Here is a 72,089-nt window from a genome sequence, read left to right on the forward strand (position 1 = left end):
TTTATGTTGGAGCTCCATAAAGGATATGCTCCCGATCGGCACCCAGTCACGACTCTTGAGCCACAAAGTCACAAACATAAGGCCTCCCTCTAGATGAGCCACCAAACCACCAAGGCAAGATCTCACCACTAGCCCCTCTTTCGATTTCTTTCCACCATGATCACTTCGGAGCTTGAGTCACTAAGACAAGGGTCTTCGTGTCCCCACACAATCGCCTTGCCACTGCTTCACACCAAGTCAAAGGGTCAAAAAGCTTGGCGACAAGTCACCAAGACTTCAAGGTGCCGACGTACCACTTGGTACAAGGTTGGATCACTCATTGATCCACTCTCTAGGCAACAATCACCTAGCAACACTCTCTCTAGGTTTATAAACACTAATCATTCACTAATCTTGTACTTAATCGCCTCGGATAATCACTTTAAGCACTTTGGTGGCTTAGATGTCTTCTCAGGTGTATATGAACTTTTTTGGACTCTAGCAGCATGCCACACCTTCAAATAACTAAGTAGAGGGGTATTTATAGCCTTAAACCCGTGCACTAGCCATTAAACCAATAGCTCTGAAAAGCTGTTAATACCTAATGATCTGATGAGAACAATAGTACTAACATCGGATTATCCGTGAGTACACTCTCACAACCTAGCCGTTGGAGCCCCACTCAAGCCTCTATAAACACAGGACACACCGGTGTATACTTCATCTCTATCAACAGATTATCTGGTGAGTTATCTTGAGTCATCTAAGCCTTTCCTTCTTCTTTATGTAAATTGCTTCGGTGTATGTATCTAGTGCATATTACTTCATCACCGGATTATCCGATGAGTTGACTTCAGCCAACCGAGCCCATACAACCCTCTTTGAAAATAATGCTCCGGTGTGCACAACCTTCATCATTGGACCATCCGATGCGTTGAACTTCATTCTGCCTCTTTGCATTGTTCATTGTTCGATGTGTGTAACCCTTTGATCACTGAATCATCCGGTGCTTTGATCTTTAACATCAATGGATGTAACCTTCTCTGGAAAAAATGCTCCAGTGTGTGTCTTTTCTAACCACCGGACCTTTCGATGAGATATTCAGGCCTCTCTCCCCTTTGCCAAATATGCTCTGGTGAGTTCAACACCCAGAGTATCGGACCATCTGGTGAGTCAAATCTTCTTAGGACTTCTCCAATTCAGTCCAACTTTGTTCCGACTACGGTGGCTTCTTCCTCTATTACATTCATGAGACCTACTAACATATATCCTTGATAAACATATTAGTCTCATTGACTATGTTATCATTAATCACCAAAATCACAATCATAGCCTAACAGAGCCATTTTTGCCACTATCTCCCCCTTTTTGTTGATTGATGACAACATAATTAAAGCAAGTGACAAACAATAAATGATATCAAATGTAAAGATTATAAGTGAGCACAAAGTCTTACCATATTGCTTGAATACATGTTCTTATCATTTAGTCCCCCTTTGTTGTGGCTTTTCTTTTCTCCATTGTCACTATCTCCTTTTGAACGACCGATTGCCACTATCTCCCTTGAACAACCTATTGTTTGGATGTATGTTCTTACCACTTAGTCTCCCTTTGTTGTGACTCTCCCTTTCTCCTTTCTTGCAAAGACAACTACAAGTGTTGAAAAATGAAGAACAACCTATTAGAAGGTTCGGTGCTCTGAAGATCAATGCATCAGAGTATTTTACACAGAGAAGAAATAGCACGATCTAGCTTAAGATAACTCATCGGAAGGTCTGGTGATATATTTGAAGGCACATCGGAATGTCTAGTGTCCACAAAGACTTTGAGTGGAGTTCCAACGGCTAGTTTCTGAGTTTGTACTCACCATTCAAATTTAATTGTGTCATAGTTCTATAGGTGGAATTTGGTTTGTTGTTGGATGAACGTATGATCCGGTGTTAGTACTACTGTTCTCACCGGATCATCTGGTGTTAACAGCTCTCTGAGCTGTTAGAAAAATTGCTAGTTGACGGGTTTGAGGCTATAAATACCCCTCCACTTAGTCATTTAATGGTGTGGCATGCTGCTAGAGTCTAGAGGAAGCTCATACACACTTGAGAAGACATCCGAGCCACCAAAATTCTTAAAGTGATCATTCAAGGTGATTAAGCATAAGATTAGAGAAGTTGTTAGTGCTTATAGATCTAGAGCGAGTTGTAGCTAGGTGCTGTAGCTTGAAGAAGGGATAAAAAGTGATCCTAGCTTGTACCAAGTGGTATGTCGGCGTCTTAGAGTCTTGGTGACTCGCTGGCATCTTAGGCCTTGGTGAATTAAGCTTGTTGACCCTCTGACTTGGTGTGGAGCGGCGGCAAGACACATGTACAGGGACGCAGAGGCCCTTACCTTGGTGGCTCAAGCTCCAAAGTGATCACAGTGGCAAGTGACCAGAAGAGAGACTAGTGGTGAAACCTTACCTTGCTGACTTTGTGGCTCATCCGGGTTGATACCTTATTTTGTGACTTGGTGGCTAAATAGCAGTGATCGAGTGTCGACCGGGAGCATATCCCTTGTGGAGCTCCAACATGGACTAGGGGTGACATTCATGCTATTGATACCACGGGATAAAAATCCTTTGTGCCAAGTTTACCTCTCTACCTTATTTATATTTTCGCATCTACTTACTTGCAATTTACCTTGCTAGAGTAGATTACAATCCTTTTAAGTGGTAGAGTAGATATACTAGATAAACCTAGAGCATATTTAGATAGAATTTGAGATAGTTTTATCTTGTGAAGCTTTTGGAGCTGAATAGTTTATAAGTATCCTAATTCACCCCCCTCTTAGGATGACACCGTTCCTCACAACGGCCCCGCTGAGTAGTCATAGCCGTAGGGGAGTGAAAGAGACTTGAAAGTTGGAATGGGCGAGCGATGGGGTTTTGTGGGTGGGCTGGCGACTGAGCCATTGAGCCACTCGCGAGCCAGGCTCGGCTCGTCTATCCATCAAGCTGGGAAGGTGGCTCGGGCTCGGCATGTTTGGCCATCGAGCCCGAGCTGACTTGCGAGCCTCGAGCTTTATTTTCAGCCCTAACTGTGGGTACCCATAGGCAGACTGTAATGTTCACGCCAAACTTGCCACTTCGCGGGTACCCTACCCGCAGTGCCCATGGGGGGAAATCTAAGACCCGCACCTGCACTCGTCGGGCATGGTACCTGCGATACCCACATCCGTGGGTAGGATTGCCATCCCTAGTTCTGGTAGAATCTCTTGCAAGATAGAAAATTCGTGTAAACTCCTTATATTGCGCCCTAATTCATCACTATGGAAATTGAAGGTCCATGTAAAAATTGAAGTCTCGCTTTGGTACTTATGCAAAGGAGTTATTTTAACAATAGATAACCTTCTAAAAGACATTGGCAAAGAAACCAAATGTGTTGCTTATGTCACAAGGAGACAATTAAGCATCTCTTTTCTTACTGTTGTTTTGTCTGATCAGCATGGTTCATAGTCTAAATAGCCTCTAATATTTACCCACCACATAGCACAACTAATAGTTTTGGTAATTGGCTCTACGGTCTAAGTAAACAATGGAATGTTGATCTAAGATGTTTTAAACAATTGTTGGTCTATCTGACTATGCAGAAATAATATTATCTTTGACAATAAAACAGTGTTCATCTCCTTTATAGGTTATCTTCTTTTATATGTGGTGGCTCCGCACGTGGTCTATTCTGCAGTGACTGGAGTGACGACTTTCGATGGCTATAGTCTGTGCACTCTAGGTGCGGACGGTTGGGGTGCTTTTTACCCTTTTTTTGGGGCTATCTAGACTACACATAGAAGATTGACCATCTTAGACCCGCTTCGTTGTGTATCACTTTTCAGAGTTGTTTGGTTTGTCTTTTTTGTTTCCACTTTCGATTGTGTGCATCTTAGTTATGCAGATATCAAAAGTATGTTCTTTGGCGGTTGAATCATCTTGATATGGTGAAAAGAATTAATAAAGCTTTTGTTATGAAAAAAGAGCTTTAGGATGTGGCCTTCAAATTTTAGGGAATTTATCTCAACTAGTTGAAATCATTATGAGTGTGGATAGATTCCGAAAATTCACCTGCATTGTTTGAGATCAGACAAATGCACATTATTTTCTTTCTCAGTGCACATTTTACCCTTCTAATACCAGTTGGACTTTTTGGGTTTGCTTGCACTATAAATGTGTTCCTTGCCATCTGTTGCCCAGTGAACAGGCCTTCTGAATGCCACCCCCCCCCCCCCCCCCGGGAAAAGTTCTGCATAACCTTTTGTGCTTACTTGCATAATGCAGGAAAATGGCACCGCAATAACAAACCTGTTAAAGACTCCATGCTTCTGTTAAATATACTTCATATTAATCATTCTTCACCATTTCTACTGTACATTAGTTGCATGAAAATTCACATCGTAATCACATTTCGCATAGAAAACAGTCAACCATCTGAGTCGTGCAGCAGATAACCGATTAGCAATTGCAGCTCTGCAGGAAGTACACTAAGTTTGGTGGGTAGCTACTTTTGCAACTGGCCTGTATCCATAAAAAAACCAAGCCCATTCTGCCTCCCTGTTTAATGTCTCTAACTTCTGTGCTCACACTTGGCTACATTTTTTTCTTTCTGCAAAGACAGTATGGTACACTTAAGCATTCAACCCTAATTGTATCCCACCAGTACCCCTTTGAGCTGTATCTGTATGTAGTAGGAATACGCTTCTGGTCAATGCTACTGTGGAAGGGACCCACCTTTGGACCTCTGATATCTACTGCCAGAAAATATATGCCGACTTCTGTTCTTGCAACTCTTTTTATATCTTCAGGATAGACTGAAGAAAGAAAAATGGACCCATCATGATGGCTACAAGACGATCGGTTTGCTCTCAGTATAAGTCAAAATCGTACAATGAATAGTAACTGAATAGCAATGTAAGCATTGCTAAGTATCTGAATTTCTTTGATGCTATTTCTAATATTTTATTGAGATGTATTTCTAATATTTTTTGTTTGGAAGCCTTTTAAGGTTTGATCTACCGGCCGTATGGATGCATTGGACAACTCATTGGCCTAAAGGTATAAACTCACTCCTCCACTACTTAAAAATACCATTTTCAGAGACGGATGGTAACCCGTTTTTATAAAGATTTAGTACATCCATCTGTAATCGAAGGTTTATGGGACTGAATAATTTTTATAGACGTAAAATAGACCGTATGTAAAAATCTATTACCATATGTGATTCTTTGAAATAGGTTTTTATAGGCAATTTGCTCCTAAATCGACATTTTTTACCCTAAAAAAGTAAAAAAAAAAAAAATTGGACCTACCAGCACCCTGTGGCTGCGATATCGTAAGTCACAAGCCATGCGTTTTTAAAAAAATTACGCACACGTACGGTTCTTGGCACTCGAACTACAAACCTTCCAGCTCGTGCGAACCCTCATCACCATCCCACCACAGAACTACTATTGATCATAATAGCATATGTATTTCTTTTTATATCCTCTATCTAAAACTTTAAATGATTATTTAGTATCTAAATGACTTCAAATAAAAAAAATCAACTACAAAAGTTGTAGATCTCGTCGATGGCTAATATTTTTATATGAAGTTTATCCTCATCTGATTTCGTATAAAAAAGTTATGAATTTTTAAGATAAATTGTCAACCAATAGCATAGGTAATTCACATAAGGAACCTGCTATGAAAATAAAGTGTCATTTTTAGAAACGGTTCACATAAGGAATCGCCTTTAAAAATAGATAACAGATTATTTAAAAAAATTATAACTTTTTCATACAAATTTGGATGAGGACAAACTTTATATAAAAATTGTAGCTCTCGACGAGATCTACAACTTTGTAGTTGAATTTTTTTTTCATTTGAAGTCATTTAGATATCAAAATAATCATTTGAAATTTTAAACATAAAATATCGATCAAATGGAGTGCATATGCTATTATTATCACTAGAATTTTTGTAAGTCAAGTCTTGTTGTTGATAGTAAAGGTCTCTGATATTCTTTTTGTTGATATTGTTGAGACGTTGGAGTTAGTAGTGTTCTTTTTGTTCTTCTTATTCTTGAGTTTACTTATATTAATAGGATTTGTGGTAATAATAGCATGCGAAACTTATGTGTGAAATTTTAACTGATTATTTGGACATCTAAATGGCTTTAAATAAAAAGGTTTTCAACTAAAAAGTTATAGATCTCGTCGAGAGCTATAATTTTCATATAAAGTTTGTCACCATCCAAATTCGTATGAAAAAATCATGAAGTTTTTAAGATAACATGTCATCTATTTTCAGAGGCGGTTTCTTATGTAAACTGTCTTTAAAAATTACTATCTATCTCTACAGACGTTTCACATAAGAAATCACTTATGAAAATAACCATTATCATAGGTGGTTCCTTATGTGAACCGTATGTGTTAACCATCCTATTTTCACATGTAGTTGCTTATATGAACCATATGTGGTAATAGTACGATTACCATAAGTGGTTCACGTAAGGAATCATCTGTGTAAATAATATTTACGCATATGGCTTTTTATTTCATCCGCCTCTAAAAATTATTTAGACGGTTTGTTATATAACCCACATGTAGAAAAATATGTTAGATGTCTCAAAAATAGTTTTTATAGTAGTGTTCAAAAATATTTGGACCTCCCTCCTCATTGATAGATAGCATGTTGGCCAATTCCGGACAAGTTGACCTCCTCATAATCATTTACTGTTAAAAATAAGAACAAAATATGTTTTGTTCTATCACATGGCCGGTAACATGGCCAGTCAAATACTACTGTTAAAAAAATAATTTTCTGTTACTTCCTTATTAATTAGTTCCATTGAAGCGAGGGCTAAAGAACAACAAGAATAAAAACCCTCAAACATGTTTCATGATAAGCAAATAACGGAGCTATCAAGGAAATTATTTCATGTTCTGTATGTTACGTCGTTCAATTCTTGTGATAGTAGTAGTATGTCGCAAGACTTGAAACTAAGAATGCTCCAATAAAATGCAAGCTCCCTGTTAAGCTTGAGTCCCAGATTCACATAACTAATTCGGTATAGATAGGTTATTGAACAGCTAAGTAACACCACTATTCTACTAAGCGAGTTTATCTTACTACCAAGTGCTGGCCAATAATTTCCTACAGAAATATTATTTTCCAAAAGCTGCAGTGACTAATGATTTCATCACTTGGGGCCTCACAATAGAATCATATCCAAAGCTCCTTTAGGTCTGCCAGACTTAACCATGTTACTTTGACCACTCTGTCTAATCATACCCTTAATGCAAAAGCAAGAACAGAAGCATGCAAGCTGCAAGGGCCAAATAGGAGAGCATCATCCTCGGCTTTAACCTGTGTGTAATCATACTGGTAGCCCCTTAAACAAGTGATTGGATTGTGATTAGTCCCTTCAATGACATCGGTTTTTGGTTTGGATCTCCGGTTACATTATTGCTTGGATCCACCACTGTGGATATACTATTAGGAGCACATTATAGTTCAAAACCACTTAGGGTTGGGTCGACTGGCACCATATTTGCATGCTTATCTGTTCACGGTTATGCTGAAACCAGAAACTAGAAGGATAATTTGGTGAGGAAAATGCGAAATAATGCGTTGTCCTTGTTCACAGTGTGACTTGTGTTTGCATAGCGTTGGCTTGGCATCTTTGTTGTTTGCTGTTGGTTTTGCTAGTGCGGTTGTTATTCCAGTGGAAACTTCACTGTCAAGATTTTACTAAAGGTGCGTACAAGAGAGAAGATGTATTATTTACTTGTTTGAGCTTGACAGGAGAAGGTATATACCTTTCGTTTTCTCATATGAGAGCCATCGGTTGAAAACTGATCTCATGACAGTGGATGCATTCCTCTCTCTCTCTTTTTCTTCATTTACTGCATTGTATCATTTGAACTGTGTGCAAGTGCAAAACAGGAAATGCAGTCTCAGCCGGCCGCTATGGACCTTTTCTAATCACGTGCGCATCTCTATTTCGGAGTGCTTTGTAACCTGCAGTTAGATAGATCATACATCTGACTGTGTCAAAGACGCGTGCACCTAAAGGCCATGCAAACTTCGCTTTCTACTCAAGTGAGCAAAATTTTCACAAGGAATTTATTAGATGTACCATTTTTGTTTCTGCATGTAGGTGGATGCGCACATATTTCTAGTTTGTATACTCGTGAGTTCTTAAAAATTCTAAAAAAAATCCTAGTAGTAGAGAATATGAAACAAGGTTGCTTGCAAAAAACAGGAAAAATACGATCATTCGTGAGTTGTAAAAAAAAGAGAAAAGTTCACCAGCAAAAAGTTAGGTAAAAATCTAGGCGGCGTCCAGATCTTGTGCTCAGTAGCTCGAGGCAACAAGACAAGTTATGGTGTGGTGTAGTGGTGGGTAGCGGTGAGTGACACTACAAAGGCATGGTGGCGGTGTCGGCCGGCAGCGAGGGGCTCGGTTGAGGAGTAGTGGTGCTACACGGAATGGTGGCTCAAAGGCGACCGGTCCTGCATGATGGCGTCTGGTTTCGATGAGGGGTAGCCATGTCGATGTGTCCTGCCATGGGTCACCGTGGTGGTGGGCCGTGCGGGCGGCGACACAATGTCTTGTCACTCTGAGGCACGTGTGGTTCAGTTGCAAGGGGTTCGCTTCTTGTGGCTCGTGGGATGTAGGGTGTTGGGTGATAGCCTTGCCCAGCTTGTTGCCGGTGCCAGCGACAGTGCCGCCTTAGGGAAACACTCCCCTCGTTAGAGGCATCGTCGTAATGTCCCTTGCCCTTGCCACTCTAGGGTGATTCTTGGGTGAAAACCCAGTTCAGTCTTTCGGACGAGCGACGGTGGTACCACTAACATTGTGGCCTCCCTGGAGGTGACGCCTTGGTGATACTTCCCTGCGTCTTGGTGGTTTCTGGCTTTGTGCATGGTGAAGGTCTTGCTCTCATAGACCTAGTTTAGCTATGTGGTGGGTTGTTGCTGTGTTCCATACGGTCTTGGTGTTGCTTATTGGCCTAGTTTTAGCTAGGTAGTCGTGGCAACCGTGGTGAAGTCGGAGCTATTGCGTTTGCTCTGGCAACGAGCTCGGCAACGATGACAGGTGATGGGCTATGTCAGCGCCTTGGTGCCTGTTGTGGGTGTGTGGTTTTCACTACATAAGAATAGCTTATTAATGACAGGTGATAACCCTCATTAATGACGGGTAAAATTTTCATCACTCTTAATGCGTTACTAATGTGGACACATTAGTGGTGGGTCCATACCTATCACTAATGACATATATCAGTGATGAGTCTGGACTTAGTCCTGTCACTAATGCTATACATTATTAACAGGTCTGGATTTAGACTTGTCACTAATGACTATTTATTACTGACGAGTCAGGTCAGGTACATCACTGATGTGTGTTTTAAAAAACAAAAAAGGGAAACATTTTTTAGCCTAATTTTTTTTTGACACCCGACCAGTCACAAGTCACGCAAAATACACACACGTGTGGTTGTTGAGAATCGAACCCGGGACTAGAGTCCTTGCGCAAGGCTGCCTTAACATTCCACCATAAAGTGTCTACTGATGGTAATAGGATATATTTTTTTTTTTTGCTCATTTACGGAAAATAGTTATGATTATTTGGGCATCTATATGGCTTTAAATAAAAAAGTTATCAATTACAAAGTTGTAGATCTCGTCAATTTATACGATGTTCATATAAAGTTTATCTCCATCTAACTCCGTATGAAAAAGTTTGTATCCAATCCGTATAGTGTTCAGTAAAACAACCATAACTATTGCATACGAAGTCTGATTTCAACGTTCAACCTCTACTTTCAAAGCTAACGAGGAGATGCATCCAAAACAAAGACACATCTTTAGATCTGTACCTTTCTTGACCCCAAAAAAGACTCAAAAGACCCTCGACACGACCTTTAAAATTTTTAATCAAAAATTGACCTTCTCTAATTTGCCTAAAAATTTTTAGAGAGACAGTGCTACATCTAAAAGTCAGTGATACATAGATATTTTATCAATCTGAGTTACCAAACTCACGATAAAAATCTTTAAATTTACGGTTTTCAACTTTGTAGCCATGTGTGTGGCTTTTTCGAACATTCCTACAAGTTTTGCACTAGATGCAATAATTTAGTTTGTGGTCAAGTGTGTGGTTCCCTTCGACAGTTTTTAGACGTTTATTTGTGTATCTATATGGCTTAAAATAAAAAAGTGATCAACTGTAAAGTTGTAGATCTCGAATTTTGTCTTCATCCAACCTCGCATGAAAAAGTTATGAATTTTTGAAATAAGCTGCATTTAATCATCAGTAACGGTTTATAGCTATCACCCGCCACTAATGACTCAATCTCGAGCACTTCTATAAGTACTCAGTCATCAGTGACGAGTCATAGGTACTCGAGATTTCGACCAGTCACTGATGATGAGTGACAACTATTACCTGTCACTAATGACTTTAACATTAGTGACGAGTGGGTCAAAATCTTATAAAGTGCTCAAGATTCCAATCAGTTATTAGTGATAGGTGATAACTATTATCTATCACTAACGACTTTCACATCAGTGACAGTTAATAGTTATTCCCCGTCACTAATAGTTTTCACATTAATGATGGGTTATAGTTGTCACCCGTCACTAATGACTGACATCGACACTATGTGACCGAGAGGCTATCTTTTGTGACATGTGTTGTCTCTAATCATCACTAATTATTCTATCATTAGTGACGGGTTTTCATATGAGCCGTCACTATAGTATTTAGTGATGGGTGATTTTATCTCCCATCACTAATGACACATCACTAATAGAACATTAGTGGGGCCTCTTATGATGGTTTCTTATATAGTGTTTACGAACTTGTGATCTGTATTGTTTCCCAACTGATCATTTTAGACGTTGTTGTTTAGCTTCTTTTTCTTTTCCTTAGTCCATCCAGCGAGTTTTTTCTCATTATGATATCATATAAACCATTGCTTCTTCTTCTAATATAACCGTCCACTTTGTGGCTTTTAAAAAAAAACTCTATTCTTTGTTCAACTCACAAACGATCGCATTTTTTCTAATATTTTTACAAGTGATCTATCCTACCAATTTTGTGAGAATTTATTAAAACTCACAGACTCGAAATGGGTGCGCACGCGCACGTAAGCTACTGTGTTACCATTTTGGCTCCCACTAATCATGGATCATACGGCGCACGCAGGGCATGCATGCAAATTCACGTGGAAGGCATGATCGCAGCCAAAAGAAAGGCCCCATCTGACCATCCCGTTCGTTCCCCCTGCACAATAACACCACACCACATGTCTCTCTATCTCGGCCGGCTCCTTGCATTTGAAGCACTTGCTACATAAACGGACACAAGCCTCACCTTTGTCACAATTCACGGCCGGCTCTCCTCTTGGGGCACCGATCGATGGATCGGATCCACCATCTACCACGCGCGATGGGGCCGGGATGCGGTTCTTGGCCGACCCTCGCGGTGGCGCTGCTCGTCGCCGCCGTCATCGTGCGGCTCCTCTCCTCCGCGCGGTCATCAGGAGATGAGCGGCGGGCAACGGCGAGCGCTACGGCCGAAGCACGGCTCCCTGCCGGGTGCCGGCTCGCTCGGGTGGCCGCTCCTCGGCGAGACGCCAGCGTTCATCTTCGCTGCGTACTCCTCCCGCCCGGAGTCCTTCGTCGAGAAGCGCCGCCTCCTGTACGTGCGTATGTTAGCTGTACTGTACCTAGCAAGGATGCAGTTGAAGCTCTCCATTAATTTTCTCGCACCATCATAGGAGTATATGGGAAGAATTGAGTGTGAATTTCTCAGGTACGGGAAGGTGTTCAAGTCCCACCTTTGGGGGTCGCCGGCGGTGGTGAGCTCGGACCCGGAGGTGAGCCGCGCGGTGCTGCAGGCCGACGCGTCGGCGTTCGTGCCGTGGTACCCGCGGTCGCTCATGGAGTTGATGGGGGAGTCCTCCATCCTGGTGCTCGGCAGCGGCCTCCAGCGCCGGGTGCACGGCCTCGCGGGCGCCTTCTTCAAGTCGCCGCAGCTCAAGGCGCGGGTCACCGCCGACATGCAGCGCCGCGTCGGCCGCGCCACGGACGAGTGGCGACTCCGCGGCGGCGCGCCCGTGCGCGTGCAGGACGAGGCCAAGTCGGTACGTGACGCGAACGCGACACGAGCAGCATGCATCTATCCCTCTCTGCTGACTACAATTATTAGTGTCGATCGAGTACTCGTGTCCATGCTGCATGCACGTAGATGAAGTTTGCGTTTTCCGAGGGTCGCTTGCACACGTGTGCCGATTCGTGCACGTGTGTGTGTGTATGCGAGGTCAGTATATATTGATGCCTCTGGCTGCTTGGGAGCTAGTATTTGTCCATATGTTTATGGACCATATTGCCATCGCAAAAATTGTCACCATTAGCATGTCAGTTCGGGTTAAATTGCTTAGATCGAGACGAAGGATGACAAGGTCGGTGTACGTATGCCCCGCTTCTCGTATATTAAGAACTTGAAAAATTATGATTAATGGGATCATTTTGGTTTGAAAATGGTATGTGTTTTTTTTATCCCAAAATGGGGTCATTTTGATCCCAACTCGGTGTGAAATCCTAGTCAAGCAAGACCCTTATAAAACACTTGTCCACAAATTATATTAAATGAAACCACTGTTGTGGCATGTTGTATCATGATTATACTACTATCTTAACTTGGTATCACAATCCTGTCGACACCAAAAGATCTTGCCTAAGATTCTAATTAATGAGGGAAGCCAGCTGGTACTACTAATTTAAGGGAAATCTAGCGTACAAGCCTAAAAATTAAGAATTTTGTATTTACATAATTCGGTTGACACATGTTGACAATTTTACTACTACAGACAGGCCTATCCCAGACGGGTCACTAATTATTACACTTTCTCACCCTTAATTGGTTGACATTTGACAGTTATGATTGAGCAACTACTGATATATATGATTGAAATCCCTAAATATCGTTGTTTGCAATTTTGCTGCCTAATTAGTTTTTACCAATTAACTTGTTTCGCAGATTGTGTTCGAAATCCTAGTGAGGGCGCTTATAGGGCTAGAGGCGGGTCAGGAAATGCAGTACCTCAAGCAACAATTCCAAGAATTCATTGCCGGTTTAATATCACTTCCCATCAAGCTTCCAGGGACTCAGCTCTATAGATCCCTCAAGGTAAAATACTAAATACCACCCCTATATTAATTTTCCCCCTTTTCCTAATGAACTATAAGTACAATGCGATAGTAACTCTATGGCGAAACTTCATATGTGTGCTATCTAAAACCAATCTACCAAGGCTAAGAAGAGGATGACAAAGTTGATACAAAAGATCATCCAAGAGAAGAGGAAGAAGAGGATCATCGAAGGTGAGAATCCGTGTGGGACTCCGCGTGACGCGATCGACGTGCTGTTGAGCAATGGCAGCGACGACGAGCTCACCGACGAGCTGATATCTGACAACATGATCGACTTCATTATCCCTGCGGAGGACTCGGTTCCGGTGCTCATCACGCTCGCCGTGAAGTACCTCAGCGAGTGCCCAATGGCTCTACAGCAGCTGGAGGTATGCAGCATGCTGTCACAAACTCACAGCAAGCTTCGTGTATACAGCCGTCCTCGACCGATAATTGGAATTAATTAGTGTTTTGTTGATCTTGGTAAATCTGCGATATCAATGACTATATGAGGCCAAGCTGTTTGTTGCCTCTTATGGATTGCAGATAAAGGCTATTAGGCCACTTCCAATGCCTTATCTCTCAGATGATGTCTGAGAGGAGAGAAAGAGTAAGAAATTGTTGTTAAGAAATAAGCTTCCAATATATATATATATGTGCTACTAGTTTCTTGATATCTTCAACGCAATTAATTATCTCGTATTAAGTAGCTAGACACCTAATTAATGTCTAAGGAACCAGCACTAGGAGAGGCCTCAACGTAGCGCATAATGCCTAATCTCCAGCCGTCCTCAATACATTGGCATTGGCATGATTAGTTTTGTCATGCGTGTGTTAATTCTGAGGCTTTAATTTACATCAATTCATGAGGCCCAACTATTTGTTGCCTTGCTATCTTAATTATGAGGTGCTATCATGGTATGTATGCCGGCGAAACCAAGCATCATGTTGATAAGGAGACTTGCAAATGTCTCCTCATCCAAACACCACCTTACAAGTACATTCATTTGAGACCAACATAGTCCATGTGATTTGATGATCGACATGCTACAGGAGGAGAACATGGAGCTGAAGAGGCGAAAATCGGACGCAGAGGAAACCCTAGAATGGACAGACTACATGTCGCTCACCTTCACGCAGCACGTAATTATATTAAGAACATACAAATCAACGATATAGCTAGTACTGAACAGCGTACTAGATAATTTCTGGGGGTAAGTAAGATCCAGGCGAAGCTAATAATGCCCGTATATCGATCTATGGAAATGCATGCAGGTGATCACTGAGACGCTGCGGCTGGGCAACATCATCAACGGGATCATGCGGAAGGCGGTGCGGGACGTGGAGGTCCGGGGCCACCTCATCCCCAAGGGCTGGCGCGTCCTCGTCTACTTCCGCGCCGTCCACCTCGACGCCGACGTGCATGACGACCCGCACGCCTTCAACCCCTGGAGGTGGAAGGAGAGGGCGGGCGTGATGGCCACGAGCAGCAGCGGCTTCTCCCCCTTCGGTGGCGGGCAGAGGCTGTGCCCGGGGCTGGATCTGGCCAGGCTGGAGGCGTCCATCTTTCTGCACCACCTCGTCACCAACTTCAGGTACAAGCATACAAATGCATGCGAGCATGGGGGGCCAAGACCAGTCTTACATTTACGCGAACTCATACGTGCATGCATTTTGAATGCAGTAACAAGCTAAGCAATCTAGTAATGTGTGATCGGTGTACCTGTTTATCTTCAACTTGCGCCTCCATCTCCGTCATGCAGGTGGGCGGCGGAGGACGACACCGTCGTCAACTTCCCCACGGTGCGGCTCAAGCATGGGATGCCAATCGCAGTCACGCCCAGAACCTGAAGCAAAACTTGCCCAGCTAGAAAGCTCCAGTCATCATCATAGCCTCATCCGACCATAGTTTTCTTTCTCAAGTCAGAAAAGGAGAAGAAACAATTCAGTGCAATTAAAGAGGGGAGAAATACATGTAACTATGAAAGGGAGGACAGCAAAGAAACCAGGAGCTCCTGCCCAGTGTACTGGTTACATGATTTACTGAGGCTCCGCGCCTAACGCCTCGCTCAGATAGAATCTTGTTCTCCTTGTCTAGCTGCTTAAAGCTGATCAATCTGTTTGGACCAGCCAGTGAACACCGAATCAGTGGCACCAGAACTCAAAGGACAATGAACAGAGGATGGATGTGCTGGCGAGCCAGCAGTGCTCTTTCGTATTCTTCAAGCCTCTTGCGTTTGAGGTCAGACTTCTCTTTGCCATGCGATTCCTTCGATTTCATGGAGAAACCGGGCTCCGAACGCTCATCAGATAATGTCGCACAAACAAAACCAACACATCACGTAGATACAGATCACATGAGCAACATGATAACATAGCCCGTCTCCAAACTTCACAAACTTAAACAGGAAAAGGGAGCTTAATTACATATAGAAATGTTATATTAGTACACTGCTGTATACAATGAAGCTGAACTGCACAAAAGCAATGACTAGAGAATAATAGCGTCATAGAGATCTGAAATATGAAATTAGTCACGTCACCAGATCCATGCAATACAAAACCCGCATTATGCTATGCAGGGATGAGTCCAAGCTTTCAAATAGACACTGAAACAAACCGCAGTGCATCTCACATGACAACTAAGATCCAAGGAATAGAGGTTCCGCAAGGGTCCCCAAGCACGGAAAAGCTTAAACAGCAATTGAGCAAGACGCAGAGACAACTTGAGTTTATACATTTTTGGTGCCTACCTCCAGGATTAAATATTAGTTCAAAACTATATGCATGATGGGTAATCAAGTTTACAACTTACAAACACAAGGATTTGAATAATCTATGTACAAGTGAGTATAACAACCGAATGCCACAACATACATTTCTTATAATCATGCTAGGGCAACTATCGACAGAACAGAAGCAGGCTTTTACATCTATCAGATTGGTTAACTATAGGTGAGTAAATTAGAAATGCTACCGCTCTTCAAAATTCCCCATCTAACGTAATCCAGCAGTCCATATAAATAAACTTTACAAAGAGCACCAGCCAAACAGAATAGCCCTCATGACACTGTTCTTCCATAGCTAATGGAGGCTAAGTACAAATTTTTCGCCCACTTCTCCTGCAAACATGTTAATCAGAAGGTGCAAAAGGATGGCCCATCTGAGGAGCTTAGAGAAAAAAAGAAAAATATCAAGTCACCTTCACATGCTGACTCGGGAAAGCAGACGTTCTTAGTGTTTCCTGTGTTTCATCAGCAGGCTTTCTTTTGGGGATGCTCAAGATAAACGCCGCTTGATCCCATGTAGCAGCTGTCGCAGTGATGCGATAGCCATTATCCCAGCGGCGATGGATACCCTCACTTGGATATAAGAAGTCAAGCTCCACAACCTACAACAGAAAATGTTAAAAATAAGCACCAAAATTAATTCACATAATTTTCTGCACACGCTTTGTCGAACTCTCAATGTTCTTTCTGAGATTCAACAATGGTAAAGCATGAAGATGCGGTCCAATCTTTTTTAGGCTAGAAGAAAACTCGAACAGAGGGCCAATGGTAAAGCATACCGATGTTGAGCATGCCGACATACCTGATTTGTAAAGCCAGCATTCCTGGACATGACCACCGCCCACCGGCTTCCTGCCGTGGCCATAGCAGTGACATAGAAACGCTCCTTCCACTTTTTGTTTATCCACTTGTAGGGAAATGAGTCGCTTACTTTGTACGACTGCTGGGCATATTGTGTTCCTGGAGAGCTCAAAGTCAGTTCCGTTCTACAAACCATAGGCAAGTGCAACAACACAAATGTTCAGAGCCTCCAACTTTAAAAGCTTGCATTGCAGTTGCTACTTAACAAAGACATGAATTTGCATTTGCAGATAAAGATAGTCTGGTAAATCTCACAATACACAACTCAGCGAAAAGTTGGATTTTGCAGGTGTTAAGGCCCATATATTATCTAGGCCCATATCATGGTTATATATCCACATCAACCCCAATGGTGCGATTGTCTTCTCAAAATCCCCGAGGTTAGTAACATGGTATCATAGCCATGGATTAGGATTAGGGTTAAGGCTAATCAAATTTTTTAACCCACCCACATCCATTCAAGTCGTCATCCGTTGCCGTCATCTCTGGACGTTGTTCTTCATTAGGCCGCTCGTCACGCCATCCTTCATCAGGTTGCCGTCGCAGCCTCTTTTCATCGCCGCCGTCGCGGCTGCCCTTCATCATGGCGCGACGCCGCCTCTTCTACTGCCGCACGTCGCGGCTCATCCTATCCCGAACCCACCCGTCGCGGATCCGCCACCCTACATCACATCGCTGCTACCCGTCTAGTCGCCGTCGCGGTCATCTCCTGTTGTGGAACCAAGCCGCTGCCCACCTGGTCGCTGTTGCAGCCACCTCCCGTCACGGAACCGAGACGCGGACCATCTGGTCCCCTTCACACATGACAGCAACTGAGCTACTCGTCTTCATCGTGCGGATCTGCCTGTGCGGCCCATCGTCACGCTCCGTCGTCGCTCCTCTTCGTCAAGTGGAGCTGGCTCGCCTCCATCTCTGTCTGGTCACGGAAAGCAGCACCACACGTCGTGGTTTCGTCTTCCATCCGGCTCTGCCCATCCTCTGCTTCCTGCTGTGCGCTGTTGACTTGTGCCTAGGCGATGGACAGGGCACTTGTTCTGTACTGCTTGGGAGGCTCTATACTGCTGCTGGTGAGCTATGGTTTGATGATGTTGTTGCTGCTCTCGTCCATTGCAGAACAGAGGTCTTCGCCTATTGCTACGGTTGGTAACATCTTTATTGCAGCACAAATCCTTTTAGTACTTCAATCATGTCACAGCTCAATGCAATTGCTATCAATATCACTCTTGACGGTCCGAATTATCGGGAGTGAGCTTTTTCTGTCAAGATTGCATTAAGGGGTTATGGTCTAGCTTTTCATTTAACTGAAGATCCGCCCATACGTAAGTCTGATGGCACTAATGCCGCTGAAATCAAAACATGACAAATTAATGATGGAAAAGTGATGGCTGCCATTGTCAATAGTACTAAGCAATCTATGATTATAAGTCTCTCTATGTTTAAGACAGCCAAGGCCATATGGTTTTCCTTGCAGCAGCGCTATGTTCAGGATAGTAGTGCTCTTCAGCATATTCTCATGCATATAATTGAACAGAATGATCGTTTGATGGGCCCCTTGATCTCCATGGTACCTTAGTGCACAGCAAAGGAATGTACAATAAACACATTTATCGAAAAGTTTCTCACATTGTTTTGTCATGGGAGTAAGGGCAGAATTTGAGTCTATTCGTACACGGTTGCTTCACAATTCTTCTACTCTAACCATGGCATATGCACTATCTAATTTAATTGTTGAAGAGACCCATCTCCAGTCTACGTCTATTGCTCTTGTGTCAGTACCTCATAGTGTGCTAGCAGCAGAGGATCAGTGCACCTAGAGGTCCATCTTCAGAGCCTTGTCAGCATTGAAAGAAGATCGGTCATCGTTTAGAGAATTGCTTTGCTCGCCATCTAGAGAAATTGGCTGAGTATCGTGCACATCGTGCTACTTGTGGGTGTGGTACCCCTTCCACTTCTCAGGGTCTGCGTCTATTACTACTGCCTTACCTATCAGTGCTCCTTAGTCGTCTTGGGTTCTTGATTCAGGAGCTTCTTTTCATGTGACATTTGATCAGTTCCAGTTGGTTACTTGCAAGCTGGTCACTATTGGTGCTTCTATTTAGACAACTGATGGTACATTTTGTCATCACTCATTAAGGTTCACTTTGCAATTCTCATTTTTCTGTACCTGGTGTTTCATTTGTACATCAGCTATCCATGAATCTTCTTTCAGTAGGTCAAGTTACCGACCACAACTGCTATGTTGGATTTGATAACTCATCTTGTTTTATTCAGGATTGTCGAAGTGGGACTGTGATTGGGACTATCCATCGCTGTAGAGGTGCTCCTAGCCTCTACGTTTTGGACACCTTGCGTTTTCCTTCTTCCGCTGCCTCTACCGCTCATGTGTCATCCGCTGCATCGTCATCTGCTTCTTCCTTCGCCAAATGGCATCGTCTTGATCATCTATGTGGGTCTCGCTTGTCTACATTAATAAATAAAGGTTGTTTAGGTCATACATCTATTGAGTCTATCTTTCATTGTAAGGGTTGCAGGCCTGGAAAACAGATACAACTTCCATATTCCTCTAGTGTTTTCATTCTGCTAGACCTTTTGATCTTATTCATTCATATGTATGGAGTCCTGCACCTTTTGCTATAAAGGGTGGTCACAAGTATTATGTCATTTTTATTGATGATCATTCTTGATATACTTGGATTTATTTCATGAAACACCATTTCCAGTTGCATTCCATTTACCAGTCGCATGGTTCACACTCAGTTTTCTACTCCCATTAAAGTTTTTCGTTCTGACTCTAGTGGTGAGTATTTATCTAATATTTTCGATAGTTCTTGACCTTTGAGGGCACTCTTAACTCTCATGTCCAAATGCTCATGCTCAGAATTGTGTTACTGAACGCAAACATCGCCATCTCATTGACTGCTCGAACACTTCTGATTGCCTCTTTTGTTCTTTCTCATTTCTGGGGTGAAGCTATTTCCACTACTGTTTATCTCATAAATCGACAATCATCGTCCAAATTGTCTGGCAAGTGCCTTGAAGTACTTTTTGGTGCTCCTAGCTATGATCATCTTCGGGTGTTTGGGTACGTGTTATGTTCTGCTTGCACCTCGTGAGTGAACTAAGCTGACCACCTAGACAGTTGAGTGTATGTTTCTGGGATACAGTCCTGAGCATAAGGGTTATCGTTGTTATGATCCTTCCTCTCGTCGCATACGTATCTCTCGTGATGTGACCTTTGTTAGGACCATCCTTTCTTTTATAACTTTTCTACTCAGCCATCCTATTCTCCCATAGAGTCCACATCGTTTCTGTCTCCTTCCTATTTCATCCAGTGATGATATCTCTACACTACCCCCATCCGTTCCACCAATTCCTGTTGAGCCTCCTCTACCCACTTCTGCTCCACCTCCACCATCTAAACCACACATCATACATATATACACTTGTCGTCTCACAGATCCCACAGAGCTTTTGCCTAGTCCTATCTCCTCGGTCAGTCCAGATGCTCCTGTTTTTGATAACTCTGACAATTTTGATAAGTCACATGCTATTTCTGATGAGTCACAAGTTGGTACACGATATAATCTACGGGATCGTACTACTACTGAGCCTCCTGACAGCTTGGGATTTCCACGTGAGTGATATTATTGATGAGCCATCCACTTATCAGGTATAGGGATGGCAGTTGTACTCAATTACTCGTTTATCCGTGGGTAAATATTCTAATGGAGTCGGGTATATTCCATATTATCTACCCACGGGCACGTTCATGGGGAAAAGCTCTACCAGATGGGTAAACAAGCATGGGTATGGGTAAGGCTTACCCGTGCTCGTGTTACCCATTTACCCGTCAGTTCACAGTTGGGCCCCACGTAACCCACCCGAACTCGAGGACTCGACTCCATCAGTAATTCAATCCATCGCCCACGACCCATGGCCCACGCCCACAGCCCACGCCTCAGCCTCCCTCACCCGATCACCCCTCAGACCTCATCCTGCTACCCTCAATCCGCCGCCGCCACCAACAAGTATTCTCTCTCTCTCTCTCTCTCATCTACATCGGGAACAACTAGGATTCGGCTCTTAGCGCTGATTGCCTCGACATCTCTAGGGAGCCCAAGTTCATGGAGCATGTGCGGGGTTTGACTCGATGCCTCACATCTCCGTGAAGTTGTGATTTGTGTGCACCGTTGCGTGTTCGTCGCCTACCAAATCGAGCACCATCCCGTCATGTGGCTCGCCTGATCCGCATCGTTGTTCAATGCACTGTTGTCACCCAGGCTCGCTCACAGCGGCTCAAGTCTACACAAGCCTCATCGGGAACATTGGCACCTACGAGTCGACCGTGCTCGTGGTGGCCAACACCGGCCAACAACCTAGGCAACAGAGGCTTAATGTGAGTTATTATTAACTTATTGCTGCATCTGAACTAATTTTTCAGTTCAATCAAGTGCCGGATCCAAGATCCATGTCTGTTTTGCGCATTATTTTGTTGTCCAAGTTGTGCTAAAATTGCTTGTGGTTCCCTCAAGCGCTTGTTGGGTTAGTAGTTGACACATGTCAGAAATTGGGTGTAGTTGTACAACGTGTGCATCTATTTGGCAGGTACACAGGTATGCCCAAGGGTAACGGGTACCCACAGGTATGTGCTTGGCTCTTTGCCCGTGAGTTTTCACGGGTATGCCCGCGGGTAATATAAAACTGACAGGTACGTGTATGGTGAAGAACTACCCATGCCCGTCATGCCCCATTGTCATCCCTAATCAGGAAGTTTCTAGTATTCCGGAATGACAGTTTGCTATGTTTGAGGAGCTTGCTACCCTTGATCGTACTGGCACTTGGGATATTGTTCCATTACCATCACATATAGTACCTATTACATGTAAATGAGTGTTCAAAATTAAGACCGATGGTTCTATTGAGAGATAAAGCTTGTCTTGTTGCTAGAGGTTTTCAACAGACTCAAGGACAAGATTATGATGAGACATTTGTTCCTGTTGCTCATATGACTAATGTACGTACTCTGATTGCAGTAGTTACTACTTGTTCTTGGACTATTTCTTAGATGGATGTTTAGAATGCTTTTCTTCATGGTGATTTGCATGAGGAAGTTTATATGCAGCCACCCCTAGGTGTTGAAGCTCCTTCTGGACATGTTTATCATCTTCGTCGTGCTTTATATGGTCTTAAACAGGCTCCTCATGCTTGGTTTGAGTGCTTTGTCTCTGCGATACGAGTTGCTAATTTTTCACCTAGTGATCATGATCTTGTTTTATTTATTCATCTCTCTTCATATGGACGTAATTTGCTTCTTCTGTATGTTGATGATATGTTGATTATAGGTGATGACTTGGATCATATTTCTCATGTGAAGAAGCAACTTAGTGAGCAATTTTTGATGTCTAACTTGGGTCCTCTCAATTATTTCTTAGGGATTGAGGTTTTACATTATGTCAAGGGCTATTATCTTTCTCAGTCCAAATATATACAAGATCTTATTTCTCGTTCTGGCATTACTGATAACCGGACAGCTGCAACACCTATGGATCTTCACTTGCAGCTTCATCCTACTGATGGTACATCTCTTGAGGATCCCTCTTGAATCTCGATATAGGCATATTGGGGGCAACCTTGTTTATCTCACTGTTACCAGACTTGACATTGCTCATGCCGTCCATATTTTGAGTCAATCTGTGAGTGCTCCTACTTCGGTTCATTTTGGACATTTACTTCGTGTGCTACGATACTTAAGGGGGACATAATCTCAATGTTTGTTTTATGCTCGTGATAGTCCGCTTCAGCTTCATGCTTACTCGGACTCTGTTTGGGCGAGTAATCCGACAGATCGTCGTTCTGTCACTGGTTATTGCATTCTTCTTGGTACTTCTCCTCTTGCATGGAAGTCCAAGAAGCAAGCAACGGTATCTCGGTCTAGTACAGAGGCTGAACTTCGAGCACTTGCCACTATCACTTATGAGATTGTATGGCTTCGATGGTTGTTGGCTGATTTTGGTATTTCTTGTGATGGCCTCACACCTCTTCTCTGTGATAACACTGGAGCCATACAGATTGCTAGTAATCCTGTGAAGCATGAACTTACAAAGTATATTAGTGTTGATGCCTCCTTTACCCAATCTCATTGTCATCAGAAAACAATTGCTCTTCAGTATGTGCCATCCGAACTACAAGTTGCGGATTTCTTCCCTAAAGCACAGACTCGAGAGCAGCATCGGCTTCATTTGCTCAAACTCAATGCTTCAGATCCGTCTTGAGTTTGAGGGGGGGGGGGGTGTTAAGGCCCATATATTATCTAGGCCCATATCATGGCTATATATCCACATCAACCCCAATGACACGATTGTCTTCTCAAAATCCCTAAGGTTAGTAACAGTAGGGACAACCTGTCACTGCCCTATCACACCAATGCTACACAAATTTTATACTTTTTTTTATTTATTCCTGAAAAACTGAAAAACAACCTGCAAACTATATCAGGTATGTGAGAAGCTCCAAGGTTTCACAGAAACCAGAGTGCCAGCCCACCAGGACATACCATCAGCGTCCTGGTACTGTGCATGCAAGTAAGCGGGTATTGTTCTTTAGTCCAGGCACCAATTACATTACCTCTCGACATGACCACTAGAGAACTGCCATTGTTTGCACCTGCTAGTGCAGTGATGTAGTAGTTTTTCTCCCACTGCTCCATTATCCATTCCTGAAAGCAACAAAGCAAAATGAAAGTTAGCATAATACTGATATCCTCTAAGTCCTCCAACACAAAATAAAACGAAAGGAAAACTCTGGAATAAAAAAAGAACAAGCCAGTACAATTGCTTACCTTGTGAAGAAAATATGGAGAAAGTTCATATATTTGAGAAGTAAAGCCAGTGCCAGCATCCATTGTCAGAGCCCACAGATTTGAACAAGAGGCAACAGAGCTTATACACAAGCCATCCTCATTTCCTTTTGAAATATGCTGTGCTAACCTACAATCTGCAACATTATAGTGATACCTGCAAATGAAATGTTGTTAGAGTAAAGCATTTTTGTTCCAACTAAAACATACACTTATGCAGTTCATACCTCTGCTTCATAGGCCGCCTGGCATTGTAAACGCTAATCCACTGGGTCGCAGGCATCCCCATCCTAATCTTCTTCTTAGGTTGCTCATCGTCATTTTCCTCCATCATAAAGCGGCCTCTCTTCTGACCTACCTGATATATAAGCTGGTATAGATTCAACAAATTAGTCTAGTATCATCCACTATACAAGTTAGATATGTGAAAAAGAGTCCAATTACAACTACGTGATGGCTCCCAACTCCCTAACCTCCTTACAAAAGCAATGGCTGGGAGCAATGTGACGTTTAAGTTAACAAGAAGCAACAAGGTTGGAAAGAAATACAATACCTTCTGGGCACCATAAGTGTCGATTGGCCTTATTTCTGGGTTTGGACCAACAATGCCATCAAAAAGAGAAATGCACTTTGCATAATTTGGTTCTTCATCAAAGTTTAAATTCACGACATATTCAATAAATTGCCGGAAAGGTTGCGGGCAAAAGCAACATAAAGATTCCGGGGAAGTTGCCATCTTTTTCTTGCAAACAAGGAAACCTTTATTCTCTCCCTAAAATTAATTCATAGAGAACTCACGTAAGAAATAAGTGTATGGCACTTTCCATCGAGAAAGCACTGCAGAACATCGAGAAAATTTTAAACTCCAAACAAAGTTCACCTGGTATCCTTGCCAAGGAAGGCGACCACGCAGAAGAAAAACAAGTGTATAGGCAAGGGATTCAAGGTCATCTCTCCTGCTACCAGTTCTTCCCAAGTGGGCATGCACACTAGCATAGCGAACAGTTCCCCTGTTCATGTAAACAAGTCAAGTACCACAAAAAAAAGTCAGTTTAGAAGACAAAGGATAATATGAGTTAGGACCTAGTAACATATTTCTCTTGCAAACCTAAAGACATCGGGCCTCTGATCATATTCAACATGCTCTCCTGTACCAGCGTCTTTCCATCTAGTAGCTGTGTTGAGAGATCAATTTGTCAAGTCAAATGAAACAAAATATATATTTGATGGCCCATTGGGCCCAATATGACACTAGAATGTTAGTCTGAACTCAACTGGAATATCAAACAAAATTACCTAAACCAAGGTCAACAAGAAAAAGTTTCTTGTCTTGCAGGGTGCCTCGAGGTCCAAGCAAAAAGTTTTCAGGTTTTACATCACCATGGACATACCTATCATAAACAAGAGTTTTTACCTATTTAGCTATGCACTTATACACCATATGCAAAATACTACTAAGCTCCTTTGATAAGAGAGGTATGTTAGATAGTAGATACCCTTTTGAGTGCATCTTCTCCAGTATGGAAATTGCTTCTATAGCAATGCAAGCAACCATTTCAACAGACATTCTGTAAAAGAAAGACAAACTGGAATAAATTAATAATTTGAGAAAACTAGATGACTGAACAACATTAGATACTTACGAGTGAGAGTTATTATTCCAAACATCCCAGAGGCTTGGCCCCAACATGTCCATAATCTGCATAAAAGTTACGTTGCATGAGAAACATATGCCATAAGCAAACATGCTTTTTGGTAATGAAGTATCAATCCTTCAATTTTCACTATCCGTAATTAATTATGGATCAAATAAGCTGAAAAATAAGGGAATACATTGCCACTGAGATTGACTAAAAGTTGCTTATGCAGCCAAATTTGATGCACTGATTACAAAGAAAAGAGCTAGTGTCTTATGCTTAATTGTGCAAAGCAAAGTAAAAGTGGAGTGGTCTTACCAAATACCGCACTGGTCTGAGAGACATGATACAGAAGTTTACAAGACAACATATTTACTATTACATATCACAATTTTGATAAAGAAAAAAACTAAAGTTTCTCCTAACTGATTCTTTCAAAAGTATGAGAAATGTGATGCTCTTTGTTTCATAGCTTTTAGAGTCAATATATGTAAAATATGTCAATCAATCCTATGGTCCTACCTGTTATTTCTTTTTTTATTGGGGGGGGGGGGGGGGGGGCGGGGATAAGGCATTATTGACTGCAATGACAATACATCATCCTTAGGATTTAGTACAAATGTGAACTAAATACTGAAAAACTCTAGGGCAATCCCCCTCTTCCAAACAGGTCCTAAATCCTAATACACCACCAGGCAATGGGCTCCAAGCAATCCGCTGTCTCCACAACAACCGCTGCCTCATCCTCTATACCACCTGCCTCCCATGCCTCCTCTCACCCCTTCATGGTGGCTTCTGCTGCTGCTTCTATCTCATCCTCAAGCTATAACCAGCAGCAGCGGTGGCAATGGTGGGGCTGTGGAAATGGAATGCCACAATGGCATGCTTCAGACAGCAGTGTGCAGGAGAGGCAACAGGGCCCATCTCTGTTTTTTCCCCTCTCTCAAACCAGTCAAGGTGAGGGGGTTCATTTCATCGAACTCCGGCCACTGTGATACAAACTAATGTGTGTGTTTTTTTTCTTTTTAAAAAAAAAAAAAAAAAGCAAACTCATGGTGTTATTAAGGCAGGGAAGCGCAAAGAGTGGTAATTAGATGAGCTGTTGGGCTTGAGTGATAGTAGTCTGACTGGAGTATTAGCCCATTTCTCATCTATTTTCCATTTTTTGCTCTGCTATATGTGCTGACTAGGATAATATAAGGCATCGCCTAGGTGCATAGGTATCTAGGCCTCCAGACTTGATTGAACAAAATGTTAAGAGTAAAATTCAAAAACCTACAACTATTTTGACATATGTTGCAGAAAACTACAACTTCTGGTGTCCATTTCAAAAACCTATAACTATTTTGACACATGTTGCAAAAAAAAAAACTACAACTTTCTCACCGTGGACCCACCTGTCATCCTCTATAGCATGTAATAGGAGGATTAACCGTGAGTCCACCTATTGCCAGAGGATGACAAGTGGGTCCATGGTGAAAAAGTTGTAGTTTTTTTGCAACATGTGTTAAAATAGTTGTAGGTTTTTGAAATTTACTCAAATGTTAAACTTTTGGGGGCCCATTCGAGTAACATCTGGGACCCACAGTGAGATTTACTCTGGAAAGCGGAGGACTATGCTGTGTGGTGAGTACAATTAAGGACTAGCGCAGAGGGCGACACGCGGTGGGAGAGGGTGAGGTGTGTGGGGGGGGGGGGAGTGGGGGGTTAGTATATATTTGTAATGCAAAAACTAAGTAATTAATTAGTCTTCATTAAAAAATGCTATTCTGTTTTTTATTCATTGTGCTAAAGCTAGCACAGCAAAACTTTTCTTCCCATAGGCCCACCAACCAGTGCCCCAAAAGAAAGAAAGGGCACTCGTTTTCCCTTTTGTACTTTTGTATGCCCATGCCATGGACAGAGAAATTTTAATAAATGGTCTCATCAAACATGAGGCACATACCTTGCCTGAAGGAAAATATTGGATAATTTAAGTTTTAAACTGTTCAGGATGCTAACTCACTATGCTTACAATGATTGACCAGTGAGTATACCTCACCTAGTAATATCATTAATAACTTTCAGTTTTAGTGATAGTACTACAGATTTGGAAAACTGGGGCAGAAGCCAGACTAGGATTAATTTGATTAAACACAAACAAAGGAAATTTGAACGAAAATGTTGTATACATCATAAAGGTGCTGAGTAAAACAGGGAAAACATGAAAGAGGTGGGTTAGCAATCACACACGCACTATATACACTAATATGAAGGAGCAAAGAGTGTATGCTTCATTACCATGATATAATACTCTCCCTGCTTCCCTTTGTAGTGCACTCTTGGCACGCCATGATTTCCACTAAGAGTGCTGCCGATGTTTTACACAAACACAAAAGTTAACATGCAAAATTCCAGTTGCAATCATTCTGCATACATAAAAACAAGGCCAAAGAGAAAAATGTAGCAATGTAAAATAAGTAGCAGGCATAAGAAAAATAGGACAAATTGACACTTACTTGTAAACTTGCCACTCATAAGGAGCACTGTAATTGCATCCTTTGCTGGTTCGATGTTCAAATTTTATTGCAACCTGGTATGAAGGAAGCATGAATATTGATGCAAATATGATAGTATCGAACTTTAAATTACAAAGAAACATCCAGAAAAGACAAACAGACTTCCAAGGCATTTGCGCCGGGTGTCCTGTCACTAGGACTAGGAGAGGAAATACGACGACCGACATATACTTGCCCAAATCCTCCCTTTCCAAGCTTTCTGTCAAGTTTGTAGGTAGGCGAATTGCAAATTTGGACCTGTTTTAGCCCACCAGAAAATGATACATGAGTCATACCACCAAACTGTACAACACAGCATATATAGTTCCATGCTACATGCCTTCATCCCATATTGAAAGCTGAGCTAGTTATAGTACTGCAAGGACTCAAATGAGATGTATACAAGTGAGACGGAGCAAATAAAAATAACTCAATGTTTAATACAGTAATAGCTCCACATGTCATACACAAATATGTCAGCTTATTGCGACAAAAAAATTTATCCTTTCTCTACATGTATCTTATGCCTATTAGGACTTACTCACAACGCAACAAATGCAGTTACAACAAATGAACCAAACAGGGCATACCACACAAATATGCAACAACTAAGGGAAATTAAATGCAACAGATTCAAGCAATCCTGTGATCTTCAGCAGCTGTAAAAACTCATCCCAAGTCAGGAGAAACAATATCAATATTTTGGACCTCTAGGAACTAAGACTGGTCAGGACTATTACTAACTGTTGCATAAATAGCAATTTCCAAAGGTTATGATAGAAGTCATGCGCTTACAACCATACACAGTGGTCATCCTATTCAATTACCGCAATAATTTCCAAGTAGCATTGAGCGGAATGTGGATGGAACAATGTCAAAATGTTATGCATTTATTTCTCTGTGGTCATCGTATTACAAGCTAATGCATGTTCTTCATTTTCATTACATGAAATTTTATCCTTTCTAGGGTGCTACAAGTAAAGCATGAGGCATACAACACATAAAACTTTGCAGCATGCAGGCATTCATGTGTTTTGTTCTGGAACATTAAACAACAAAGAGTAGTATGAAAAAATGTATATGATTAATATGCTGCTCTGTCAGATGCTAGTAATATATTGAAAAGCACAGTTATCAGATACTTTGTACAATACATGCTATACATGGATGCCAACCTAAACAGAACCGCATCACAAGACAAGTTTCTGGGTTACCGAGCCATAATCGCATATTTGCGACCCTAAAAATAGTGCCTAGCAGCGCAGCAGCATATTCTGACCAATCAATGCTGGAAACAAGACATCCCTTACGATTTTACACACTGCGATTCCATACTTCCTATTGCATTAATCAGCTCCATCATTTCATAGATCAACTAAAGCACTAAACTTCGCGAAGCTACTTCTTGAAAAACATGAAGGTGGAATCTTCTTTTTTCTCATCCGCACTGCGCCAAACACGGATATGGATAAGCGACAAAAGACACCTATTCACCAAACATCATCCGTAGCACCAAATGAGCTTCCCATTCCCAAAACGCCAGGGCACGCCCATGCCACATCCCTGTATTTGCGCTGCTCCGTACACTCGAACAACAGAATTGATCATTCATGCCAATATGGCGACCTGGACCTGAGAACAAGCCAAATTCATCTGTGCTTGAAATCCTATAATGGCAACTAAACCAGACACCCCCATCCCCAACCCCTGCGTCACCCATCGACGCAATGCAAGCACACCACCCAAGGGAGTTCACCCGCGTTCCAGCCATAAATCGCCCAATCCGCACCGCAACCTACTAGTACCAGCGCCTGACCGCGCGGCCGGAGCCCTTAACGCCGCCCGATTTCGGAACGCTCGCGAGTTAACGGAAGAGAGGGGATACTGACTGTCTCGGGGAGCGGCGTGGCGCTGCCGTCGTCGCCCGGGGCAGCGCCGGCCTTGTCGATGCTCCGGACGACGCTGTCGACGTCGTCTTCCATCCCAGCGCGGCGCGCACCCCTCCCTCCCCTGCTCCCTGCTCCGGCGGCCTCCCCCGCCCGCCCCGCGGGTTTCTCCGCAGGCGTCTGCTGCTTTGGCTGCGCCGGGTACTCCCCCGCAGGGACCCGGACTCTGGGCGTTTAGGGCTGGGTTTCGAGGTCGAGTCCGCGAGGGTGATGAGTAGTCGGAGGCGGTGGTGTGGTCGGCGACGGCGAGGACAGGGAGAGAGGAGATGAGAGAGAACAAACGGGAAAGCAAGAGGAGAGGAGAGGAGAGGGGCTCGAAGATTCTGGACGGGCGAGCTCGTGTGGATTCTCTCGGCTCACACACGAGACGGCTCCTTCCTCCGACTCGTCGGCCACGTAGAGTACCGATTTCCGCCTTCGAAACGGAGATACGTAGTCTACGCTTTACGCCTTCCATCGTCGTCATTTAACCAGCAGTGCGTTATGGGCTTCCATCGCCGGATATAGATGAAACCCACTAAGTATCATTAATTGTTACCGTTTCCGTTTTCCTTTGCTCATTATCGGCTTTTTTATTATAGCAATTTTGATCTTTTGTTTTTATTAAAGAAGTACAAATATTTAGAAGTATGCTACGCTAACGGAGTACGTTTCACGACGAATCTAATAATATGAAAGTTTTAGATATCTATAGTTTTTTTTAAAAATATAATATCAAAATTTCTACAGTAAAAATAAAGACAAATAAACGAAATCAAAAGAAGTATTTCTCTCCTCTCTTCTCTGATGCAGAGATATCAACTCTCCATCTCTATTATTTAACGCCTTTCGATCCTAGCATCTTGCTCTAATATGTCCGTTGAGTGTTATCGTCGATCTCGCCCTGCCTGGTTGCCCGCCTCCCAGCCTGCAATCGCACGAACTGAACCGGCACAGCTGCAATGACCCACCCCGCCACCGCTCCCTGACCCGCCGCCTCCCTATTCTCTGTCTCTTCGTTTTGCAATCCGTCGTGCTATAAATCTACGAGTAAGCCGATACGGTCTCCAGATTTCTTACGACAAACCTACCACTTCCCGTGCGGTTCAAGCCTCCAATTCGTAGGGTATCACGTCTTGCCCTGCGTTCTCTCTTTCTTTTTGCATGATTCCAATTGTCCACTGCATTAGCTCTGATCTGTTTCAAAATTTCACCAGCACACTGAGTTGCTTCTATTTCAGAACCCCTGCAGGTTCATTCTACAATCTGATCCTTCCCCTCCAACTTACTTCCAGGATCAGATCAATTTCCCTTCATTGTTATCCACCATAGTTCAGTTCCAATCCTTGTTTGCCCTTTTTAGGTTCACTACTGTCTTTTTAGGTAATGTTTGTTTGGAGAGTGAGGTGGGATGTGATGATTTTATTCATGTATTTAGGAATGAAATGGAATGGTAGCGTTCGGTTTTTTTTAAGAACGGATCCGTCCCGAATCTTTGAAGAATATTATCTGATTCAGAATCATCTCATCCCACTGAACTCCAACCAAACAGCTAAAAAAAAAGGATGAATCCGCTCCGTCCCACATACCAAACACTACCTTACTGCTTCAATAGATGCCAACCATGAGAAGTCAATGTTATTTTTCAGGTTAAGTAGAGTTATTTTCCAAGTAGGAGTATTGTTCTTTATTTTCCATTTTCCAATTGTTTGTTTTATTTGAGTTATAGTTTTCATCAATTTTATCACCCTTTCCACAATCAATTATTGTAAGTGGCTTTAATTGTACATTTCATTTAAACAATTCATAGGACAGTATTATTCTATACAGTTCGTCCATCTTAATTAATATAGTGGTACATTGATTTTACCCCTTCTCATTTTTGCTACGTACAGTATTCTTAGTATTTCCATCCGCTCTTACTTGATGAGGATCTGTAATTGATGTACCTGTGACACTACAGTAAGCCAACTTCTGAGGGTATGTAATAGAGCTATCCAACTAATCTACTTCTACTGATATTCCATTGTTACAAATTAATAGCATTTTTTCCACATCAAAACTAATGCAAACACAACAATGCCTTATTTCTCTTACTTCATTATGCAAACAAATAGGTAAACTTTTTTCTAATATTTATTTCATAATCTCTTCTGTACTCTATTGATTTCCATCTTTGGCACAAAATAAAATTCAATTTGTGTATCCTGCAGCAACGCTAACTCTACTGGCCAAATTGTGTGAAAAAATTATTGTTAAATAGCTATCAAACTTTTAAAACAGTAATTTTTTTACAAAATTTAAATCTATATCTCATAATTTCTGCATCATTATATTGATTTTTCATCTTTCAAGCAAACAAAATGCATTTACAAATTCCGCAGCAACGTGCGGGGTCATCAACTAGTTTATTTAGGCGACAGAAACGTCGTTAGATTCACGGAACGGCTGAACTGGTTCGGGTGACATGTGGCACATGATGTTTGCAAGTTTTGTATCTTCCTTAACACAGGCATGCCCGGTAGAGTCATCTGGGGCGTGTTTGGTTGCCTGTACGTATGCTGTCTGGCTTTGTGCGTGCAGTAACGCTCGGCTGCCTATTGTTTAGTTGTCTGGATCGATGCTGACGTCTGTATTCGCCTGTGCAAACGCGTCGCCCCAGCCTAGCTCTGCACGTACGTCGGAATCGGGCGTACGTGCTGGGCCTGGCTCGATCGGTGCAAATCCACTGTACATGTAAATTTTTTTATTTAACCCTCGATTTTATTTAGGTACAAAAGTGGTCTAAAAATTCTAAATATTTTCATGAGTAAACTAGAGCTCACTAGCAACCTATTTTAATTAGGTTGATCTAAAAAGCCTAAGTCAATATTTAATTAAAATTCTCTAAAAATCATAAAAAATTCACTAATATTCTTATCCGGTGATGTACTAATTTATAAAAATATTTTCAGCCTTAGCTTATTTGGTAAAAAAGTGAGTTCCTTTATAATGCAATATATACTTATGCGGGTAACCAAACACAATCTCTTCTCAGTCAGGCTGAGCACGTACAGCCAACCAAATAGACCCTACTATATCTTTCCAACCTGTCTCAACTCAGCCTGTATAACTCATACAAGTCAGGTTGAGAACATACGGCTAACCAAACAGACCCCTGATGCTTAAGAAATGCACCGACTAGCCTAGTGCAAACAAGCTACTTCGAGTGATGACGTGGGAATAATCCACCGTGTTTGGAAGGTGGGCATCGGGCATTTCAAACCATTCATACTAGAATTATTCTATTTCATGTGAAATTCCTGCAAAATTATTACGAAATTTCTATGTTACAAATAGGTTGCTTTATTTTCGATTGAAGGATAATGTTTAACCTTATGTTCGTGATGGTCTCTAATCCAATAAATTGAAAACCGAAGCTTAGGTATATTTTGCACTTTTCCAATTTTTTGCTTGTTTATCAATCATCAATTAAGACAAATCGGACACTAAAGTGCGACATAAAATACACGATTCCATTCTAACCTCGATATATATATACCATATGTATTGACACTATAAAAAATACTACGTGGAAAAAGAATATTGATGACGGGTGAGAACCTTTATAGGTGTGAGCTCGCACCCGTCACTCTAAACGCGTTACCGATGAGTCATCATTAATGATATGTCTTAATCTGTCACTTATGATATCGTAGGTGACGGGTCATAACTGTGACTCGTTACTAACGTGTATATCTCATGTGCTATGGAGAAAGACATAAGTGACGGGTGAAGAGGTTACCCGTGACTTATGTAAATACATAAGTAACATGTAATGTTCTTTACCTGTCACTTATGTGTAGGTTACTCTGTAGGATTGTTCTGTTTTCTGGCTGCATCCTGAAATATAGCTAGGATCTGGTACCCGTCTTCTCCCTATAAATAATAGCAATGCATCTAAATCTATATCGACAAACATACTTATATAAGAACTCACTTCATCACAGAATCGCAAAGGTTATAAAATGCTAATCAATTTATCACAAAATCGCAAAGGTTACAAAGTTTCAATCAATTCATATTATATAAGACTTCACAACATAAGGTTTCTATAATGCAACTTATTATGTGTATTGATAACTTTAGACATCATGAACTTGGTGATCCGTTGTTGAATCCTCAGGAGTGCACCATCATTGAAAAAGTAAACCTAATAATCCTGTATAATTTGATGCATAACTAATGTCATGTTATCATGAAATTAAGCTAATTACTAAAATTAGTTATAAATAATCTTATACTAAACTTACATTGGATTGTGAGGAGCATGTAGTACGCAACATAGAATCCATAGATGTTGCCTAGTGGTTGTTGGTAAGACTACGGAAAAGAAAATGTATGTTTAGATTAAAAGGAAAAAAGCAACAACGGAGAGCATTTTGGTAATAAGTTTGGTAGCATTACCACGAATCCGGTCTTGTGTGTCAGTCTGTGGCCGTCTTTCGCGTTGTAGTCTGGATCAACTCGAAGGTACTTGTCAAAAGCCTTGCATAAAGAGGGATAAATTAGGGAACATTTGAATGTTAGAAAAGTTAAATATGTAAACTAAGCTAAGCAGAACTTACGCATCGAGGAGTCCTTTTATAGCGCTATAATCACGCTCTCCAGGTTTGCCTTTTGGTTGTACTGGTCTAGATGAATCAAGGTATCATACCAAGTTCCACTTAAGACAAATGACCAGTAAGATCCAATGACTACCGATGTTGTGGGAGTCCAACATGTAGTCCATTTTGGAATAGTGTTTTATTGCCCTGGCCACATAGTTCACAGTGTAGTCGCCATGTGTTTTGATGACAGAGATTGAAATGGCATCAGGGTCAAGAAATCTGATGGGCTGCTTCTTCTTTTTTTTTTCTTTGATTAAGTGTCTACAGATAAGAATATAGTTAGATTCAAGATTTAGTGGTATTAATTAATGAATGTCCAGTTTTAAGGAACTTACAATGTGAAGATCCGTAATAATAATATGTCTATGACATCAATGTTGAAGAGGTCATATAAATTATTGAAACCCATAAGGAAGTAGTTGTCTTCTGTTAAGAAGCGACGTCGTTTGGACTGTACGACTATGGATTGAGTCTTGGTTCTCTAGAAGTCTACATGTAGTAATTATGCAGTTGGACACATGCTTGTCCCACCCTTGTTAGGTCATCTACTATCAGGGTTTCCCATATTGGAATTTCGTGTGGGCTCTAGTTCACGCTGCTCCAATGTCCATAGACTTCTTTACCGGTACAATGGCCTTTGACTTCTTCGACAAGTGCTTCTTAGAGCATTTATTCCTGGCACCATTTTTCTTCTTTTTTGAGGTCTTTGGGGAAGACAGAATTGGAGCTAGAAGCGAGGCTGCCGGATGCGGAGGAGAGAGCAATGAAGCCGACTTCTATGGAGGATGAGAAGGCATTAAAGCTGTATTCTTTGGAAGTGAGGGGCGCGGTGTTGGTGCACTTGAGGCTCGTCGAGACTGAGATGCATTGGAGACCACGATGTCGGCCCTCTTCCACTGGATCCTTTGACGAAGATCTTCACCCAGAGTTGTGACTTCATCATAGGGGGAGCTCCAACACGTGATGGGTGGTATTGCTATGTACCATGTCCACCGTAACCATGGCACAGCTAGCATGTATCAAGACCGTAAGTAAGATATGGACGTCTGAAAGCACCTAGCCCCTTGCAATCTCGATGTAATACCCATTAGGCCTAATTACAAGGCTATAGGGCATGGGCCTTTCTAGTAGGTCAATCGTATCCAGCTCAGTCATGGCGGCTACTGGTTGATTGACCTTCTTGAAGGCGCAATTACTCTTTTGTGCAGTTTCGAAGCTAGCTTCCTCTGGGATGGAAATCTCTATTGCACGTCCACTGCACCCGACCTCTTCCTCTTCTTGTATATTCTGAGGTCTTCGGGAAAGCCGTATTTCTAGCACTAGGATCTGGATACACCTCGCACTCGACTTGAGTGCTCTGGGTTTCCCAGCGTCGTTGAGAGAACATCATGTTCCCTAATCCTGGTGAAAGAACCTTGACTAGATTCGGCTGACTTTTCTTTTACTTTTTCTGCAATTGACCAGGTTTCACTGTTTTTAAATGTGATTTCTCCACTTTCAGACAGCTCACCCCTTACACGCAAATATGACTGCGATCATCCCAGGAATTGCAACCAAAGATTCTTGTGGCCTTCTTTGGCTAACTTTTCATCCTTCGTCTACAATTTTGCTCTTTTCCCCACATACCCAGTTTCACCGATCCTGTGGTTGTGCTTGTTCCTAGCTCGAAGCTGCTTCTTTTCCTCACTCTCCTTTTTCATCTGCACAAAAGCTTCCCAATCTTCCTCTTTTAGGTGCTTGTAGCTCTCAAATGGCTCCACTCCTTTAGGCAAGTATCGATTAACATGCTTGCTCTTAAAACTTAGGTGAAGTTTCACGATCGCGTTCATTGCTGCCTTGACTATGACATTCGTTTGATGCCCACTCATATTTTCAAGGTACTCCATGTACTCCTTGACGACATTATCGAACAAGTCCCACTTTGCTTTACCACTGAGGTCATCGAACTTAGTCGTTATTGGCACCCTCTCTCGAGGAATGAGTCATGCAACCCTTCGGAATCTATTCAAGGCATTTTCATTTGTAGGTAGCCCGTCCTCATCGATTCCCGTGATAGTAACCTTGTTCGTCGACCACTGCGTTTGTGTCCTTAGCTTTCGGTCTCGTGCACCACTATCAGCTGTCTGACTTGGAGACTGCACTTCCTCACAGCCATGTGACGTGTCAGAGGATGTTATCGAAGATGCGTTGGGAGCAAAAGGTTGTGATGTAGATGATCGACGTGAAGATATTTATACCCTCTAGAGAGAAAACAAGGGGAGTTGACATAAACAAAAAATATTTCTCCATTTAAGAAGTATAAAATGCATTAACTCATCTCAATACCTCTTTGGCGGGATCATATTTAGGACTACTTGCACGACATCGGTTCTCCCGCTCGCACTGAACAGGGCTCAGGTTGTGCCTCACTTTCGTTGCTGTTGGAGGAGGACGACGAGTGCGGGCTTAGGCTCCTATCTTGTGCTAGAGTGCTCTTTAGTGTGAGCACCCTCTGTGCTTGTGGTTTCTTAGGGGTTGTTATCCTCTTTTGCCCCATGGTACTTAATCGACCACTAGATTATTGTTTTCCTAGAAAAAAAACTAAGAATTGTTAAACAATCTGGCTAAGTGGATTCAATTTGTACTGATTGACATTGAGTAGACAATTAAAACGCCAACATATATGTCCTAATTGAGAGGAATCAAATTTTAGGACATTATGTAAATAGAATCATATTTATTCCCAAATTAACCAATCTAATCAAAGTTTGGGCTTCAAGATTGATCCATATTAACCTAAATTGAATAATGTTTCTAACCTAAATTGGTACACCTTGTTAAAAGATAGATGAAGTAATTAAAGAGATAATATGAGCATGGATGTCATCCCACATAAAGATATACAAAAGCATAATAGAGTGTGCTTGTTACACATGACCTTAGAAAGGATTGACGGCAAATCATAATAAGTAGCTTCCAGCGTCATGTATACATTAAGAACTGAACAGTAGGAACATTTCTTGTATATATTTGCTCTCAGAAAATATATAACAATTGGTCCCAGGACTATCATAGTCCTACTCCCTAATTGTCCTATCAAATACATCATAGGCTGGGCAATGTTTCTAAGCTCTCAACTAGTAAATAGAACCTGGACAGAGTTCTCAAAATGAAAAGACTCATCAAGGATAGTGCTATTGTGCCAAGCCAAAGCATACAAACTCATAATAGAAGAGGCAAGTCACTGCCAAGACAAAGATAAAAATGAATAGCAAATTGCAAGATGACAGTAGCTGCAATTTGGATCTAGCACACTCTAGACTCACAACAGCACTAATCCATAGATCAAAAAGCAGGTAACACAATAGAGATCCAATCCATCAAATGTTTCTCGGTGTACAAGAACAGAACCGAGAATCACACCAATTAGCCTCCATGTGCTATCAATTTAACCAAACAAGTAGAGAATCCACAAGCCTACGCTAGTGTACTCAGAGAACATACCCAATCTCAGCACATCTATTCATCATCAAGCAAAACCGTATATGAACATGTGATGTCCAGAACATAGAAAGAGACCGCATGAAGGCAGGGCAGAAGGGCGGCTGAGTTCTTATTGGAGTCGTGCCAGCGATGGGGAGGGAGGTTGTCGGGGAGGAGTGTGTCTTGGTTGTTGGCACCAAATTCGATGGCGGTGCATTGCCCCCTTCTCTTACCTACTTTGACTCATATCTTCGGTATACCTCAATACAAGACAAGCACTGGTGAAGTGGAGGGTGGCACGATGGCAAAAGGGAGGGAGGTCGTCGGGGTCGTTGGGGAGGCAGAGGTCGCTGGAGAGGAGCGTGGTCATCGGGGAGGAGCGCGATCGTTGGGGAAGAGCACCGAGGTCACCGGAGAGGAGCATAGTCGTTGGGGAGTAGCACGGTCATCGGGAAAGAGTGCCGATGGTGCTGGCAGGCTTGACTATGATAGCGAGGGTGATGGGGCTCCGAGAGGGGCGGGGACTAGAGGGAGGCGGTGCTCAGAGTGCGGCGGCGCACAGAGGAGAGGGCGGCGGGTCAACGGTGTCCTGGTGCTCGGAGGCAGCTCGGGGTCGATGGAGGAGAAGCACGGTGGAGGGCGGAGCGTGGCGGGGCTCTAAGAGTGGTGGGGACCAGAGGGCGACGGGGCTTTGAGGGCGGCAGAAAGGCTCTGGGCGGCGGAGAGGCGCGGTGGAGCGGGGCGGCGGTGAACCCTAGCACGAATGAGTGCTGCCGGCAAGCATAAAATGACTTAGGTAAAATGACACGGAGGAGGGTGGGGACTCATCCTATATATACATATATGGTCATAGGTGATGGATGATACTATTAACCCATCACCCATGACTCATAATAAGTGACAGGTGAAGAGTATCACCCATGACCTTTTACTTATAATAAGTGACAGGTGAAAAATATCATATGTCACCTTTTACTTATGATCCACTAAGGAGGAAAATGAGAGTGTCAAACCATCCAATGAAGAGAAAAATATTTTGCTGAACTAAAATTCAAATAACTTCAAACCTAAAATACAAAATTGACATTAATATTACAAATTCAAATAACTTGAAACCTAAAATACAATTTTTTCATTAATATTACAAATTCAAATAACTTGAAACCTAAAATTAAAATTTGACATTAATCTTACAAATTCAATATATAAAAATTCAAATTTGACACTTAACTTCAAATTTGTCATTTTCGTGCTTTCTTGACATGGATCCCTTCATTATGGTCAGAGTATAGGTATGGACTTTTCTTGGTCGACGAAAGGCATGTCACGATTGCAGTAGTAAAAGGGGGCTTTCATCGAATTGATTGAACTCCTCCTCATCAATGACGTTTGCAACTCCGATGATGCATCTTTATCTAGCGAGAACCACATGACATTTCTTCTTTATTGTGTCAGTCACATAAAAGACTTGGCAAGCATCTTTAGTGAGTACAAAGGGTTTAGACTTGTATCTAACATGTTTGAGATCAAATGCTAGTGAATCCATACTTGTCATTAGTGACACCTTTGCCCCATGTACCCAACAGCACCAAAATAGGGCTACATTGAATCCCAAGTAGTTTAGCTCTCAGATCTCCTCTATTTGACCGTAGTATGTGCTCTTCTGCAAGTCATTGTCATAAGCATCTATACGGATACCACTGTTATGGTATATGCTCTTCTCATCTTGGACAACCATGTAAAATGTGTATCCCTTTATATCGTACCCTTGATATGTCATAATTGTGTATATAGGCCCGATGCTAGTTTTTTTTATCAAAGAACTTGTAGGAGTACTCGATCGCCTGATTCAATCTCGGAACTAAGTCGTGAACCATTGCATATATTGCCTCATAACCCAAGCTTCAGTCTACCTTGGATTCTCTTCATGTAGCACCTGCTTGCTCATCAACATATGGGCACACTTCGCTCGTTTGTTGCAGCACGATGAAATGAGCTTGGTCGTATGCGTTCGGATCAGGAGTTATTGTCATCTTCCCCAGAACCCTTATTCCTACGAGCCTCCTCTCACGACGAGACTTAGGCACACCAATTGTGTTATTTGGGTCAATGTAATCAACAGACCACTCCAATGCATCCTTCATCGTGTAACCCTGAATGATGTATTCCTCAAGAAATGCTCAATTCCTTACGTACAACTTGAGAACGCCCATATATCTTTCATATGGAAACATGTAATTTAGGAACACGACGCTAAAGTAGTGTATCTCATTCACGAGGTGAGCAGTGAGATGTACCATGATATCAAAAAAGGATGGTGTAAAATACACCTCAAGAATACATAGAGTCTCAAAATGTCTTTTTTCTAACTCCTTCAGCTAGTCTGGATTGAGCACCTTTTGTTTAATTGTATTGAACAAAAAGAACAGGCTCAAGATAGCTTTGCAAATCTTAACTGGGAGGATGTTCCTAATAGCTACCACAAATAGTGACATCATCATCACATAGCAATCATGGGACTTCATCATGGTAAAATTCATTTTAGCTCTTTCACTGAAACAAGTCTTGTGATGTTGGATGAGTAACCAAAAACTTTCACACAATGCAAGAACTTGTAGAATTCTTTTTCTCTTTCTTGGAGAGAGTGATAGCTAGTGGTGGTAGGTGTTTTCCTTTGTTCGTATCATATGCATGGAGCTCTGACCTTAAGCTCATTTTTTCAAGGTCAGCTCGTGCGTTCTCATGATCCTTTCCTCTTCCTTTCATTTGGAGCAATGTACCAATCAGACTCTTACATATATTCTTCTTTACATGCATGCTGTCGATAGAGCGGCGAACATCTAATTTTTCCCAATACTCTAGCTCGAATAGTATTGATTTCTTGTTTCACATTTCTTTTTGTTCTTCATCCTTGGAGGATCATTTTTGTTTGCCAAGGACAACATTGATATTCTTAATCTGAATGTGGACATCTTCCCCGCTGAAATACCTTAGATGTAACGCTTTCTCCCTTGTGTCATCTAACTGCTTGTCCATGTCGGTACGGGTGCTTCTTGGAGTTGTTCAACCTCAAACTACATGGGTCATCTAAGCAATGTGTGAAAGATTCACCTTTTCTTTACTCTAACCTAGAAAGTTACGAAGTGCTGGCAGATCATTGATGGTGATGAACAACATGGCATACAAGGTAAAATACTTTTGCTTATACTGATTTCAAACCTCGACACCTTCTGACCAGAGTTTTTTAATATCATCGACTAAAGGCCTGAGGTAGACATCGATATAGTTGCCAAGTTGTTTCAGTCTTGATATTAAGATCGACAACATAATGTATTCCCGCTTGTTACAAAGTCATGGTGGAAGGTTGTAGATCGACAATACAACAAGCCATGTGTCATGTAAGGTACTCATGTTACCGAATGGATTCATACCATTTGTGCTCATAGAAAACCTAATATTTCTCAATTCTTTAGTGAACAAACCAAATATGGAATCAATAGTTCATCATTGAGTGGAATCCATCAGGTGTCGTATCATTGCATCATTCTTACAACCCTCCTTATGCCAACACACCAATTGGACCTCCTTTTCATTAGCAAACAAATACTGCAGACAGAGAATTATAGGAAAATACCACACCATCTTCCTAGGAGGCCCTTTACTTTTATTGCCTTCATCCCCATCACCACCGTTATTTCTACGATTATATCGATGAGTTCCACAAATGGGGCAATGATCCAGGTCTGCATACTCTACACGAAACAAGATACAATCCTGTTTGTATGTATGTATTTTTTTTTTCTATTTACAGTCCTAAAGGACAAATTATCTTCTTCGCGTCGTAGACGCCCTCGGGCACCAAGTTTCTCTCTGGTAGCATATCCCTTAGCAGATCCAACAATACTTCGAAACTCTTGTGAGTCCAACCATGGGTTGCCTTCAGCTGTAGAAGCTTTATGTCCTCAAATAATCTCATGTACTTCTCCTTACAGTTAGGATAAAGGGGCGCCTTGAAATCTCGCATAAATTCTTGGAATTTAGCAAACTCACCATTGTTATACTCGTTGTGCCACTCGACATCCCGCACCATATGATCCACATTCTCCATAAAATCCACGAGATCATTTTTATTGAAACCTAATATGTCTTCATCCTTGAGATCATGATCTATATCACCGGGTGTAAGTCCTTGATCCACACTGTCAGAATGGAGGCTCCGATTCATCTCTCCTTTGTTAAGGCCTTCCTCGCCATGTTTGTTCCAACATGTATAATTCTCTTTAAATCCATGCATGACCAAGTGTGCATGGGCATTGTCTAGCTTTGGAAATTTCTTATCATTCTTGCAATCACGACATGCACTATACATTACTGTTTTACCATGATTTTTTATATCCACCAAAGCAGCACTCATTAAATACTTTACCCTGCTCAGGTACTTTGGACAAATCCGAGTCTCAAGTACATCCAACTTCTGTCTGCCATCTACAATGTAAAAATATTCATTCTTCATTAACAATTATTACCTTAATTTCATGATTAAGCATGCAATTAAAAATTCCATACAATTACACTAGATCTGTGGTATCTCACAGTAGATCGGGCAAACCTAGTATCAAATCTAACATAAATACAACTCACTTGTACTAAGATTTTGGATAAAGATGCAAAATGGTTGATTACAACTCAAAACACAAAAAATCTTCCAAATAGGGGTTAGAGGAGGAGGAAAGGGGGAGATGCAAACTTTCAAAGACCTAGCAATAATTCAAACTTCAAATCAACAAGATATTGGAGAGTCTCAAGCAGAATTGAAGAAAATCACAAGAACCATTGGGCACGTAGTACTATTGAGTCTCTATAAATGTTGGGCGCACTGTAGCTGGCAAGCTATAATACCAGAGCTAAGTCATCAGTGACGGGTCATAAGAGTACCCGTCACTTATGACTGGCCCAGGTTATCAATGGGAAGTGATATATTTCTACCGATTGATAACATATATAAATAGGTAGTTATAAAGCATTATCAATGTCTGTTTTTGTTTCAAACTGACAATAATAATTATACAATATCTATTGGACATGGTTGCCCTTGCCCCAAGCCTGAGCAGAATAGAGAGAAGCTACGATTTTGCTCATCGGTGGCCATTTGTGGCGACTTGTGCTTGGAGCTTCATAATTTGGAGGAATCACATACCCTAGGTGCTCCAAGGTTAGTAACTTGATCTATATTTTATTTGCAGTTAACTTTACTTGCTTGATTACTCTAGGTTTCAAAAGTAGGTGATTGTTCTATGGTGATGAATATTTAAGGAGCTAGAGTTCTAATTGAGCTCTAATTTAGAAAATAAATTGCAATTACCTCATTGCATATGTATGAAGCTTGCTTAGATCAGGATCTAGCTATAATTTAAGGTTTGGATTTAGTTCAATTAAGTTTATGGTGGATCAACTCGAGGGATATTTTTTTGTTGAGATTGTTCGTATAGTAAATAATATGGCTAGGTCAATAACTATCTAGGTAGATGAGTTGTGTAGATCATTTAAATGAATTTATATTAGCTAGGTTTAAGCATATTTTAATTTTAATTAAGTAGCATTACATAATTAACTATCATTAATAAATTTAGTAAATTAAGATAATTAATAAAATATTGTATCATCAAGTATTAATTATTAAAATTAGTTTTAAACTATGATTGTTCATATGAAATTTAGGTAGATTAATTACATTGTTCTTTTAATGCATTTATCACTGAGTATATTAATTTTAATTATTTAGCATTATATTCTTATTTGATGTTTATTCATTTAATGGATTTTAAAAAATGAATAAATCATTATGTAATCATTTATTGATTTACTGAAATTTAGTTTGTTATAATTGATTGTAGATAGATTGAAGATGAATGTACGATGTGGATCATTGCTCTCTAGAGTTCGTGAACCGTGTGACTACTTTTCTGAGAACGGCCATAGAGTATAAGTCAAATAAGCATGCATATTATATATGTTCTCGACGTGTTGCTTGCAAGCATGGAAAACTGTTTTCTACCACAAAGCAGATCCATTCACACTTCATTCGAAGGGGTTTTAACCTTGACTATACCTGTTGGATCAAGCACATTGAAGATGAGATAATACAGAAAGAGCAAAATATTGTAGAAGATAAAGACAACAATATGTCGGCTAACATTAGATATTGTTCTGATGCAAATAGATTGGTCGACAACAATGAATATGATCTAGATTAAATGTTGTGCGATTGAGAGGGGACAACACCAATGAAAGATAGTTTCAATAATTCCAATGTATGGTACAAGACTCTAAAACATCATTGTTCCATTGCTGCAAGGAGCACACAAAGTTACATACCGTCCTTTCACTACTGCAATTAAAGATAAGCAATTGTTGGTCTAATAAGAGTTTTACAGAATTGTTATGTCTCTTACGGGATATGCTTCTAGAGAGAAACATGTTATCTAAAACCACGTAACAAGAAAAGCAGGTTGTCTACTCATTGGAATTGGAAGTATAAAAAATACATGGATGCGCGAACGACTATATCCTAATAAAAAAGAGTATGCAAACTTGGATGTGTGTCCGGTGTGCAAAATATCGTGATGTATGCTCAACAATAATGACTTCAATGATAGCGATGATGTCGGAGTGAAGCTTAAGAAGAAAAGACCCCCGCTAATTAAGAACATGCTGTAATTTGTCATATGTCAATTAGATAATAATATGCATTTTTATTTGTATTAATATAATCATAATGATGTACAATAAATAAGCATTAGTGTTAATTATAATGCAAAATAACCAAGAACAATAAAATAATATCTCTACCGCTTCACAATAAAAACTGACAATGATAGAGTATAACTGTCGGTTGATAAATTAAACAGGAAGTGATAGCCCAATTACCACTTCCCGTCTAATTACCAACCGATAATGATAGGTTATCATTGCCTGTTTGTATTATGAACCGACAATGATAGACCTCTCCAATATAACTTGCTCGTCAATCCCCCTTCAACATTTAGCCATTTTCAGCCCCTCCACATCCTCCTCTTTGCGCTGCCACCACTCTGACACCGACTTGCCTCCACATCCTCGCCTCACATCTCCGCCGCCGACTTGCAGATTTGTCGCCCCTCCACGATGCGGCCCTCCAGATCTACCAACCCCATGCCGCCAATGTCATTGCACCTCCTTGCCGTGTCCTCCACCCCGATGTTGTTGGCCCCTGTCACGGCCTCCACCCCGACGCTACCAGCGTGCCACTGGCCTCCTCCACCCGATTCCACCGCACGCTCATGCCTAGGCCTCCTTCATCCCTACCTCGTCCATGTCGACCCATCTGTCGTGTCCTCATCAACCCGCACCACCGCCCCCTTGTCGACCCACTCTATCATGGCCTCGTCGATCCTCTCTATCATGGCCTCGTCAACTGTGCCACTAACACCCCAGCCCTGCTTGATGTTGTTGTCGATACCTTGCCCTGACCCCTCCATGCGATCACCATCGATGCCTGGACCTCTTCTTCCTCCATCATGCTGATGCAACCGCCGCCCTCCTCGACACGGACGCACCCACCACACCTCGCTCCCTGCACCAGCCTCCGCCACCCCAATCAGTGATGTTTGCTCACTTGGATGCCACTACAAGGAAATAAGGCTTTTGCCACGGAACATATTGCAACGGCACATAATTTGTTGCAACGGTAACAGCTTTGCAACACGGTACTATTTGTAACGGCTGGCAACGATTTTTAAATCGTTGCGACAAACGTTTATTGCAACGATTTTGACCTTAATGCAACGATTTTCCCTCGTGGCAAAAGCCCGATTTCCTTGTAGTGATGGATGGATCCCCTTTCTCTGAATTAAATGATTGGTTGAATTGTGAGCAGCCAAGAACTAGTAGGGTTACAAATTGGTTGAATTGTGAGCAGTGTTGGAATGTCTGTGATTTTCCTGTCAAGGAAGCTGTGTGTGGAGGCAGGATTCTAACACGGGTTGCTCGTTCTTGTTCAAGCATTTCCTTGTTCACTTTTAGAATCATCCTAAAATTCTGAAGAAAAAAGGACATTGAAATTGATTTGATGTCCCTTAAGAAAGGCTTGATCGTGCGTGCTTTTATGATGTTTGAGAATGGTACCACCTAACACATTGTTCAGTAATGTCATATATACTTCTCTTTTAAGTCTGGTGTTCGTTTGAAATGAAGAGAATACATTTAGATTTCACAAAGAAATGCTTTTATGAATTCGCCAGTAGGGTTTGAATTTGGTAAAGAATAACTCTAATGAAACTAGTTGTAGCAAAATAATCCGGCATGTGGTTCTAGCAACCACAATTTTCTGCTGAGTTTACCCCAAAATGAAGGTCCTGCATGGCGATTAGTCAGCTGAAGCTAATCTAGTATTCAACAATTACAAAATATGCTTCTTCTTCCTCTAGTAAATAACATGAACTGCACAGGTGAACCTTTGTCTAAAAATGATGACATGAACTGCACAGTGCCTTATATATATGAAAGAGAGCTACATGATGAACATATCATTCAGCAGCCGTGCACTTCTGTTAAACATTTTAGTAAGCAATGTTGTAGCTTCATGTATGCCTCTCTCGGTTTTATGTGTACATTAGTTTTTACATTTTAGTCAGAAATGTGGGAAATGCCATCTTCTTTACATAGATGAATGAAATACATGGTCGACGCCGAATGTGCTACGTATCTTTTGTGTTGAGAAATACATTAGTTTTTACATTTTAGTTAGAAATGTGGGAAATCCCGATGGATGAGTGATAGAAGAGAAGCTATGGATAGTTAATTTAGAAAAATCTAGGAAATGTCATCTTCTTTACAAATGTGCTACATATATTTTCTGTTGAGAAATTCAAGTTAAAAATGTTAGGTATTTTTAGTTAGCAATCAATTAGAATTTTTTGCACTTGAATCATAGATGAATGAAATACATGGAAGACGCCGATGGATGAGTGGTAGAAATTTTAGATGAAAGGATGAATACTTGAATTGATAGAAATTAAGTTGGATTTAGTTAAATTCCCCTCCATTTCTCTTTTGGAGGCCAACTCACTCATGAGTACTTGAATAGATACATGAATGGATAGTTGAATATATAGTAGAATGAATCATTGAAAGTTTAGTTGGATTTAGCATTTAAGCTACATTAAAAAAATCATCTTATCATTTGGATTATATCTGGCATGGCAAATTAGGCTGCATTTGAGAAGCCATTGATGAGAATTATTGCTCGTGAATTGATCCTGGCACTATAATTCTCGCCAAGGGCTTCTTCGTAGCCGACTTTGTTTACCCTGTCAGAAAATAGAATGATGATGAATGGATTGCATCTGGCATGGCAAATTAGGCCAGTGGCTATAAACTCGTAGGGGGGGATTATAATTCCGGATTTAATCCTAGCGCTATAATTCTCGCCATGGGACTTTTCGCCGCTACCTTTGTTTAACATGTTAGAAAATAGAAATTTAGAGTTGTGAGAAATTGCTAGGGATGGCACCCTCCAACTGCTCGTCACCCGTGGACTCGGTAGCATAAAAAAGGGGCCTCTTTCCTAGGCCTGGTGCCAAATGAAGATGGGACCTTCAACCAGAGTGGTAACCAAAGAAGTAGCCCAAGTGGTTACCAACATGAACCAACATTCCTATATACAACAAGTGGTACAGCTAGCTCTTAGCCAAGCACAAGCCAACAATGCTTTAATCACCAGCCCCAGTGCTTGTCACAGTAGTTATGCATCCACATGACTTCCCAAAGAGGACTTAGCCCATTATCCTATAGATGACATCACAGTACGAACACTGTGCAAACATGTGCCTGCTTTGAACATTTCACTTGAGGCATTTATGGGGTTGGTTTATGCATTAATGGAAGGGAGGTTTTGAGCACCCGCTCGATACCACACGTCGAGCTACACCAGGGTCTAAGTGGATGAGTGTCAAGACCAATCAAAGGAATTAACCAATCTCATCTATGTGTTGAGCCTAGAAATCAATCCCAAAATATAGTGACTTCATAGATGAATATTATTACAATATCGCACTTAATCTTTTAGTGTCACATATCTGTGAGCACGAACCAAAGCATCCTTGGTAGAATCTCCTGACACAAACCGTTGGAGTGGCAAACTTCGTTGAGATCTGATGCCGTCAATAGGTTTAAGCATAGGGTGGCCTAAGTAAACCATTAGGAAAATATAAACATAAGAAGTCTTTGACCATAGCTTTTAGGTTTTCAGTGTCATCTTTTTAAGGCTGATCATGCTATCTAAGGCTGCGTTCTAGGTAGATATAGCACTGATACCATTTCTATCGAGACCAGTTAAAGGAATTAACCAATCTCATCTATGTGCTAAGCTCAGAAACCAATCCTAACACATAGTAACTTCATAAATGAATATCATTACAATATCACACTTAATCGTTATTAAATATCTTACAAAAGTGACATTCGAGGGCCAAGATCTAAATAAATTGCAACAGAGATACATAGACTATAATCCTTCATGACATTTTCATAGGCACGATTGACGTAGAATGCATCTTAGAACGATCTATTCTCAGCAAACTATTCGACTCGTTCTCCAACTGAGTGTTTTGTGATAGTAAGAGTGAGCACATGTCATACTCAGTAAATTGTGAGGAACAATATACATATAAAGGCTTGGCAACAATATGACAATATGACTCTTTTGCATAAAACAATATTTGAGTAAAACACTTAAAAAGCAATAATAATTCAATAAATAACAGTAAATAACCAACCACCTTAGGATTTCAACCATCTTGACTTAACCAACCTTCCAACCCCTCAACTAAGATTCCCACCATCAAGGTTGAACAACACGTCAATCATAGTTCCCACCACTATGATTAGCCAAACCAACCACCGTTAAGTTCGAATCATGTGAGATTTTTCTTGCCACTCATAACTATGAGCACGACTAATTAACCAATTTTACACTCTGTAGAGGTCGTACACTTTACCTACAAGACATAATCATACTCTGTTGCCAGTATCCATCAGTACCTTACACACTTCTCAGATGTGCGCCGAGTTAACCACTATAAAGCCTTTACAATGCCCCTCTTAGCACGTGCATACCAACTAAGGTTTCCCCACTGTGTGAATACACCTCATCAATCGAAGCTCCCTATTACGCTAATGGAACACCCTGGAAGTATACCTTTCCGTTCCACACAATCGGATGGTCTATAAAATGCTGAGGGTATGCAAATTAATTGGCTAGATCTGTCACATTCTAGGTTTGTGGTTGTACTATTTACACGGAAAGATCACTTCACGAACCGGTCCTTAGATTTGAGCAAGACCAACACATCCTAACTGTACAATCCATACCAGTCTCATCAAACTATTGCTCAAATTCCTATACCATTGATGATGAGTAGTATAGAACTGCCATATTCAGATACCACATGGTTTTCCGTTATTCTTGGTGCATATCTTGATCTTCGAGAAAGGAATCCCTGGACTTATGGAAACTGCCCACAGGTATCCAAGATATCTCATAAATAGGGAAGTTTGTCTACAAGAATGGGAAGGAATGACTTCAGAGGTCATACGACGACCCCCCTATGTATACAGACCCAGGGGATCCTGCGAAGGATAAGCCCTTACAATTTGACACAAGCCATCACATGCCATTAAAGCATGCGAAAGCTCTGACCCTCCAAGCATTCTACAGCTTAGATCTGTATTAGCATCTCCCCTCGACTAATCTCAAGGGAGAAATTCGATTAGGTTTAGATCTATCTAGGTTAGCCACATACCCCCTTGTAACAATCTCGAAGAATAATACAAGACAAACAAGATATATGGATATTATCCTAAGAGAGACCTGAACCTGTATAAAAACCTACCGCGTGTTCTGTGATTTGTCTATTGGAAATATCCCCTATTGTTTCTACAAGTTCGTTAGATCAGCAGTTCACCAATCATCAATAGCTAGTGCCATCCGTGAGGATCATGAAAATAGGAGTAGAAACATCTACACATGATATGCTGTCGACTTCGCCCAAGCCTGCGCCAAGGATCGGCTTCTCGGACAACTAGTTCTATGACAACTTCACACCCTTGACCAACGATGAGCCAACGATCGATCGGGTGGGCATCGACAAAGAGTTAACTCGTAACAACTCCAACTATGAGGTAAGCCACTTTATGGATCAGTATGCCAAGGACTACAACATTGGGTTTAAACCGCTCAGCTGCAAAGACAATCACAAAACTGATGTTTGCCAGAGTCAGGATCCTCCCCCACAGCTTCTGACAACATGGATTATCGACATACCTACTCGGAACACTCCGATGGCAAATCCTTGATGGATCTGGTTTCCTTCTCTAGTAGAGATTACCCCTGAGAAGTTTTCTCCTTTAGAGACATGAATGACAGCCTGAACAATCATGATGACAATCCTGTGAACATGTGGGTCCCTGCTGCTCTAGTTTCGGGCAACGGTTAGCTTCCGCTAGGCATGCCCCCCTACAGATCCTAAATCCGAATGGAGCTTGAGATCTAATGTCTCTTGACCATTAGCAGAGGGCTCATTGCTCTAGATTTACAACGGCATAGAGAATCCTCCTTTTACAAGAGCCTCTCATGCGCCCTATGACTGCTAATCTGGTGACCCCCGCCGCTAAGGGCTGGATTAACTCAATGACTAGCATGATGAAGGAGGCTCTTATTCAGGCCGGGAACTCCCATCTAGCTGTTGTTGGGGATAGCTCTAATCGGGGGAAGTCTCCTACCGCCCCTTGCCATGATGGGTCAGATTCAGATAGGCGCAATCCCTAGAACAAGATGTCCCAAAAAGATAATCAAGAACCTAAACGCCGAAGGACCTTGCCGATCAGAGATCATCCCATCAATGATCTACACAAGGTTATAAATCAGCAGAGGTGCATGAAGACCCCTGAGAAGTCATCAACTATGCCTCAGTGATCTAATCGGAGGACATCTCGACACCACTCGAGCAGGGGCCAACCTTTGACCCCGTGGGTAGAACACCCGTGGCCACTCAGACCGAGCAAGGTGCCACCAATGGGTGCCAAACTTTCTCTCTAGATCTACAGAATGTGAACTAGCTGGCACGGTTCCATCCTGGGTCAATTGAGAAGTACAACGGGAGCATGAAACCCATTGAGTTCCTCTAAATCTTCACCACGACAATCCAAGCAGCTGACAGGATTGAGAAGGTAATGGCAAATTCCTCCCGACAGCCCTTGAGGGGGTAGCCAAAACCTAGCTGACCAACCTATCATCTAGGATAATCTACTCATGAGAGCAGCTCTACGATGTATTCCGAGCTAATTTCTAGGGTATGTACATTCATCCTGGAATAAAAAACAATCTCTACCATTGTGAACAGATGGAGAAAGAAACCTTGCATGAGTTCGTGCGCCACTTCAGCAATACCCGAAATACCATCCCTAAGATAAGCTGATGTCATCCAAACATTCACTCAAGGGGTTAGGAGCCAACGATGCATCGAAGACGTCACCATAAAGGAGCCTGAGGTGGTTAAGGAGTTTAAGAAGATCTTCGTTATGGCAGCCCATGCTGAAGAGGTGCTCCTGTTCATCAAGGAGAATGTGTATCGAAAGTGGCTCTATTAGTCCATGATTGTGATTTTGATGATTAATAACAATATAGTCATTGGGACTAACATTTTTGTCAAGAATATATGTTAGTAGGTCTTATGGATGCAATACATCAAGAAGCCACCGTAGTTGGGACAAAGTTTAATTGAGTCAGAGTGGATTGCACTCACCAGAAGGTCCGGCGATCAGAAGAGATGATCCGGTGATACAGAGTGTACACACTGGAGCAATTCTGTCAGAAGGAGTCAGAGTGGATTGTACTCACCAGAAGGTCCGGCAATCAGAAGAGATGTACACCAGACTACACCAGACTAATTCTTGCAGAGAAGAATCCAAGCACAGAAGATCGAAGATCTACTCACCGGATAGTCCGGTGATGAAGTGATGCACACCAGAGGCTTCACCGGAGCATTTAACAGAAGGTGTGGAAAATCCAGAAAAGGAGAAATTCAACACACTGAATGTTCCAGCGATAAAGACAATGAACGCCGGAGCAATTTACACAGAGAGGCTGTCGAAGATGAGAAGGCTCGAGTGTACTAATCGGATAGTCCGGTGATGGATTGAAGATTACACCGGACAATCCGATGTTCAGAAGAATTCTGAGTGGAGTTCCAACGGCTTGTACGTCTGTTAACGTCGGATCATCCAGTGTTCACAAAATATGTGAGTTGTTGGGATAACGGTTAGTCCACGGGGTTGAGGCTATAAATACCCCTCCACTCATTCATTTGAAGTGGCTGGAGTCCAGAGAAACGCTTGTATACATAAGAAGACATCCAAGCCATCCAAGAGCATAAAGTGTTCATCCAAGGCGATTAAGCACACCATTAGTGAGTGATTAGTGCTTATAGGCATAGAGAGAATAGTTGCTAGGTGTTGTAACCTAGAGTGTGGATCAAGGAGTGACCCAAAAGTGTATAGAGAGGTACACCAACACCTTGGAGTCTTTGTGACTTGCCGATAACTTGTTGACCCTCCGACTTGGTGTGGAGCAGTGACAAGAGGATTGTGCGGGGACGCGGATGCCCTTGTCTTTGTTACTAAAGCTCCGAAGTGAAGACAACGTTCAAATGATCGAAAGAGAGGTTAGTGGTTAGACCTTGCCTTGGTGGCTTGGTGGCTTATCGTTTTTGAGGCTTTGTCTTGGTGACTTGGTATCTCAAGAGCCATGGCTGGAAGAGACTTGGCAACTGGGAGTATATTCTTTGTGGAGCTCCAACGTGGACTAGGGGTGGCTTGTGTGCTACCGATACCACAGGATAAAAATCCCTCGTGCCAAGTTTGTCTCTCTACCTTATTTACATTTCTGCATTTACATACTTGCAATTTACAATCCTTATGAGCGGTAGAAGTAGACACACGATATAAGCCTAGAGCACATGTAGATAAAAATTGATATAGTCTCATCTTGTGAAAGTTTTGGAGCTAATAGTTTTTAAGTGTCCTAATTCACCACCCTCTTAAGACATCCTCGATTCCCTACAGAATGCCCATGGCATCAAACACCCCCACCCCGTGCTTGATAACGACATCGCCAAGAGCAAGCACAAGAGGAATTCCAAGGGAGGTAAGGGCAAGAAAGCCAAAGCTGATGAAGTTTTGTAGATTTTCCCACCACCCGTCCCGACAAGCGCTCCGGCTCGTCCCATGGTAAGAGCTACACGCCTTGGTGCATTCTCTAATAGACTGACAACCATAGCCTCCACGAGTGCTGCCTCTAGAATAAGATGGTTAGGGCCGAGATAAAAAAGCCAAGGGAAAGAAGATCGAGGTCATGATCCAGAGTACGGACTCCAACTCTAGCAGCAGCGAGGATGACTCGCACTCGATATCTTTCCAACCGAACAAGAGGACCGTCAACCACATGTTTAATGGTTCTGTACCTATGAGTCCAAGTGGCAGTACAAGGCGGTGGCCCGAGAAGTCTTAGCTACCATCCTGAAGAGTCGACATGCCTTCAGGTAGTCGAATGTCGAGATCTCGTTCGGCCAGGATGACAGCCCAGAGAATTTCGTATGCCAGACCACTTCCCAATAGTGGTTTTGCCTACGATCAACAACTGCAAGGTCTACTGAGTGCTCATTGATAGAGGATGTTGCCTGAACATCCACTTGCACACTGTAAGTGATGCAGATCTCCTGATCTGCCATCAAGCCGGTTACACAAGTCTTCCATGGCATAGTACCTGAATTCTCGGTCACTCCCATATGCCATATATCGCTCCCTGTCACCTTTGGGAAGCATGACAACTTCTGGACAGAAAAAATCTTATTTCACATGGTCGACTTTGAAACAACATACAATATAATTTTTGGACAACCAACTCTAGCCAAGTTCATGGCCGCTGAGCACAACACCTACTAGTGCATGAAGATCTTGGGGGCTGAGGGGGTCATAACCATCCAGGGTTGCCATAAGTAGATCTCCGCTATGACAAGCGGTGTCTCGATATGGTGACTCAACACCAACCCGGTAAGGAACACAAAAGTTCAATGATCAAGGTGAACGAGAAGCCTCCATCATGACTGCGACCACATCGCCTCGAGAAGCACACGTGATAACCTGGGGATTTGGTTCCATGACTACTTAAGAACCCAAGTAATGCCACAGCGCTATCCCCGAAGTAGTAGGGTCCCTGCTTATTGGCTTAATTTAGTATGTGTCATTGAAGATAATAAGTCTACAATAACTCATCAAACATCTATTAGCTCTGTAAGTCCGAAGTGTAAGTACTAAGAGTACCTTTGTAATAATAAGGATAATATTGCCTAGAAAGTCGCTTGAATTCTTTTTCTGTCCTACTTGTTTTCTCGTGCATTATAATGCTCGACAACAAGGTAATTCGCCTCTCGGGTACCTGATCTCATACGCACACTCGGGATAGCGAAAAGTTTTTTCTACGACCCAAAGGCAATATGAACTCTCTTCAGTTTATTACACTTTTCATTTAGACTGCTTACCCGAAGAATCTTCCCAGGCAGACAGTCAGTGTCTTAATATATATTTAGTATTGGAAACCGAAAATGACATATTGTGTACATTCTGAAAGCAGATTCTAACGAGAGCCTGGGGGCTATGATGCTTTCCACTAAAGCAGACCTAAGGCTCACCATAATAAGCACTCTGATTAGAAACTAACAAATCTTGAACTAATCAAAGGGAGAAGTAAGTAAGGACATCACGAAATGTTGTTGAAAACATCTAGCACTGGGTACCCGCATCAAATGCAAAGCATTTAAGATAAAATTCCTGAAGTCTAATAAGGTACCGAGTTCTTTATTACAGACTGTAGGATAAAAGTTTTAAGATGATGGCTCAAGCCCAAAGTCCATCGCGTCCAAGTAAGTCTTGGCTGGTCTGAGCATCTCCTCCACCTTTAGGGTTGACTCCTCCTCCATCTCTCCTGGGAAATCTTCTTGGAAAACATCAGTGTCAATTTTTGGGTTCTGCGCCTCCAGTATGGCTAGCACCTGGGCAACAGCTTCCTTTGTGCCCCTCCGACCCTGATTCAAGATGTGCTCGGCCACCTTCCCTTAGAGCCCTTTGTAGTCCTTGGTAAGCTTGGTCGCTCGGGTGGCTTGTTCGGCTGCATTGGCATTCCCTACGGGCTCCACCTGAATTCTAACTACAGTAAGCACGTCTTGGAACACATCAAGGGTTGCAACAAGCTATTTTCAAGTGGTAGACGTCCAGGCCCCCTCCTGGGTTAGGGCATCATAGGTCTCAAAAAGTTCTTTAGGACACCGCATTCATAACAAGAAGGTGAAAAGGTGGCATGTATGGGTTATCAGGGGCCTACCTTTCGACTAGCCCTTCAGCTCCACGCACATCTTCTCCTTCTCAGCGACCTCCAAGGAGAGTTGGCTACGAATCTCGATGGCCTCCTTATCAAGTTCGGCTACTCGAGTGGTAGCCTGCCAGGTCTCACCATGGAGCTTGTCCAGCCATGACATGAACAACTACAAAACATCAGGTCAGTACCTGTTATTTCATCGACTCAATGGTTGTCTAGCAGGGAAATGCTTAACATAAAAAATGAGGCGAAGACAACCTCTGGGTCGTGACCACTCGAACCTTGAATGATCTCTCTCCAGATCAAGTCTTCGGGCAGCCTGTATATTGATTTCATGGCTACACGAGGTGATGGGACCTACACTTCCCGGCTTCGATCAACCGGTGCTAGGGGCTTGGTGGGTTTCCCCCTTCCTCCCTCGGAGAATGTGACGTCCATGATCTAGAGTGGCTAGGACTTGGGAGCTGTACATGGCGCTCCGAGTGTCCTGCGAGAAAAGAACCTAAACTCGTGCTCCTACATAGGAAAGACGTCCATAGCAACAATACATACCTGAGTCGCTTTGCACCCTAAAAGGGTTGAACTGAGACGAGGATGGAGTCTGGTCTCTTTGATGGCTTCTCGGGGCTGGCACCCCTTGTCCCTACTTCTGGTGTGGGTAGGGTCACAATGCTCGATCAACCCTGGACAACTTTTGCCTTTTCGCAATCCTGATCCGGTGCTCCGAGTGCTAGAGTCGGGGTCGGATCCATGGTGGTTGCAGTTAGGATCATGTCCTTGGTGGTCGGATCGATGCTGGATCCATGGGAGTTGAAATTGGGACCGGAACCTCGGGGGTTGAGGGGTCAGACTCTGGTGGTTGCAGCAGAGTCACTAATCGGCGAGCCTTCGCTTGCAAAGAAGTCATTCTCACTGCATCACCGGCTTTAGACTTCATTGCTTCATGATTCATGCCAGTCACCACTGTGATTTATGACTACTCAAACAAAAGATGAAATAAGAAAATGAGAAGGCTTATGAGGCTTATCGACAAGGTCCTCACCCGAGTGTCAGCCTCCATCTCTACGATGGGGATTGGGAGGTTCTGGAAATTAAGCTCGAGGGCTAAGTCGAACAGAAGCTTGGTCTTTTGTGCCACTACCTTCGGCAGGAGATCTATGGATGAAATATGATTCATAAGAAATAAGCCCACAACTTCCCTAATAACTACTCAGGATTAGTCGGTACCTGTCTCACCTTCTCGGGTTGGGTCCTCCGCGGCCATAAACTCCCAAGTGCCAGAAATTCTACACCTCAAAGGGCTCAGGTGGAGCCTTATGAAATCCTTGGTGATGTCATATGCCGTCAACCCTCACTCCTTCAGTACCGGATCTCGGTAATAAGAGTCTAGCAGATGGCGGTCTCTCTCAGCTCCTTCATCCACACATGCCTTGCAATGGCACAAGACTATGGTACGGGAGTGTCGAATATCTAACTATGGGGTATATGCACATAAGGAGTACATCATATACAAATAAGGTATATACGACGCATATTCGGCAGCTCCAGATATCACAGAACCGAATAAGCGGTACCTGATACGCCCAGAATCAAGGAAGTACATACTGAGAAGGATTAGATTGGTTACCCAAACCGATACGATCTGTATCCAAAATAGGTATATCTACTTGGACGTCAAGGAAAACAACTCTCTATCGACTACGACTGTATAGGAGTTGGTACCTCACCCGTATATAAGGCGGAAAGGCTGGGGGGAGAGGAGACAACTAGAACCAGACACGAACAAGGAACTACGAGCAACACAAATGGCAACAACAGAGAAGTTACTCAACGACTTGAACCCTAGGGTGGATTAGATCTAATCAACTCCTTGTAATACTCTTAGCCACCTTGCCTATACTCGAGATCATCAATACAAGGCAGCAACACTCCCACAGGATGTAGGGTATTACTCCAATCGGAGACCCAAGCTTGTATACATCATTTTGTCTCTCTTCGTGATTAATCCATACTCTCGAAGGTACCCAATCAATTTACGGACATATTATCGAGAACTAATCTTCAACAGTTGGCGCACCAGGTAGGGGTCTTCTTCTGTTTTGTAGGATTAATTATGTCTCAGACTCACTCTTGCCTCGGATTTTCCAACACCGGCTTCTACGATTGCTTCGAGTCGACAGAGGACGTCTTCTAGTCCCCTTCCGTCGACTTGGAAATCATCTTCAGAACAAAGGTTTTCTGTTGGGACAGTCAAGGTGGACTGACCCACACCGGTACCCTCGAGTCCATACCATTGGATGCGTACCACGAGGTGGGACATCCCGAGTGGGATCCCGCGGAGCCTAATGTTCTCCACTGCATGGACACCAACAACAATGAGGGTGGTGACGGTGACTCTAACGCTAGCCAGAGCAGCCGAACAAATCGATTCGTGTTTATGGCTAGAGGCGACGACCCCCCATTGGCTGAACCAATGGCAGTAGATCCAAACGTCGCGGTCGATAACAGCGCAAAAACCCTTAGAGATCCAGCGACAGCAGTCGATGCCAACGGTACTAGCGCTGAGTTACTACTCGAAACATCTGCATCTGGAGCCATACGTACACTCGACATGGCCCTCCACCGGCAGACCATGGGAAGGCAGATGCCTCCTGGCCTCTCCCGATGACTTCCAGTGGGTGTACCTACCCCACGGCTCAAGGGACAAGCTCCCTCTGAACAATCATCATGAGGCTTCATTGGCTCAACCACAACCGAGCCTTGGTAGCGACATACTCAGTACTCCAGATGCTAACGTGCAAGGAGCTTATCTGATTCTCAGATCTCTTCCAGAATTGGATCCGGCGAATCCACTAACTCCTATGGTCAATCAAGTCAAGATCATACTCAATGCGGCTCAGAACCAAGTCGCTCAAGCAAACAATCCCTGCAACTCCAGGCTCCCCAGTCGGAACTGTCCTGGCTTGAGGAGCCACGGGCGAGAATGCTCTCGAGTAGGGGAATCCCAGATGGAAAGCTTAGGTGGTTGAGCCTAAAAACGATACTGTGGGCCAAACTGTAGCTGCCCTATCCATAGGTGCAGGTATCAGGAAGATCTGAGGAACTGTATTCCTCACAACCGCCGTGATCTACGTATAGTGATCAAAAACCACCATGAGGAACTCTGTGAAGAAGATCGCCGCTACTACGACCGCAGATCTACAGGATGAGATGGTCGATATGACTCTCCCGCTCAGAGAGAGAGAGAGAGAGAGAGAGAGAGAGAGAGAGAGAGAGAGAGAGGCATGGCAGTCCTCCACCATCTCCTCCTGAAGAGTTGGACGGGGGCTGCGAGGCTTTCGTACATGAACTCCAGTCGATTCGGTGGCCCGAGAACTTCAAAGCGAGCCCGATCCAGAAATATGACGGGAAGATCAATCCTAGTGAGTGGCTGCAGAACTACACCACCGTAATTCGAGCAGCTGGCGGTGACAATTGAGTAATGGCCAATTATCTGTTAACCGCCCTAGATGGATCCGCAAGGTGCTGGTTGGTAAACTTGGCGCCCAACTCAATTCTTTCATGGGCAGAACTCAAGGCTCAGTTCATAGCCAACTTTAAGGGCACATTCGAGGAGCCAAGAACGGAGAACGACCTCCACCAGCTGCACCAAGGCGACAACGAATCTCTTTGAGATTTCATCCGCAGGTTCAACGACAAGCGTAACATGATCCTGGACATCTGAGATGAATCGGTAATTATCGCCTTCAAACGAGGTGTTCAGGACACTGACTTGCGTGGATAGATGGCTACTTGGAAGATCCGCATGGTCAAAGAGCTTTTCGAGTTGGCCGACGAAACAAGTGGAAGCACATGTATGCCCTAAAAACCTCCAATCTAGCAAGGACAGACCCGAGTCCTCGAAGAACAGAGGAAAAAGGAAGAAGCCTGGTGACAAGCACAGGGGTCCCGATACGACTATAGCTACGGTCGATAGGAACAAATTGCGCAACACTGAGAACAACAAAGACCTCAGACGAGGTGGTGGAAAGTGGTGCCCCATCCATCAGAGCAACCAACACGACTTTGACGAGTGCTTTGTCTTCAAGAGGAAACTTGATGAGAAGATTAAGGAAAATGCTGAGCGTGGAAGTAAGTAGGTTAATCCTAATGTTGAGGGTTCCGAGCCTCAGTTCCACGAGGCTGATCACAGCTTGGCGCACATCTTCGGAGGACCCACCATGTATGAGTCCAAGAAATAGTACAAGATGGTCGAGTGAGAAGTTAACCTGGCCCTAACTAGGCCTACTCGGTATCTCAAGTGGTCGGAATAGATGATCACCTTTGATCAAACCGACCATCCGGCTACGGTACCACATGCTAGTCGATATCCCGTCGTAGTTCAGCCGACCATACTCAACATCAAAGTTTCCAGAACTCTGGTCGATGGAGGCAGTTCACTCAACCTCATTTTCTCCAAAACCTTGGACAAGATGGGAATCCAGAGGTCAGAGCATAAATCTAGAGTCGTGCCTTTCCACAGCATAATTCCTAACTCATCGACCATGCCTCTCAGCCATATAGTGCTGCCGGTCACATTTGGCATGCCTGACAACTTCCGCACAGAAAAGCTGACCTTTGATGTATTGGATTTTGAGATGGCGTCAATGTGATTCTAGGCCGCCCAATGTGGGGCAAGTTCATGGTGGTGGTTCACTATGCCTACCAAGCTCTTAAGATCCCGGGTCCCAACGGGGCCATTACGGTAAAGGAGATCAGCGTGCAGCAGTCAGATGAGACAAGCAAAACATGGATATGGTCAAACACTTCAGTCGAGTGGCCATCGCTCCTAAGGACGCAAGTTCTAAGCATCAAAGGCAGCAAGGTGTTGTCGAGGCCAAAGACTCCAGGCTCGCAAGTCTTGCTGGTGCTACCAAATCTGATGACGCCAAAGGTAAGACCCACGACGGCGTCGGTAAAAAAAGACCGATGGTTGTGTCAAGGTAGTGCCCCTCGACCCGTTTGAACCATCCAAGATGGTTAAGGTTGGGGCCAACCTCGACCCCAAATAGGAACTCGAGCTCGTCACCTTCCTCCTGGCAAACCAAGTCGTGTTCGCATGGAAACCGTCCGATATTCCTGGGGTCCCCAGGGAGGTGATCGACCAAAGACTGGTTGTCAAACCCGATGCCAAACCTGCGGTGTAGAAGCAGCAAAGATTTGTAGAAGATAGGAAGTGGGCCATACATGAGGAGGTCGATAAGTTCCTGAAGGTGGGCTTCATTCGAGAAGTGCGTCATCCTATATGGCTTGCGAATCCCATCCTCGTCAAGAAGGCCAATGACAGATGGAGAATGTGCGTCGACTTCACCGACCTCAACAAGGCTTGCCCCAAGGATCCTTTTTCTCTCCCACGCATCGATCAGATCGTTGACACTACGACAGGCCGCAAATTGTTATGTTTTCTAGATGCATATTCGAGGTATCACCAAATTAGCATGGGATTAGAGGATGAGGAGAAAACTACTTTTACTACTCCTTTTGGTGTATTTTGTTATGTAAAGATGCCTTTCGGTCTAAAAAATGTTGGTGCTATGTATCAAAGGTGCGTTCTCCACGGCTCAAAGGACTTTTAAGCCCAAAAAGGACCTCAAACTGTCTGCAACCCCAAATCAGGCGCAATCTAGAAGCGTACGTCGATGATGTTGTAGTCAAATCGAGAACCGGAAGCGCATTGGTTGACAATCTCAAAGAAACGTTCGACAACCTCAGGAAGTATCGCATAATGCTCAACACCAAAAAATGCATATTTGGCGTGCCGTCCGGCAAGCTTCTCGGCTTCCTTATGTCAAGTTGAGGCATTGAGGCCAACCCGTGCAAAATTGAGGCTCTCGACCAGATGCAGTCACCTCGAATGCTGAAAGAGGTCCAGAAATTGACATGTTGCATTGTTGTTCTCAGTTGATTCATTTCCCAGATGGGCGAGCGAGGGATGTCTTTCTTCAAGTTGTTGAAGAAACAAGATTGGTTCGAGTGGACAGAAGCGGAGTGCGCCTTCCGAGACTTAAAAAGGTACTTATCGTCTCCATTAATCCTTACACCTCCTAAGGAAAAAGAGGAGCTCTTTTTGTATATTGCAGCTACCCCACAAGTTGTAAGCACGGTACTGGTGGTCGAACGGGAATGTCCTAAGAGAAAGTCCAAGCTCCAGAAACCTGTTTACTACGTGAGCGAGGTTCTACACGATGTTAAGCTACGACACCCGCAACTACAAAAGCTAATATATGCAGTCTTGATGTCTTCCCAGAAATTACGCACTACTTTCAAGTGCATAGGATCACCGTCACGACGACACACCCGCTGAAGAATGTAATACTCAATCAGGAAGTTACTGGACGAATCGCGTAATGGGCGATGGAACTAGCATCGTAAGCTACGCACCACGCACAAGCGTGAAATCCGAAGTGTTAGCGGACTTCATCGCCAAATGGACAAGCGTTGATGAAGCACGGCCAAACATGGTCCAAGATCACTAGACACTCTTCTTTGATGGATCGCTCATGCTCCAGGGTGCGGGGGTTGGTATTATACTCAAATCTCCAATGGGCGACGAACTCAGGAACATTATTCAATTAAATTTTAAAGCCTCTAACAATGTTGCAGAATATGAAGGACTGGTAAACGGGCTCTGCATAGCTACATTGCTTGGAATTAAATGATTTCTTGTGAAAGGGGACTCACAGCTAGTCATGAACCAAGTTCAAAAGGAGTACTAGTGCTCAGATGACAACATGGTGGCTTATTTACTCGAGGTACGAAAGCTTGAGCAAAAGTTCGAAGGGCTAGAAGTGACGCACATCAAAAGGAGTGATAACTCCGGTGCGGATGAACTTGCTAGACTTGCTTCTTCTCGAGCACCGGTACCCATAGGAGTCTTCATTGAGAAACTGGTTAAACCATCTATCCCGACGGTTCGACGAACAGATGCTGCCCAACCTGACCAACAGTCTGGCCAGGTCAGCGTGGAAGAACCCGCAGACACAGATGCTGCACTACTCGAACGCCACCCGACTTGGATGACTCTGTACCAAGCCTATCTCGAGGGTCGTGACATCCCTGATGATGATTGTTCATAAATCCAGGGTCTGTAGAGAAAATTGTTCATAAATCCAAGCTCTACGTTTTGCTAAACGGCAAGCTTTACCGAAAGGGGAGTAACGAAATCTTGATGAAGTGCATCACTCAGGAAGAGGGCAGTAAAATACTGCTCGATATCCATGGAGGCATGTGTGGTAATCATGCGTCTTCTCGCACCTTGGTCGAAAAAGTTTTTCACCAGGGATTTAATTGGCAGACTGTCCTCCAGGATGTTTCCTAGCGGGTCAAAAAGTGTGAGAGCTGCCAATTTCTCGGAAGGTAGACCACTCAACCAACCCAAGCTCTGTAGATAATTCCTTTTTCTTGGCCTTTCTCTGTCTAGCACTTGGATATCCTGGGACCATTCCCAAGGGCCCGAGGCGGTTACAAGTTCCTATTTGTGGCTATCGACACGTTCATCAAGTGGATAGAGGCCGAACCCGTAGGAAAGATAACTGTAGAAGGGGCCAAGAAGTACATGAGGAGTATAATTACTCGATTCGGCATTCCGCATCGGATAACTACGGATAACGGTAGCCAGTTTAGAAGCAAGACCTTTATTGCATTCTACAAAGAATTTGGTATCAAAACTCATTTCGCCTCAGTAGCTCACCCACAGAGTAACTCGTTTCGCCTTAGTAGCTAACTCGTTTCGCCTCAGTGCTAATGGAATAGTTTTACAGGGCATCAAAACTCAGGTCTTCGACAGGCTAAAAGCCTACTCAAAATGCTGGGTGAAAGAACTTCCCTTAGTACTATGTCATTCCTACTTTGACCAATAGAGCCACTGGTGAAACTCTGTTCTTCTTGATTTATGGAGCGGAAGTGATGCTCCCGACCGAGTTGCAGTTCGGATCACCTCGAGTGGAAAGTTACTCCGAAGAAGGGCAAGAGCAACTACGAGCAGATGACATAAATTTACTCGAGGAGTACCGAGATCGAGCATCTATTCGAGTGGCTAAGTATTAGCAGGCGTTGTGTAGATATCAAAACCAGAGAATTCAACCCAAAGAACTCGCTGTTGGGGACCTCGTCCTACGAAAGGTGCAGAAACAGGCGTGACGCCACAAGTTATCACCTAAGTGGGAAGGACACTACATAGTAGTTGAAGTCACAAGACCTGGGTCAGTACAGCTATCTACTCCGAACGGCGAGGTACTTGAGAACTCGTGGAACATCGACCAACTCCGAAAGTTTTATTCATAGAAAAGGTAGATTACAGGTAAGTCGATTACATTTGATCTAGTTAACTACTTGATTACATAATATTTCCCTTTTTCTTTAATCCGTGTGGCTAGTGCGAAATTAGCAGAAAGGATCCACCTATCTTTGGCAAATAGTAAAGATCCACCACCTCTGAAAGTTTGGAAGCGTATGGACCCTCATTCACCCTTGAACGACTCGAGGAACCTTTTATACTCCTCCCTCGGGCGGCAGTTGATCACCCTAGGAATCAGCCACCAACCAGCATAAGGGCCAGGAAAAGTGGCTGAGGCGAAGGCCCTACTGGAGCTGCTGACTGGCACCGGTGATGCCGAGTGGTCTTCTTCCTGGCACGAAGGTGATCTAGCGGTTCTCGATGGAGAAGGAGACCATGCCTCCTTTGTTGGTGATGACACGGGGGCTCCACCACCGAAGACCTCAATGGAGGCTTGGTCGATGATTCGGTCGGGATCACCACCATCCTCATTCCACTCTGGTGCAGAGTGTTGTGCCGAAACATAGGTCTTGATGTAACGGTAAACGCGCTGAGTGAGGAGGCGGTGATGATATACGGTGGATGCTTCTTCCCTCTCCTTCTGAGGCCGGCTACTCGAGTCCTCATCATCGGAGGACGTGATGATAATGACCTCAGGAAGTATCACGGCGAGAGGCCTAGGAGAGGGGACTTCTTGGATTGGCTCAAGAGGCGGAGATGGAGTGGAGGCCATGGCTTCAAGCTCTAAGAGTCTTAGGAGGCAATAGGCAAAGGAAACAAAGAAGGAGACGACGGACAAACGTCTTTGAGTCCCCTCTATTTACAGCGGGGGAAATGAGTTGTACTGTGTAAATGTAGCTGTCAAGATCCTAAATGATGGCATCGCCTCGGGTGCGTAGCACATTTGGTGAAAGTCATGATGGCTTTATGGCTTGTCTCGCCTCTACAAAGAGGGATGGGTGGCCATTATGATGCGTCAGATCAATATTGCGATGAAAACGAGTACAAATGGGAGTGGGATCTTTTAATGCCCACTTGCCTGGTGGTTCGAGTTCACTTGATAATCATATTGCAGTCAAAACCATAACGCTCGGGGGCTTGCACTCTCAAGTATTCAGTCAAGAACGAGCCTCACTCTTCGACTGACTACGTGGTTGAGCACATGGTCGAGAATGAGCCTTACTCTTTGGCCGACTCTGTGGTCGAGTACATGGTCGAGAACGAGCCTTACTCTTTGGCCAGCTCTGTGGTCGAGTACATGGTCAAGAACGAGCCTTACTCTTCGACCGACTCCGTGGCCGAGTACATGGTCGAGAATGAGCCTTACTCTTCGACCAACTCAGTCATCGAGTACATGGTTGAGAACGAGATTCGGTCGAGTATAGAGTTCTGAGCTATAACACTGCTCTCCTATCGATGGTACAGGTATGTCCTTTTCTACTCTCTGATCGAGTAATTTCTTCCTCGACCGTAGAGTCAGGGGCTACATCATAATATCATATTTCTTTTATATGTTTTGCAAAATTTTATTTGGCTCTGCGTTGATCACGATAAATAGAACCAAGGGAGGTATGTGTTGGGTCGATGACGGATAACTATACCTCTGGAGGCATAACATCACAAAGATTGTCAGACATCTCACGTCTAACGGCCAAAAGGGTTCTGAAGTCCAAGTCTGCCTCGCGTGTGCTCTCTATTGAGTTCATGTTTGTATGCTAATCGAATGCACAAATTGATAAAAGTTCACAAAAAAATTGATATGCTCTTTCTTTTTCTAGCTCTGTATTAGTCTTTTCCTCACTATTACGGTCTTCTCGAGTACTCGAGGGCCGCACATCTAATGGCTTATCTAGTTAAGATTTCAGGTGTTAACAGATGCGTAATCATATGGTCTTGAGAACGATGACAACATGTATCTATCAGTTATTGCATCTACTTATGCTAATCCTATTTCATTGACAAGGGAATAGCAGATAAAAGCATAATAGACTGGCAAAGTGTATTATTGTTGCGCGCATTCTCAGATCACAAAATATGTTTTACAAGTGTCAGAGCAGAATGGACCATCAGTCCGAGGGACTCTCCTCACTATCATCATTAGGCAGACTAAGCCTTAATGACTCGACAAAGGTGGGAACCAGCGGCTGGACACTTTGAACAAGTTTTGCGGCTTCCTCGGTAGTACAATTGAACTCGACTGTCACCAATGAGGTATCGAGTGCGGGGTTATAGCTCTTGAGAATACCTAGAAATGTGGCAGTGCTTGCAGAGGCTGCTTTTGACATAAGGTCGAGGGTCTGCTCCTTCAGCTCTTGAAGAGCCAGGACAACATCATCCCTTTCAGACATCATCGCCTTCTTCTCAGCTCGAACGGTGTTCACTTCATTCCTAAGTTTCTCCCGAAACTTAACATCGTCATTAACCTTCTTCATTACATCACCAAGAAGCTTTTCCTTGTTGTTGCAGGAGGACTCAAGGCCTAAAAAAGGTGAACCGAATAATAATTCTTTGCTAATCACCCAATAATTGAATGACGCACTTGTAATCAAGAACAGACTTATGTTCAATTTTTTCCCTCTTGGCTTCAAGCTTCTTGCGGTGGTTGACCTCGGCAGCAGCTACCTGAGCACTTGTAGCCTGGAAAAGAGTTTTTTTTGTCACCGCCCACAGATCATTGGTCGGAATTGATATTGAAGCTTCACTTCCCCTGAGCTACAGGTCTTCTTCGGGCCCACTCGAGGTAGGATCTCTAATTGGAGCCGAGACCGGGTCAATCGGAGAAGTTAGCCCCGGATGACTTATTGAGACACTGGCAGCCTTGGTTTGCGTCTCAGTCGATAGTCTGCAATCAACAGAATAAGAGAAGAGGAAAAGAAAGGACTACCAATCGACCAGTCGATATTAGAATCCAGAACAAACCTCTTTGAAATCGGAAAATGTGAAATGATGCTTGACTTTAGCCATTTTGTGGTCACCTTCTGTCACATCCGGTTTTAACAGACAAAACCAAATGCGGCATATGTTTGACCAAGATGTTCAACACACATAAGGATGTCACAGGTGAAGTAATAAAAGCAATACTTTCATAGAATAAATGTTAAACTCTTACAACAAATGACATATATTATCTTCTATGAAGATATTTGTAGCGAAACAGAAGCACTGGTGCCAAACAACATCGCAGGCAACTGACCGAGAGACATACACCTAGTACGTCACAACCTCGTCTTGATAATCTTCAACATCTTCACTCGTGAGCACATGACGCGCTCAACAAGTGTGGGAAATATATGACATGCAAGCTTGATTAAAGAAATAGGCTATAACAGGTAAACTTGCATCAATACCAACTATGCTATCGTAAGAAGAGTTATAAAAGCAACCTATTTATCTATGTGAACCATTACTAAACTCCCAACTCCTAAGAATATCTCCACATGTTTCCAAACTACCTGAATTCCACATTAGGTTTCTAAACAAACCAACTTGATACCCATCACAGGTAATCAAGAACCATCCATTGACATTTACCCATCACAGGTAGCCAACCAAAAGAACTAAACCAAACCAACTAATTATGTGAGGATCCAAGTCTCTCATGACTGTGAGCATGGCTGATATATCATATTTTAGACTCTACAGAGGTTGTTCAGCTTTCCCCACAAGTCGTGATTTTCTTGTTGTCGTGTTGCGCAAACACTTAACACAACCAGTGGTGTGTCGTTCGGAGATCACTACAAGGTTGTTACAAAGTATCCTCCCAATAAGAATAATCCTGCTAAGGTTTCACCGCCGTCAAAGTGGAGTCACACCACCCAGAAGCCCCCTCATGCACCTTGTAGCTTTGTAAAGAATAACTCTTTCCTTCCACTACACCACCAGTGGCTCATTTTATGTTGAGGATCCGCTAATTACTAAGCCAGACCGTACCCATATAAGCCTCATGGATAGACAATAATTCTTGGGTTGTCACTCCACGAACCGGTCCTTAGGATACCGAGCAAACACTATCACCCACCAAAGTGTTTCACTCACTTGTGCCTCACGCACCATCATCAACCAACCATCTGCTCGACATCCCTAAGTTCCATGTTGCCACACAAGTTACCATAATATCCAACTCATAGTTGCATAGTTCAAAAATCATGTTTAACTGGTAACCCATCCATACCCTTGTGCAAAGCTGAGCATTAACTATTCATAAACCACTACTGATAGCTAGGCGACAAGGAATATATGGAACATGGTACTATAGCTAAATGGGATTCAAAATTAATAGAATTCACGTTTGAAATAAAGAACACATTCAAAAATTGGGATCAAAATGTTCAAGGACACTTGCCTTTTACCCAATGCTATTCAGTGTTGTAGAAACATTTAGACGCAAGAATCGCCTAAATCGAAGTTAAGATGAAAAGAGAACAGCTTTCAGGAGATGGATTAGACTGAAACAGAAATGCTGATTTATCGAAACTATCTTTCTATAGGAAAAGGCTTTATTGCACAATTACTACGTCAGACTTAAAAGCATCATTGCACAAGATTCAAAAGTATATGGCTGACTAGGCTAAGGAGGATGATGTGGTGCTGACTTGGCATGCTATGCAAGTATCGTCTTGGATTAAAGAAGGGGTACGCTGAGATCTAATCTCGACCAGCCATGATGGATCAAATGGCCAGAGGTTGCACTTCTAGGTTAAGGATACTACCGGTGACTCTGTGTAGCAGCTATGGTTTGGGTTTCATCAGAGATGGCAATCGGGCATGTGGTCATTGACATCGATGTTGGGCTTCAGTGGTGTTTCAGTGAAACGAGAGAAGCATAGCGTAGAATGCGGAAAGACTAACTTAGTGGTATGGTTGGTTTTGGAAGGGGTCATCCGAGGTAGCAGCAAAACAACGATGACTGCTGCTAGGTTTGGTGGTGACCGTGAACAGACACAGCAAAGAAGATGCTCGCATTCCAGGAGAATGGCTACAAAATTTGAGAAACCATCTTAACAGAGACGTTCATATATCTCGCACAATGTTATCGCATGGGTTTGGGTAGATCATCCACAGAGAGGAAGAACGATCAGCGGAGATGAGATGGGTGACGGTTGCAACATGGTATGGTTGGCAATCGCATTCCGATCGTGTTGCTGCACAAACGGGGATGGGCTCCTAGAGTCACGTAGAAGACTCGATGGGACACGTTGTGACGTGGTTGGTGCTTCCATACTACATTTGGATTGACAAGGAATGCGAATGCAAATCTGGTGCGCACGCAGAAAGCTTTCAGAAACTAGACAACAGGCATGTCGACCTTGATTCCGGTGGTTTGGCTGCTCTACTGGCCGACCTGACTGGTGAGGGCATGGGAAATATCATGGGACATACACTGGTGAAGGGGCATGGCAATTTGAACTCTGGTCAGCCAGGAACATCAACGCCAATCAGTGATGGCGCGGCTGTTCGCGACGGCGATGACCATGACTCTGTAGATCGGGCTTTGGCGAGGCTTAGGGCTTGGATAGAGACTTATTACAATGATAAAACAATACTAAGGGAGGATAATAAGAGGTCCTCACTTTGCTTTGATGGTCGAGGAAGGGGGATTCGCGAAGAAGATGATGAGGTAGCGCATCACGGGCAACAGCTCTGGCAAACGGCGGCCCATGGATAGGGCAGCAGCGGCGTCTAGGGTTTGGGTGCATGGAATAGGGATAGGAGAGGACATATAACTCCTATTTATAGGGTTAGGGGTGGCTGGTTGAGGTGGAGTCCAAGCCGAACACGAATCGGGTTTGAGTTTGGGTTGGTTAGGATTTTCTTTTTCGAAGTTCTCTATTCCGAGGATGATATCTCCATTGTCCGGACTCCAAATTTGATGTTTCTATACTCTAAATTATAGTACTAGAAAAGATATACAACTTTAGTATTCATTGGAACTTTTGAAAATGTCATCTTGATTTTCAAAAATGCACCACAAGATAAACTATTTGAACTCAGACTTATCTATGTAGCACTGATTCTGGGGGCCACAACTCCTAGCTCCATTATCCAAAATGGGACTTCCATAGGTTAAAATCGAAGCCCTCGGCGAGATCTACAACGTTGGTATTGTCAAGATTCACATTTGAGACTGTTTTGAACTCCGAAACTTCATTTGAAGATGAGGTTGTCCAGGACTCCGCGAAAATTTGCAGATTTCGTGGATCCTTTTTGTTAGGCCTTCTAGATGACTTGTGTACCGGCCAACGGCTTGGGCTTGGGTAGGATTGAGTCTAATGTCACCTTAGACATATCTAGGGTTTTATAAAAGAAACTTTTGCAGAGAAATTTGAATAGGGTTTGAATTTGAATTGAACTTGGAGTGAATTTAAGAGAAACGGAAAATGAGGTTGAACAAGAATAGGAGTAGATAAGGAATTTGAGTTTGAATTTAGGTACAATTTGAGAAAGAGGAGAGATTGACTTTAAATAAGGATTTGGATAAGATTTGAATTGAACTAGAGAAGGATTAGGTATGATCAAGGATTGAATAGATGATAATTCAAAGATTTTGACTTCCAACCATTAATATCCTTAACTAGTTTATTACACAGTTTTGTAAAAACCTTTTCAAAATCTTTTTGACTCAAAACACCAAAGAGAAAAAAAAGAAAAAGAACTCTAATTCATTTACCTAGCTCTTAATAAAACTCAGCATGCAATGCACACAAAATAAAAATCTATTTTGATTGATTGTTTATGAAAATAGGTTTTAAACGTATTCTACTGGTGAAGCTATTTAATTTTTTTTTGAAATTTGAGAAATCTGAAAATCAGAGTGTGACACCTTCTTTGTTCTTTGTCTAGTAGGCGAAGTCGGTGGAGGAGTTACACATGGACCAGGCAAAGTTAAGTCATCAGTAGCATGCAAAGAACCAGATAATAAGAATGCATTATCGAGTGAAAATATGACCAACTAAAGAGCGATAATTCGACTAAAATTACCTCTCTAGTCGAGTCATCAGTCATGTCAGTCCCTCGAGTTGGTGATTGTGAGGACGCGCCAGACGTCCCCTAAAAAAGAGCCATCCATGCAACTTGCCATTAATAGAATGACTGAAAGGAAATTGATAACTCGAGAAGAGTTACCTTTTCGATCAGGTCATCGAGAGAGATGGTTGCTCGAAGAGGCGATTGGGCTGGTACACTCATTGTTCCCTAACAAAAGGCCACTCATCCAAACCGAATGCATTCAGGTATCTACTTAATAATTTGAAAGGAAATAAGAAGATAACAAAAAACTTCAATCAGCATACCCGAGGGCTCCTTCGCTTGTGCTTGAGAGGATGGGGACGATCTCTTCGATCGAAGAGACCCCTTAGCCTCCTCGTTGGTTGATCCTTTCCCCTTGTCGACGACATCGGTGAAAGTACCACCATCGAAATCAAAGACCTCGCTCAAAAGGATGTGTTCTTGACGGAAAACTGGAGCCTGCAATCACACAGACAAGTTAGAACAAATAGACAATAACAGGTCTTACTGTTCCATTAAGAAAATCCTCACGTCTGGTCGAGGATTCACTAAGGAGTAAGGCGCAATGTCACACTCCGGTGCGCTGGAAGAAAAAAGCTTGTTCAGCCGGGCAGTGACATCGTGTGCAGGTAGGACAGAAAAAGAAAAGAATGGTTTACTCGACAAGGCTTGACGATCATAGCTAAACGAAAAGGGCAAAGTGCTATCTAAGCCTTACATTTGGCTGCATCCCTGGAAGCATCCTCATCCCCACTGTACTCCCTGGCCAGGCACGTTCGCGCCTTTAGGGGACTCAATCTCTTACTAATGAAGTCTCTGACCACATGCCACCCAGTAAGGCCAAAATGCCTCAGCATGCCAATCTTGTTGGCGAAGTAGGTGGTGTGGCTGGACTCTCGATGCTCTTGTGCCCAAGAAAGATTTTGGACAGGAAAAGGACCTCTATACACTAAAGGAAAACTAATTGGGTCGGGATTGGAGATGTAAAACCAAAGTTTCTTCCAATGCTTCAACCAAGAGGAAGTTAGGGGAACCAAGATATAGGAGTTTCTCATCTCACTTCTTAACTGGAAACCGCATCCCCTGACACATTTATTCTCGTTAATCCTCTTCAATTTATAATAATACTAAAAAAGATTCAAACATGGTGATGGAGTTGGGGTTCAGGTGGTGGAGTTCAATCTGGTATCGATTGAGAACATTGAGCAGGAACTTGGAAGGAGGGATTTTAATCCGCAACAGAAGAAAGACTCAAAAACTACGAACTCATGCTCGACCTTGTAGGAAGGGAATCTCTCACCCGATGCCATCCTCTTCGACCAGGCTGTGCGGCGGCACTACTCCTTCCACTTCGAGTTCCGCCAGCCGAGACTCTTGCATCACCGAGGGTGTTCAGGC

The 72,089-nt window shown here is 42.9% G+C and overlaps 1 protein-coding gene and 1 pseudogene across 2 annotated transcripts; one reads left to right on the forward strand and one right to left on the reverse strand.

Moving 5' to 3' along the window:
• The first annotated feature begins 11,314 nt into the window (after positions 1-11,314).
• Positions 11,315-15,351, forward strand: LOC133928598 (cytochrome P450 90D2-like; annotated as a pseudogene).
• Positions 15,352-15,589: 238 nt separating this feature from the next.
• Positions 15,590-30,173, reverse strand: LOC133928596 (casein kinase 1-like protein HD16). Of its 2 annotated transcripts, XM_062375005.1 has the most exons (16): positions 29,759-30,173; positions 27,993-28,127; positions 27,831-27,904; positions 27,613-27,682; positions 25,339-25,394; positions 25,192-25,263; positions 24,992-25,086; positions 24,804-24,870; positions 24,576-24,705; positions 24,249-24,467; positions 23,923-24,065; positions 23,678-23,852; positions 23,464-23,554; positions 16,781-16,938; positions 16,392-16,580; positions 15,590-16,311 (listed from the first exon to the last, which is right to left on the reverse strand). In XM_062375005.1, the coding sequence occupies exons 1-16, from the start codon at positions 29,849-29,851 to the stop codon at positions 16,252-16,254; spliced, it is 1,827 nt and encodes a 608-aa protein (XP_062230989.1). In that variant the 5' UTR covers positions 29,852-30,173; the 3' UTR covers positions 15,590-16,251. The 2 variants fall into 2 exon arrangements, with proteins under 2 accessions (XP_062230989.1, XP_062230990.1); XM_062375006.1 differs by lacking the exon at positions 29,759-30,173 and having other exon boundaries at positions 27,613-27,740; positions 27,993-28,048.
• Between the last annotated feature and the right edge of the window lie 41,916 nt (positions 30,174-72,089).

The sequence above is a fragment of the Phragmites australis genome, chromosome 9 (assembly GCF_958298935.1).
Source record: "Phragmites australis chromosome 9, lpPhrAust1.1, whole genome shotgun sequence".
Classification (NCBI taxonomy): Eukaryota; Viridiplantae; Streptophyta; class Magnoliopsida; order Poales; family Poaceae; genus Phragmites; species Phragmites australis.

Bases quoted from the DNA above. Each gene is read 5' to 3' on its own strand.
- LOC133928596 (XM_062375005.1), bottom strand. From the start codon at position 29,851: ATGGAAGACGACGTCGACAGCGTCGTCCGGAGCATCGACAAGGCCGGC. The intron at 25,395-27,612 runs GTAATGAAGCAT...ACTTTTATGCAG, and splicing joins AGGGAGAGTATTATATCATG to ATTATGGACATGTTGGGGCC. The intron at 24,871-24,991 runs GTAATTTTGTTT...CTCTCAACACAG, and splicing joins TCTTGTTGACCTTGGTTTAG to CTACTAGATGGAAAGACGCT.